At 42.7% G+C, this 71,465-nt stretch overlaps 3 protein-coding genes and 2 long non-coding RNA genes across 5 annotated transcripts; 3 read left to right on the top strand and 2 right to left on the bottom strand.

Annotated features, from left to right (window-relative positions):
- Window positions 1-14,306: 14,306 nt before the first annotated feature.
- mmp2 (matrix metallopeptidase 2) lies at window positions 14,307-25,934 on the top strand. Its single transcript, XM_062470963.1, has 13 exons — window positions 14,307-14,594; window positions 14,924-15,150; window positions 15,848-15,996; window positions 16,695-16,823; window positions 17,027-17,200; window positions 17,704-17,877; window positions 19,617-19,790; window positions 19,926-20,081; window positions 20,186-20,312; window positions 22,827-22,963; window positions 23,567-23,726; window positions 23,994-24,103; window positions 24,837-25,934. Exons 1-13 carry the CDS (start codon window positions 14,439-14,441, stop codon window positions 24,938-24,940), a joined length of 1,977 nt encoding a protein of 658 aa, XP_062326947.1. The 5' UTR covers window positions 14,307-14,438; the 3' UTR covers window positions 24,941-25,934.
- Window positions 25,935-26,435: 501 nt separating this feature from the next.
- On the top strand, window positions 26,436-32,950 carry lpcat2 (lysophosphatidylcholine acyltransferase 2). The gene is made up of 14 exons (XM_062471328.1): window positions 26,436-26,720; window positions 27,089-27,231; window positions 27,820-28,037; window positions 28,118-28,230; window positions 28,347-28,407; window positions 29,066-29,124; window positions 29,257-29,291; window positions 29,591-29,645; window positions 29,826-29,908; window positions 29,994-30,119; window positions 30,430-30,583; window positions 30,833-30,931; window positions 31,532-31,673; window positions 31,817-32,950. Exons 1-14 carry the CDS (start codon window positions 26,610-26,612, stop codon window positions 31,999-32,001), a joined length of 1,584 nt encoding a protein of 527 aa, XP_062327312.1. The 5' UTR covers window positions 26,436-26,609; the 3' UTR covers window positions 32,002-32,950.
- Window positions 32,951-37,774: 4,824 nt separating this feature from the next.
- Window positions 37,775-56,841, top strand: slc6a2 (solute carrier family 6 member 2). The gene is made up of 15 exons (XM_062471100.1): window positions 37,775-38,051; window positions 38,467-38,930; window positions 39,810-39,941; window positions 40,611-40,848; window positions 46,944-47,082; window positions 47,235-47,369; window positions 47,559-47,662; window positions 49,580-49,704; window positions 50,201-50,313; window positions 51,522-51,650; window positions 51,968-52,067; window positions 52,570-52,670; window positions 53,701-53,868; window positions 54,548-54,619; window positions 54,775-56,841. The coding sequence occupies exons 2-15, from the start codon at window positions 38,648-38,650 to the stop codon at window positions 54,796-54,798; spliced, it is 1,863 nt and encodes a 620-aa protein (XP_062327084.1). The 5' UTR covers window positions 37,775-38,051; window positions 38,467-38,647; the 3' UTR covers window positions 54,799-56,841.
- On the bottom strand, window positions 46,722-65,563 carry LOC134027874 (uncharacterized). The gene is made up of 3 exons (XR_009931479.1): window positions 65,274-65,563; window positions 46,997-47,052; window positions 46,722-46,840 (listed from the first exon to the last, which is right to left on the bottom strand). It is a non-coding gene; the product is annotated as an uncharacterized LOC134027874 (long non-coding RNA).
- A 2,016-nt stretch (window positions 65,564-67,579) lies between these two features.
- On the bottom strand, window positions 67,580-69,743 carry LOC134028138 (uncharacterized). The gene is made up of 3 exons (XR_009931501.1): window positions 68,681-69,743; window positions 68,319-68,406; window positions 67,580-68,140 (listed from the first exon to the last, which is right to left on the bottom strand). It is a non-coding gene; the product is annotated as an uncharacterized LOC134028138 (long non-coding RNA).
- Window positions 69,744-71,465: the final 1,722 nt, after the last annotated feature.

Below are 71,465 nucleotides of genomic sequence, written 5' to 3'. Positions count from 1 at the left end.
CAAAGGCATGCAAATGACATTGCCATGTGCCGGTTTACAAGCGGGTTGTGTTCATTTTGGATCTGCTTAATTGCTTTATTTCGAAAATAACTTCTCTGTTGTTTACCAGCACAATGCACATAAAAGCTGTGTGCTGAAGAGCTGTAGAGCATTCACTGCCTTCGTTTGTGTACTGTGTGTGTGTGTGTGTGTGTGTGTGTGTGTGTGTGTCTGTGTGTGTGTGTGTGTGTGTGTGTGTGTGTGTGTGTGTGTGTGTGTGTGTGCGAATTATTTCATTGGCAAGTTAGCATTGTGTAGAACAGAATTTCATGGAATCCTGAGAAACGAGGGAAAAATAGATAAGCCATTCCAGATGAAGGCCACCCATTGTCCTCTTAAATGAACAAATTATTCTATATTAAATATGTATTATTTTCTGAAAAGTTAAATCTTTAAATAACCTGCCAATAATTTAAAAGGTACTAAAGTCAGTGATGAACAAGAAACAGTGACATTCATGTTATCCCCTTCTACTGTGCATTTAACAGAGGCACAATTCATATACAAATCAGGAACCTGGCAATAATGGCAATAAGTTGTTATGGCATCAGGAGTCAAGTATGGGGGTGGGTTTCTGTATAATGTATATGTGAGAAAGTGCTTCTGTGAGTGTGCATTAGTGTGTTTTGTATGACAGGATTAAAGGGAGATCGGGAGACGAGAGAGATGGGGGGGAGGTGTTTGTGGGTTCTAAACCCATGGGGGCTATACCATAGGCCAGCGTCTATGTCCAGGCCAGTTAATCACCTCGGTTAGGTGTGAAAAGGCCATATTGAATTACAGGGCGGCGCCGTATCTGTTGGAGGAAGTGATGCATGACGTTCCTGCGCTCCTTTTAAACATGCAAGAGAGAGGCAGCTCCGGAGGGAGTCTGGGCTCTGAAAATCATTGAAAAGAATCAATTACTGTAAATGCATCAGGGGCAGCCACGCATGTAACACATGACATATCTTAACACTTCAGCCTGCGCTTGCTATACCATCATTTGAGTTATCTATTGTGTGACTGCGGAGGGTTTTGATATTATAAACTAATATATATCCCAAATACATAGCCGCATACACAGCATCTCTTAAATGGCACTTTTAAAATGAATTGTGGCTTTTACCTTTTGTCAAACAACTAATATCAGTTGACAAAGACTGTCGAATGTCTTCTATTGGACAGAAAATAACACTTCTGTGCAAGGTGAGAATTTTCAAGCCTTTTTCAATCATGAGAGTAAAATTACCTCCATTCAACACAAAATCTATCTTTTTTTGAAAAAAGCATGCAAACTGACAGAAACCCTCTCATTGCCATCTATTTGAACACAACTTACTAAAAGTCCTTCTGTTCTAGTACTTAGTATAAGCTTCCATTGCAATGTTTGCCTTATTACATATTGCCAACTGACGTTATTTTGTCTATATCAGTATTTATATGGGGAAAATAAATTGCAATTTGCTGTCAACAAACAAAATAACACAGAATGTATTCAAAAAGAAGCACAACATACAAATGTGAAAGCAACTCCAGATGGATGTGATGGTAAGGCACTGTTTCAGTATCTCAAAATAACAAATATATTCTGACAATATTGGAGTTATGTACATCACATAACCTGCTCTGACCTCAATCAGCCCCAACAGCCTTTCTTTAGCTTTATATCAAGACTAACATCCCTAATCCAATGTCCAGCAGAATAACATCATTTTGCGGCCAGTGCCTAAATCTTTTTTTCATGTCACTCCTGAGTGGACAAGCAATGTTTATTACTCTGAAACAAGTCGGGGACAAGGATCAGAATCCCTCTTTGGGCAACGTTAGTCTGCCAAACCACTGTTTTCACATCATTTGGCAGTGTATACAAGTTGTAAACCCACATTGGGTATGGCCTGGGCCCTTTTGTTAACACTTGTATATTGGTCCTTCTCTTGGTCAGATAGCCCACAAATATTGATCGTAACACACTTCAGACATTGTCCACTTGCAGAGGACAGCTTCCTCGGAGAAAAGAGCGGTGAAATTAAGTGGATGATTTCCCATGTTGCATGAGGGAAGAAGCTGTTTCTTAAACAGTATGTGTCTTCAGCCTGGGTGAGCTCCCACACACAGCACTCCTCTTTTTGAGGGGCACTGGCCGATCGTTCATTATTAATGTCTGTCTGTCAACCCAAACAATGAATAGACTGTGGAGAATTGATGACTATATAGAAGTGCATATGAGCAAAAAGGCTTCTATTTAGTGCCCTACTCCCTGTGTAAGAAGTGACAGCCATGATGGATATGACACTATAGACCAGATTTATCTTGGAAATAGAATAATTATGCACTCAATGCATGGCTGGTGGTCTGCATTCACACTGATAGCTAACAGGACATTGAACAGGATATGCAGAAGGGGAAGGATGACCAGATCCCAGAGGCCTTACAGCCCCCCTTTGGAAACCTTCACAAACTATCGGAGAATAGATTTTCACGGTCAAGGTTAAGATGCTAGTCTAATGTATGCAAAGTGTCCCTCTGACTATACCACCTCCACAGGGATGGGTAAGCTCATTGCAAGGTGACCTTAGAGCACCTAATGGTGACTAATACGCCTGGAGAGAAAAGCCAAGGGTCAAACCATGCCAGACCATTTACAGGCGACCGATACACAGTAACCGGTGCACGTAGATCAATAGAGAACATTTCAGATTCCTCCATCTTTCTTTGTTCTCTCTTCAAGATCTGGCAAGAAACACATAATGAAGTAATAATGTCCATTTTCAGGCATCTGCTGGATTTTACATGGCGAGGGCCATCCATAAATGTAGAGCATGTAAATACTGCCTGTTTCCAAAGAATGGGTTTCCATTACAGCATATCGCCTTTGTTGTTCCGCTCCGGGAACAGAGCAAACACTCGCTTCTGCCTTTATAATTGACTTCGCGTATCACAGACATCAAAACAATCTGTATGTGCTGGTGGTCCAGACCTTTCTCTTTCCATCATAGCTCAGTCTTACTTCAGATTGTTTTTGGGGGGGGGGGGTTTAACCAAGGAGAAGAGGCAATCCCTCGGTTGTGTCACTGAGAGTGTTTTGGGTAACACTGAGAGAATGATCCCCCTCCTGGATGGATGAATGTATTTTACAGGTATCCGTCATCCCCCTGTCAATCGCCGCCAGCAGATTTCACACGCCACTGGCACCTCAACGCCTTCGCCTGCTCGCTTCCTGATTGCATATATACCCACCGTGCCACAGTGGACTGCATCCAATTCCACAGCCTCTCAGACATTTCATGCAAGTACATGCACAAGCCATCAAAGGAGGGTGGGGAAACTATTAACTAATAAACAGTGTTGGGGCTGCTTGGGGAGGTTGATTGTGGAATGTTCGAGCTCACAAGTTGGTCATTCATACTTCAATGCTTAGAGCACTTAATAGACATTCACACTTATTAGACTGTTTCTTGTATCTATATATGTATGCTGTAATTTCAATCAGCATTATGGTGATACAAAAAGGAGTGAATCGTCTGTCAGTGGAAGGTTAAAAGACTCACTTAGTGGTTGGTTAGAGTAACCACACCTCAGTGAGAGCTATTTGGTTACTAAAACAAATTGCAGTCATTAGCTCTGCTAATTCTTCTGAAAATCCCCCTGCATTATGAGCCTGGTGGGCTGTCAGGGAGAGGGAGAAGAAAACACAAATCCCACCCTGCCTCCGAATCGTGTTCGCATGAATGTTCTAAAACCCCAGTTCTAGGTGAAAGACTGATGGAGCAGGGATTGCAGGCGACGCTGGAGGACATTCGGGTAACACCTATTCGTTTCTATTCTCCAGATTTTTGAAGGCTTGGTGCCTTTGATCACCTGACGCAGACAATGCAGCTGTCCTCAGTCGGTGGCACCGGGTTTACCTGCCGCTAAGCCAGGTATCACAGCCCGTGGGACGCAGAACGTTAAAGCGGCTTTAACTCTCCTCTGGATCCAGCTGACATGATCCAAGTGGGCTGGGAGCCGATCAGGGGGTCCCCGCTGCGGAGCGCCGACTTTCATGTCGCGTGAGTGTTTATGAGCATATGGAGATGGAGTGCGCGGCGTTCTCGCGTGTTCCTCAAGGCTCTGATACGACCTCTGTCTGGGCCTGATCCCTGACGAGTTGATATCTACCTCTCGATGAATCCCTTGTAGTACACTTAATTCCTATAAGAACATGGCGCTCGAGGACGCCTCATCTTGGTAACAGAAAAGAATTTGAGGGAAGATTAATATTATGAACAGTAATATTCCCCTGGCGGCATCTGCATGCGCCAGGGATTACAGGGCTCTGGGGTGATTACTGGCAGGGGAAGAGGGGGTTACCAGTCCAAAAACTTTTCATCTTTGCTCAGGGCAGGGGAGCACACCCATGCAGTGGCAGCACTGCACACACGCACACAGAAAAAGAGGAGGATATATCCACACACGAGAGGCTCAGAATAGCACAGACACGTGTATTTAGCTGCTGAGGACTATAGGTGGTGGAGTAACCACACAGTACTGGATCAGCTGTGTGTGGCAAATGGATCTCTTGCATAGTTATATGCCACGATGGACAAAGCAACTAGCAAACACTAAACACAAATTCTAAGCATATCACTAGGTCTTACACAGGCTACTCTATGAATTTTGTGTGGGTTTCCAAAATACACTGACCCATACTAAAGGCATTAAACAGATTTACATTTGCTGGATTAGGATTTCACATATAAGTGTGAGCACATACTGCATCCTTTATGGAAAGGGCTAGCACTGAAACTAGCAAAGGTGAAGGTTAGCAAAGCCATTCTCCCCTAGGACAGCATGCGGAGTCCCGCAGGGTGCTGTGTCCAGTCTTATGTTGATATCAGGTTTCAGCGTAGCCGGTCTGTCAGGGCTCACCACACTGAGGGCCGACTCTGTGAGCCTCATTATTCCCGCTGCCTGCCACCAGGCAGACGCCGGGCCACGCGTGCAAAGCAAGCCCAGGAAATCGACCCGCGGGAGTTGCCTTACGACAGAGGACTCAGCAATTTCCTCCACACCTTTCACATGAGGAATAACACACAGTCCACTCTGTGGCCATGTGCAACCAATAAGCAGGCCTAATGAAGGCCAGGCCAGGCGGGCCAAAGGGGGCTGATGCGGGGCTCAAACAGGCCTCTCATGTCTGAAATTATCCAGAGGAAACTGGCCCGACACGCTGTTCTGCTGCTCAGCGGCGGCGCAAAGGGAAAGAAACAACACTGTTTTCATTTAGACCTGAGCTAGAATCACATAGCGCCAGAGATTGCACACATTTGTGGGAGAAAAACAGCAAGACTTTACGTTTTCTTCAGACACAACTGTTGACTTTGTAGATGCCCGAGGGTGCTCAGGATCAGACTGGAGGAAGGAAGGAGAAGGAAGCAGCGGTGCTCCCCCATGTGGAGCCTCAGAGTGTCTCTATGGTCACTAATCCCCGAGTTCAAAAGTCTGATCTGATTGAAGGCATAGCCTACCGGCGGATCTCACCAGTGTGTCAGCCAGCGGATAACTTCTGATACACACCCGCTGGTGATCAATTAGAAAGCCGATGGGTGCCGTCCACACTCAAACACACCTGAACGTGGCTTGAGAAAAAAGACACCTTTACCGGATAGATCTTTATACGGATTTATACACTGTAGAGCAATAACATGCAATTTATGTTTTTTGTTCTTGAAATATAACAGGAGGAAAAGAAGGGAAAAAGTTGCCATAAATATGATTTCATAGGATTCACAAAATGGTTACAAAATATAGTACAAGTTGTACAAAAGTCTTTGAGACTCATATTTGCAAAAGGAAAAACATATGAGCAGGTATGAATATATCAGGCTATATGATTCTACAAAAGCAGCTGGAAATTAATCATTTTGCCACACACCAAAAGGTAGCAATGAGGTGTAGTAATGTTCCATAACAGGAGCTCACATTAATAAAAATCATTCTAATCTTTCATTTTTCTTTCCAATTCAAGCAAGTCTTAACACATGATACATTCAACTACAATGGCACGAAGCGCTCTGTTGAAGAATGTGATTGGAATGCAGGCCATTGGTGTAATGGTCGCCTTGGTGATTATACTGCACAAATTGCTCTTTGCGATTAGAATAAGATTTCATGCCGGAGGTGACGGCTACGTCTGTGAAATTAACGGGGCGAAAGTGATCTTAGACCCTTTCCTAAATATCATTTAAAGTCTTGTGCGAGGAAACATCCCAATTCATAATCCCTGAAATATATCATTATTGAGATAATGCCCAGGATGAATTACTTTGCATACACTAGCCCGCCTCAAGTCTGACCTGTGACAATTCCATTCGACACCTCTCCACAGTCTTAGAAATTCATTTTCATTTATGTATGGCTGCCCTAATCAGCAACCCTTATTGTGACAGAGAGTTCATTCTGCCTGAATAGCTACAGTAGGGAATCCTAGGAGGGCCTTGGCTATCAAACAGGGCTCTTTCGGTTGCAAAGACCAGGATTTGGTACAAGTACAAGCACTATTGATCATCTAACATCAATACGTCAACCATTCCTTTAAGTTGCCTTACATCAACGTCATAATCATCCTCGTAATCTTTGTAAAGGTCATGAGACCAATGTGCAGAGCGACTCCTTGTGGTGACAGTGAGGGAAAAATAATCTTAAAGCAGCTAAACAATGTTGACCCCGCAAATCATGGGTTGGAAAGTCGGTTGTGACATCTGTCTCGTAACAGGGTAGCAATGTAAACCTAGACTGTGTTACAGTTGAAAGGATTACCTTGAGGGAATTATGTCGTAAAACCAACCCATCTGCATGCTTATCCAAACATATTGTCCAATAATCTGGGTTATATATAAATTGTCCAGCCTCTAATTGCATGTTAAGGAGTGGAAGACAATTACTGCTTTAACAAAGCTTCCATGGACACCAGCCTCCCCCACAAAAAAAGAGAAAGGACAAATGCATAAACATGTCTGCTCTACAAATCAATACCGGCCAGAATTTGCATGCTTCTGATCGTCTCCAACCAAAGTAGGAGATGAAGTCAAATGAGCTCTGCCTGACAGGCCGATCATTAGCACTACTTTGCAAGCCGTCTGCCCATCCACACATCCCCTGTCTTACACAGGGGGGAAACAAGTGTTCTACATGAGCAGTTTGAGGAGTGAGCATGTAAGACTAAGGCCACAGCAGATGAACCAGAGGTAAGGTGAGGGTTGTCACGGTGACAGTAATATCAGCAGACCTCCAAGAGAGCTGACCTACTGTAGACCCACTTAACTGGAGGGAGAGGAATCAAATTTCAATTTCCTGGAAAAAATAATCACTGGGTTCTTGTAACCAGGATGGAATGGGGGTCAACAGTAACAATGTCGCAAGTGACCTCTGGTCCATCCTTCTCAACCTCTCAATAGACCTCAATACCCACCTGCCAAATCCCCAACACCTTCCCCCCCCTCATCACCACCACCACCAGCCCCCTCCTGACTTTCACCCTCCTCCCCCCTCCAATCTGGTAAAGGATCACTACGCTTAAATGATTTAGCCCTCTGATCCAAGGACACACAGTGCAATTTCATACGTCAGTGATATTCACAATGCTGTACATATGAAATCTCCAGCAGTCCACCCCCCTCTCCCCTTATCATCATTCAACACTCCTACACACTCACTGTACAGGACACACACACATACATACAAATATAAACACCCACCATAATCACCAAGCGAGTTTAACAATATTGTCCGGTGGGGGAAATCACCGTCTCCTATATATTACAGAGATGGGGAAAAAATAATGCGTTGGATTACGTCTTGATACCCGTTCTTATTTACTCATATCTGTATTATGGAAAACACCTGCCTCCTGCGCCAATAGGATCAACAGATTAATCTTGGTAAGACTTAATACATACAGATGGTCAGACAGGAGAAATTAGAAAAATATGCAGTATGAATACATTCGTCTTGCATAATATGAAATGTGATTCATCTCTTGCTGAGATTACGGCTTGATGTATTGATGTACTTAGCAAAGAGACAAAGTTAATTTCTTTATAGGCCAAATGTTCCTGGCAAGATCCTCAGAATAATAATAATTCTTCAGGGAATATCATATAAATTAAACTTAAGCCGTACGTATTAATGGGGCTGGGGCTAGCTTGAGCTTGATTCATACCCTGTCACTTCCCTATATGCCAGACACAATGCACTCAGTCCAATATGTCACTGCTTGTCCCAAGCTATTCATAATTCTTTCTAGAAATGCCCACCCCACAACAACCAGATATCCTTAGAATCAGGAGATCATTGTGCTTTTACAAGCTTATCTTTATAGTGTCGATGAGTCTTCACAACTCCCAATTGCAGTGCAAACCTGTCACCTATCACACAAACACGGTCTTGACTAGTAGGCCTCAACGTTACCTAGAAAGAGAAAGTTGATACAATCAAGTATCAGAGCTTCACCATCGCCCTTTCAAATTGGTCGTGGGCCTCCGCTTCCTGACAAAGGTCTTTTTCAATATCCTGCAGACATCCTTGGCTAGGATGGCTGGCGTGCTATCCGGTGCTCAGGAGACCAGGGGCCTGAGGGCCAGAGACAAGCCCCTACAACAGAGGCCCAGATCACAGGCAGCAGCAATAGGAGGAGGCATGGCTTCCAGGGGTCAGAACACTGGTTCATACATGGCACACCATGTTGTTTAGGCTGGTTAAGCTAGCCTCCTCTGTGGTAAATGTGAGCAAGCCAAAGGTGCGTGATAAGGCGGGTTGCCCAAACACTGGGAGGGACAATGGCGACTTCTTTGAGATTCCGTGACCAACTGGCACTCGGAAGCCACATCTTTAGCTGTGCGTGATTCTGAAATGTGCTTAAAACAGTTACACATTGACCGTGCTGTTTTGACAGTTGGTCATGCAGGAACTGAGATAGTCAGGCTGATGTGTCTGTGAAAAGGCAATAAGGTTACAGAGAGAGAGGGAAAACAACGGTAACTCAACGCTCTTGGACTGCCATGGTGACACGGGGTCAAACTGAAAAAAGAAACAGCTTTATTGAATTATGCTTCCACACTTTCAGAGTTAATGCTTAGGTTGTTATTGACAGGGTATAGGAAATTCACTTTCAAATGGAATTTGTGACAAAGATGCAGAACTGTAATCATGGCATATTTCGCTTTGAAGGTATTACTTTTTCCAGGAAGCAGGTTAAACAGGGTGAATTTGAGGATTTGTTTGAACCACTTCGGATGTGACGAGATTTCAGTTTGGGAAAAAAAAAACATGTCAAAACTCATATTGAGCACATCTGTTGAAATGTTGCTGTTTGATGTAAAGCGGCTGTGCCATAGATACACATCAAATCAAATCCAGCGTGTTAGTCTGCAATGTGCGTCCAAAGCAGATTAAGACTGCTTACCTTAGTGTATTACGCTTTCCAAATCAGTGCAGGCCTAGCTTGGAAACCCCACAAGTCACAACAGCCTTCACGATTAGGTAATCTCAGCCACTAAGCACACATACATGCACCCTCACACACACGCTATGACTTTAGGATGGCACGTGGCAGACTAGGGATTTAAAACATTTGTACAAACCAGGTGAAGGTGACCACATAGGGCACAAACCCCTTAGGTACAGAAAGAAAAGAGGGGAGACAAACAGAAAGAAATATTATAATGACAGCTGGTGTTAGAATTCTGTCTCTCTTCCCCAGAATGAAGATAGCTTCTGTCTTGGGAATATTTATGTTCAAGTATGATAATCCCTAGCGCTTCTCCATTAATGTCCGGCCAACATGCCTTCAACTCTACCACAATTCAGAGTCAGGAATCTTAAGCATGCTACATAACAAAAGCGTTTAAATGAAATATCCGAAACAGAAAGATATGAAACAAAAGTACTTCAATTGCTTGAGGTATGGGTTACATAAATATGACTAACATATCACTGGTGTTATTTCAATGGATTTGCATCTAATAATAATAATAACTATATTTTACTCACAATTTAAAGACAACTAATGCCAACTGTCAAATTCTGATCGTTGTACTCACATCCCTCCCTCAAAAGCAAACACTAGAAACACGTCACAAAGCTGACATGTACAAACAGTATAATAGCTCATCTGCAGCAACCCTCTCAGAGCTGTCAATGAAAGACCCACAGCTGTATTTCAACACTCCTTTCACTTTGTTACATCATGTCTCATTCGCATCATTCAGAGACCGCGCAGGTAAATCCAAGCTCATACATGACTTATCATGGGTATTCATTTACTGTTAGGAGGGGCCAAATCAGAACAACACTGAAAAATGTATTCTCGACTGTCAGCCTTGTGCATGGCAACCAGAGGAGCCATGGCAGTCTATAAATACGAGTTTGAATATTTAAAAATAACTAAAAGCAATTCAAGGTCTTCATTCATATTTCATATGCTTGTCCTGATATCTTTGAGAGTAATTTGTCTTAGGATGTGAAAATGCCATCAATATTTCAATTTCTAAAAACACTTACAAGAGGGCTAATGTCATTTCATCACCTCATGCACATTTTCACAGTCATTATTAGGAGTAAAACAACACGATTTGATGACAGTAAACCCAACAGTGTCAAATTTAAATCTGAGTGAGTGAGTGAGTGAGTGAGTGACAAATAAATAGAATATCAAACTTGTTGAAGTGAAAAACAGTGAGTCCAAGTGGAGCGATGTCCCATCCACATGCTATTGCCAGGCTCTGCCACTTGGTGGAGCACTCAGCAGTTTTAGAGTGAGGGCAAGGGCAGCCCAATGTCCTATAAACACACACAAATCATTTACATGCTGTACTCATCAAAGGCACCTCTTCCTCATCTCCTCAGAGATACGCGGCTGATCAGAGCCTCCAATTGCATCTCGGAGCGTGGAGGCTAACCTTTTCGACTGCCAAGAATGTGATTAATTTTTTAAATACAGCTGTTGACCTATTATTGCGATGGAGAGGAGCCACGAGAGAGACTCATCTCATCCTGGCATATAATAGAATGTGTTATTGCATCAGTGTTTACAAGGCCTGCTAAAAGAGAAACAGAAAGGAGGAGAAAGCATTAAATAAAAGAATTCACTGCCGATGTTGCTCTGGGCCCCGCACCCATACAAAACGTCAGTCAAAATGTGCAAATCTGTGTATTAGTCAGTTAGGCTTCTTGCATCTGAGAAAGGAGCCGTGACACAATATGGAACAGTCATTACCCTGTAGTCTCAAAGTCCTCCAGTGTCTTAGTGCACTTATGAATAAAATATGACAAAGATAATGGATTTATCGTCAATAATTCATCATCAAAATGTTTCTAACTAGTTGACATGTGTGTCAGACTATTCAGTGACACAGTGCTTTGCAAAATAAACTTATTTTAAACAGATTCATCATTGGGGTTGACAATGTTTTTTTTGTGTTTTTTTTTACTCGGCACCCGTTGCCTGGGCCTGATTGTATTTGCAAAGAAATGATAAACTCTCCATGTCAGTACTAAATACTCAGCACAACATTATGATACCAATCCAAAATAACAGTACGCAGTACTCTAAAGTATGGAGTAATGTCCGTGCTAAGCACAGCCTAGTCCCAGCGTTATTGCACTACGCAAGTTGCACTCAATCCCCCACAGTCCTGCAGGAACTTCTCTACACAGCTTGGATGGAGAGGAGAGAGAGGAGGAGGTGACGTTTGCCTTTCATGACCTTGAGAGAATCAGGAAGAGGGTTTGGTTTGATGATCCTTCAGAGGGTCTGGCTGGGGCCTAGGAGGGGGAGATGGTGACATCCCATTACCCAGCCTGGACCCAGGCCTCTGGACTTGGGTAAATCAGAACTGGGGGGTAGAGGAGAGCCAGCTGGACAGGCTTGACACGACTGGCCTGCATGACCAGACTGTCCCTTTCACAGCCACAGCAGGGAGACTGGCATACTTAGAAAGACACTAGTGCTAAATTAATTACATGGATGTGTGTCACGTGGAACCACACTAAGCATATTGCACATGAAATTGTAATGTAAAAGACTACAAAGCGAAAAAGATGTCTAAACTAATTACATTAAAAGATCTAGCTAACATGCTGTACGGTATATATTATTTGATGTCAAATACAGAAGAGCATATTAGCTTCAAAGTTTGACCAGGTTCATGTGTTCTATGTAAGCTGAGTATGTTGTTGAATTGATGAAGTGGCACTCTTGAGCTATTGAGCCTCATCTATAAAGGCTTAACTCTGGTGTCTGTGGTACACTTTCTGAAAATCAACTTCCTCGCTGGGCGCACAAATGAAAACAACACAGACATGCACGTCCAATCCGAGCTGCAATATGCACAGCCTCAAGAAAACACACGCAGCAAAGCGTCGTCATTTCAGTCTAAAGTAGGGCTGGCAGTCAACAAACAAAGAATAAAAGAAACAATTTACATGCAAATCAAAGTTTATCACACCAATCTCTTCATGCTTGTTTCCCCCTGCAAATTTGCATTCACACGCACAAAGGCATTCACTTAGATGTAACAAGTTATACACATTTCAGTGTTTCATTTTTCTTTCTATTTGGAGAGGCAGGCGCGTGTACATTTAATGGGCAGCCACTCTGTTCTGTGGCTTTGTGAGAGATCGCTCCGTGTCAGTCTGAGGAGATGGCAGCATGTATCAGTGCATGAAATAAAGCTCTGCTCCGAAGTGACAGGGCCAGGGGTATTGTAGGCAAATGGATGTTACATTCACTCTGGAACCACCAACAGCCCGGCTATGAAAAATTAACTGTACTCTGGCTAAAAGCTAGGGAAATTGGTTTGTGAGACATGTCACCAAAAAAAAACCTGTTTGGGAGCTATCCGTCTGTCAAGATCTCTAAGCAAAGTCTTTTGGGTTTCTCTATTAAAGAGTCCACATTCACACTCCGTCAAGACTAATCCACATTGAGAGGGGGAAACAAAGAGATGTCATGGGGAGTTAAGGTATATCTAGAGCTTGTGTGCAGCTGCTCATGAGAGACTACGAGACTGACATGCAATGCTTAATTCAGCCACTGGCGGGCAGTGATAGACCTTCACAGAATACCCTTTAAAGTGGTTCCAATTGTACTCTTATCAACAGTGCAACAGCTTTGGTATTTTCTGTAGGCCTAGACATAGTGTCTAGGCCTACAGAAAATACCAAGATCAAGTGACTGTAGCTATAGCTACAGTCACTTGATCTTAAGGTGCAAGTACCATGTTTGTTCAATACTGCAGAACTTCGATTATACACTGTCTCTAGTATCACACTCCTATACAATCACAATCAGAAAACATAATTAATCAAATTAATCAAATTAATAGGTGCCTGTAGTAGTATTAAGCCTTGTTACCCTTGTAGCCTTCCTGATCCACTAGATCGGTGTAATATTGTTACTGACGTTGTTCATTAGAAAGAAACAGCATGCAAATATGACCACCAGATGTCAACGTTTTACCATTCAACAGCCAGGCTTCAGCCATAGTTGCAGGATGTGGCCTCTCTATCTGCCAAAAGCCAACAAGCCTTCAAATAATGGGAATGTATGCTTTCTTACCGTAAAAAGAACATGTGCTAGGAAACGGGAATTGTAAGATATTCTACTATTGATTATTCAACGTGACAACTTGAGATATATTCTTTAAAAAACCTGGTTGTTTAGTCACACAGCAAGGTCAGCCTATGATGAGGCCTACGTCTGTATTATTTTCTGAGGTGAAAGGCACAGGCCATGTAGCTGTCCACTGACTTGCACCTGCATTGACATTCACTGTTTAACCCAGAACCCAAACAGTGACCCCAAAAGCTGCTTCACCCGAGCATGTAAGTGCATTACACGTTTTCAATGGTTGTCAATAATCAGAAATAGAATGGTGGGTTTATGAAACTAAATCCTGGTAAACTAAGCTTATAAAATGTATACAGCTAGATGTATGCTTGGGTGGTCATCGATCTCATTTAACTAACTATTGAGGTGGTGCTACATGGCTGCACCCCAACACGTGTTCAGTAACCTCCATGTTAAGCCTTTTGCAATTACGTTTTGTCCTTACCTTATTAAAGTCATTGAGAACATTTAAATATTGATGCATCGCTAAAACAGCATCGTAAAATGCACGCATGCTGCTGTAACGGTCAAAGGCAATAGTGTGTCTCCGGTTACATGTTCCTCAACATTGAGACTGCGCAGTCTACTGACTTCATGTTGGGAGAGCGAAATCAAAAAGTGCATGTGCAAGCAGAACTCCACCGAGCGGGGGTTCAGGATGTCCCGTTGAGGAAAAATAAAGCAGAAGAGGTTTGGGTTGAGACTGCAACCCAAAGCGCACGACATTTTCACTCCGACAATTTACCCAGCGGCTCCTATCCTGGAAAATATGGGGGGCCAAACGATGTTTAGTTCTCGACACATTGTACTTAAATTGTTTGTAATACAGTTTGTAGTTTTTCAGAAAACGTTTGCTGCCCCATCACCTATTATAAAGTTTCCTGGTGACGATACAACTCCTAAAACAGACAAAGAAGTTGCACTGGTAAGTTTTTTTTGTATATTTTCTGGTTTGTTTCAGTCTGGAACATATTGGAACTTTGTCTGCTGTTAGAACTGGATAAATATTCTTGTTAAGTTTTTAGCATGTTTCTTCGTTTGACTGTATATAAAAATATACAATGTAAAAATGGCATCCATTTAATATGGGATACCTTATTTTAATCAGGTGTGATTATCTTGACAAAATGGATTATAAAAATAATTCTCACGAACAATAGAGTTGGCATAGTTATTTGCACTGCACCCTATGATGTGTCTGATGTACCTCATATTAAAGCTGGCTTTTTTCTTCTTCTATCCCTACCCGTATAGCACTATCTGAACAAGTTCTATGGCTGCCCACAAGACAGATGTAACCTCATGGTGCTCAAGGACAGTTTGAAAAAAATGCAGAAGTTCTTTTCACTGCAAGAGACAGGCGAGATCGATCCCAAGACTGTGGAGATCATGAAGAAGCCCCGCTGTGGCGTTCCAGATGTAGCCAATTACAACTTCTTCCACAGGAAACCCATGTGGCAGAAAAACGCCATCACCTACAGGTCAGGGAACGTGACGTAATTCTGCTAGTCTTACAAATCACTTGGTTGTGCTGTATCAAGTGTTTTGAAAGAGTTCTAAGATTCATGATTGTATTTATACTACTGAGCATTTCCCAAGCTTCTCTTGGTCATACTGGGAGATAGTTCAACCTCAGCTATGCACAGACTCCCACGCAACCCCCATCCCCACCTACCCGGTCTGAGAAAGCGTCTAGCTTAGTGCCAACACCAACTTTCTAGGAGATCTCTTTGTTCACGTCAGCCCTCTTTGGGTCCTCAACAATCTGGCTGTCTGTGCCATGTTGTCTGTACCAAAAAAGACAGCAAGCTAATGAAAACAACACCAGCAAAAGGGGTCTTAGTGGCTGCGCTCAGGAATGCGCAGACAGACACATAATAGGGCTTCTTGGCTGGACTCTTCCAGAAAATCTTTTCACAAGATGACTCACCGGGGTGTTTGTGCCTGTAAGCAAGTCTAATGTGAAGGAGGAAGATGTTGTGGCCCATCTCAGCTGAATTGCTTTTATCCACTGCAGCAGCAGCTTTACTGGAGGCATAAAGTTCTGTAAGGACTTTGATTCACATGTTATGGCCACCCCCATCCATTCTCATGTTATTCCCAAACACACGCTGTCAGAAGCTTAATTCTCAATGTATTAACATTTGAAATCTGTCCATTTCCCCCCCCCCCCTTCAGGATTCTAGGACACACACCGGATCTGGATGAAGAGACTGTGGACGATGCTTTCTTCAGAGCCTTCAAAGTATGGAGTGATGTCACCCCACTCAAGTTCACCCGCATCATGGATGGAGAGGCTGACATCATGATCAATTTTGGCCGCAATGGTATTACATCCCTTTTTTTCCCCTTTACCTACTGTAAAATACATATTTTATATGTCTCAGTACCTAGTTCGTATTACTGTTTACATTAAATAGAGTGTTAGTTACAAGTTCTCTCTCTATGATTTCTGTCTGGCATATTGTGAGGCGGACCAGACCCAAATAAGAACCGTTTAAAGCAACATCTCTGCAGTAGAGGACACACCTAAATTTGTTCTTTTAGGGACTGTCCCATGAATTAAAACTGTACTTTAGTTACTATGGTTTCGTTTACTGATGTGGGTTGTGGTGTGGTTTTTTCAAGATGGTATCTGAACCACTTCAGCCAAGCATTCTTCCAGACAATCACTCACAATGTGACCCCCCCCCCCCCCCCCCCAGGCCTTTCTGGCCTAGTCTGACAGGATCTAAGTAATGACACACAAACACACTCTCATGACCACAGAGAGGAGTAAAGTTCCATGGGTGTCAATTATGGGAATAGGTATAGCTCAGTGGTAGAGTATTATTTGACTACAGTTTAAGAGGTTACAGGTTCAAATGCCCCCTATAGTCCCTGGATCAAATTGTCTGCTAATTAATGATGTTTCATTATTATAATAATGTAATCACGTACTTATATCCTTCTAGAATGCTGAGAGTCTTTGTTCATCTTATGCTTAGCCCACAGTTGTATAAATAGGGTGTTGTCATGTCTACAGAGCACGGTGATGGCTATCCCTTCGATGGTAAGGACGGCCTCCTGGCTCATGCCTTCGCACCAGGACCAGGCATCGGAGGAGACTCTCACTTTGATGACGATGAGCAATGGACCCTGGGAGATGGCCAAGGTATTTAAAACTCAGGAACTAAAGAAGTTAAACGTGCAGGAACTGAGTCGTAACTTTACATCAGACTAGTCTGAGTATATTTTAATTGTCTTCCTGTGTTTTTATAAAGTACACATTTTCGTATTTTTGTTACCATTCTACAGGAATGTACTGTACCAAGTAGTATAGGCCGCATAGTTGACCGAACTTTCTTTGTTCCAAAGTGGTGAAGGTGAAGTTTGGAAATGCGGACGGAGAGTTCTGTAAATTCCCCTTCCTCTTTATGGGGACGGAGTACAGCAGCTGTACCCCTCAAGGTCGTGATGACGGCTTCCTGTGGTGCTCCACCACATACAACTTTGACGACGATGGCAAATATGGTTTCTGCCCCCACGAGTGTGAGTTGTAGCCAACATGGCTGTCTTTTCTTACCCACAGATATGTCCTGTGAAGCGATTGCACAATGTTGTCCCAATGGAATGTAGGAGTTTTCTGGTATATGAAACACCTCTTCAAAAGTGGTTATGTATTTTTACAACGTTTAATTTGTGAGAGCCATTAAATGCTGCATATCTGAGGTTTAAGGTTTGTTTGTAGCTCTCTGTTGTGTCTCTGTAGTGTCTCTGTTGATCTTTGCAGAGAACAAATAGGTGGGAGAGCATGCTCGGAAACTGTTGTTATTTGGAATGAATTGTGAAATAAGCTTAACTCCCCTCTTTTTTCTGGCCAACTTCTTAATCGAGGGCCTCGTCAATACCTCTTGTTTGTGTGTATGTGTTGCTGTCCATGGTACTGACTGTCATCAAACACAAAGCACACTTACATACTACAGCGTGACATCACAACAACATAACTTAACCCTACGATGTCATTTCTTTCTTTCCGTGTGCTTGTGTGACAGTGCTGTTCACCCTGGGTGGAAATGCCGACGGAGCTCCTTGTAAGTTCCCCTTCACGTTCCAAGGGGAGAAGTATGAAGGCTGCACCACAGAGGGTCGTGACGACGGTTACCGTTGGTGTGCCACCACTGAGGACTATGACAGGGACACAACCTACGGTTTCTGCCCTGAAACTGGTGAGTCCACTGGTTAAAGTAGCCTAACGGACATCTGAGCATTGTTGGACAACGACAGTACCATTTTGTGTGTATTTGTCGTTTTTTGTGTGTCTGTTTGGTTATCTATCGAGATTAGGACAATGCGTCTGTGTAACTGTCCACAAAAATTCTCAAGACCTGTGATTTCTCTTCAGTGCAGCAGCGGTCTCCTAAATGACTGTAAAAGTATTTTACTGTGCACCGAGCTGGCGAGACTTATTTTCCATTGTGTCAGAAGGACTTGGCTCCTGTGGCTGGGAGGGTGGAGGCGGAGGCGGAGGAGTCGGTGTAGTCGGGGAGAGGGAGTTGCTGCCTCATGACTGCTTGGGTCTCCATCTGGTTCTAATTGGCTGGGAATGCAGCAGAGCAGCTTAGCCGAGTGCACTAGCTCTGAATAGGCAATGGGTTGACCGGAAAAAAACAACAGAGTCCCCGGCTCTTCAAAACCCAAATTGTGAGATTTAGTAGATTACTTATGTTGAGTGAACTGAAGCTGCTATTGGATTAGTGGTTTCTGGGTTTGGGTAAAAAGCTAATTAGATGTAGATGCATACTGGAATTAGGGCCACCGTTTCTACAGGGTCGTCAAGTTTTATCAAAAGCTTGGAGTGAGATTCCCCCCCCCCCCCCCGAGACGAGCTTTCACTTCCGCAAATTGCATAAGCCAGAGATGGCCAGGTCAGCAACTTCCAGTAGCGAGCAGTTACGTTAGTTCGCAAACACAAAATGCTGTTTAATATGAGTTCGGGTTGTCTTCCCAAAAATACAATCAACGATGTACATAGGAATCTATGTTGCTGCCCTTCAAGCAAGAGTGAAAAGGGGTTAAAATTGTAGTTTCGAGCTACATCGCCAATTACGAAGGTATAGAGCTATCTTAGCTGGAGTCAGGTGGCTGAGCGGTTAGAGAATTGGGCTAGTAATCAGAAGGTCGCTGGTTCCATTCCCAGCCTTGCCAAAAATGACATTGTGTCCTTGGGCAAGGCACTTCACCCTACTTGCCTCAGGGGAATGTCCCTGTACTTACTGTAAGTTGCTCTGGATAAGAGCGTCTGCTAAATGACTAAATGTAAATGTTAACTCACACAATAAAAGTAGCTAGCTATCTAGGATTTGAGCAGTAACGTTAGTTAGGCTAGCTAGCAAACAATATTTAGCTACATTATAATGCGCTCAATTATCTGTCAGCTTGCTTGTTGGTCGTTAATGTTAACTCACAAATAAATGGTCTATAATATTTGTTCCCTATGGATAATGTAATATAACATGTCTTTCTCAGTTTCTAACATAAATCTGGAAACGGGAGATATCTCCATGAGGGCAACCTGTTATCGTCAATGAAAAAAAGGGTTTCTAACTTCACCGGAAGTTCTAGGCCTGGCCGTGGTAGTTACAACGGTTACCTCTCTTTACAATGTGTGCTTACTGTGGCGCTGATGGACACTTTGTCTTCTTTGATTGCTGAGCGAACTGTTTGGACCCCATGGTGTTGTTAAACATGTGTGATTAGTGCAAATTAAGGGTAAGGATGTGTTGGGCCGCCGCTAAAATATTTGAGCTATGCAAGTGGGCCTCAAAGTGAAAAGGGTCAGGAATGGTTGCACTAAAACATGAGTGTCTGGTTGTTGGATTTATCCTGTGCAAAGCAGACAGATATAAACCCTGTTTATTCAGAATTTTGGGTGATCATTCTAACTCTGATGTCAACCCCCATACAGCCATGTCTACCGTGGGAGGGAACTCGGATGGTAGTCCTTGTGTCTTCCCCTTTACCTTCTTGGGAGACACGTATGAAGCTTGCACTGCCTCCGGCCGCAGTGACGGCAAGATGTGGTGCGCCTCCACCAAGAGCTACGACGATGACCGCAAGTGGGGCTTCTGTCCTGACCAAGGTGCCTTGTTGTATACACAACCTGCGATTCTAAATACTTTGACTGTATGCATGTCTGTGTGTAGCCTGACTTGTTTTTATCAGTTGTGAGGTTGGGATGTTTCTCTGATACCTTTGCTTGTATCGGACGGTTCAGGCTACAGTCTCTTCCTGGTTGCGGCCCATGAGTTTGGACATGCTCTGGGCTTGGAGCACTCCCAGGACACAGGGGCTCTGATGGCTCCCATCTACACCTACACCAAGGACTTCAGGCTGTCCGATGATGACGTCAAAGGCATCCAGGAGCTTTATGGTAGGGTCACAAGTGTTCAACCTATTGAACGAGGATCTTTATTTTTTATTTTTTGGAGGATGTTGACAGGTGACCAACCCTACCTCTGTTGTGTTTTCACTCAGGTGTTGATACAGACAAGCCCATACCCCCTACTAAGGGGCCGGTTACACCCATGGATATCTGTAAAGAGCCTAGAGTCTTTGATGCCGTAGCCCAGATCAGAGGAGAGACATTTTTCTTCAAGGACAGGTAAATTAATGGTTCTGTTTAGAAATGGGTCTGTACAGTCTATTGTTAGTTTTTTTTTTTTTTTTTTACCGGATCTGTTTTTAATGTAGTAGACTATGGTGTTTAAATGGACAGTTTTTACTTGAAAAAACAAGCCTATGTTCTCACTGAATGTTCTTATCTGTGGGGTTGTGGTGTGTGTCAGTGGAGCTAAGCTGTTAGATTTCACAATCCTAAACATAATCAGTTCACCACAGAAAATGGTTAGTTTTACATTGCGGTTACTTGTAGTGCAGTCTTGGCCCTCCATTCTTTTGATTAAAGAGGGTGTTTTTTATGTGTGTAAAAGATCGAATGCCTCTTCCTGCTGTGATAATTATACAGTTAGGCAGTAATTGGCATCAAATTTAAATAAATAACCATAAAAATGTACACCCTGGTTTGCAACCATGGCAAACCAAAATGGCTGCCAATCATTTGAGGTAAACCAGTCACTACTGACCTCAGTGTGCTGCTCTGTGAAGCTTATGTTTGGATTGTTGAGTTGAAAGGAGAGTTTCTATATCAATTCATTGTACTAGTTGTGAAATTGCAGTGGTTTAGGCTGCAGTCCATCTGACTCATTGTACGCCTCCAAAAGAGCATGACCATTGTTTACCACGACAGCTGAACTTTGTTCAGGACAAACCCTTTAAGGACAGTTATGATTTAAATTATAATCTGTTGTGGTCCAAAAATCGTCCCTTTTTGGGGTATTTCATGATAATTCCCAGACATTCACCTCCTGCAATGTGTGTGCCGTTGGTCTTTTTTGGAAGCACAGCCAAAGCAAACAGGGCAGTTTGGACTTCATGCTCGAATACTAGAGTCATTCAGTATTCTTAGTTTCCTCTTCTCTCTGCTCCTCAGCCCCTAACACACCACCTTGAGTTAGGAGGAACACACTCCCCACAAATCGTGTGTACAAATCCAGCTTTAATTCTGAATTATACCCTCTCTCAATGGGGCTCCTGATCAGCATTGGAACTCAGTCTGATCAGACTGAATGGGGCCCGTGGATTACCATGCTGTAGACCAGTGAAGTCTTTTGGGGTCCAGAGTGCTGGGAGAGATCCTGCTACAGTAGTACTGTAGACCCTATATCCAAACATCTGCCATGACTGACATCTTATCATAAATAATTGTAAAACATTTTCATGCAGTACCAAACTATTTATGTGTGGAATTGTCATTATGGAGTAGTTATGGAAAAGTTATGATAACATAACATAACTCCATGATATTTGAGCTCCGATGACCACTTAGGCTCTGTCTCTTGTTTCAGTGGTGAGATTACTCCAGCCCTCAGTTATGTGCAGCTGGGCCATCTAAGCAGATGTTATAGCTATCCAGACCATAAGACAGCTCCAATAGTGTGCAGAGGTTGAGACTCCATAGGGTGGTTATCTGTGAGTGGTGGCTAGTGAGGTAGGCAAAGGTCATAACTGGTGGTTTTGTTGCACTGCTATAGTAGGTGACAGTAGGTGAGTCAAACTGGGGCACAGCCCACAGAGGGGAGTCTAGTGACTGCAAGGGAGTCATAGTAGAGACGTAGAGAGATGTGTTGCTATAAAATGAGAACTGGGGCTTGAAATCATGTTTTTTCCTTTCTAAAGAGGGGCCTTACTGAAAATGTTTAGGAAGCACTGGATTAAAATGTACCTCATATTTTTAAGCTTGGACGTTTTTATTTTGTTTTGAAATAGTTAGTTACCTGGGGTTTCTCCTTTCACACTTGACACAGCCTGGCGTCAGCAGACTAGGACAGGACAGGACAGGACAGGATGAGTAATTGCTGTTAGCATTTAGGATTCTCTGTGCTCAGCAGAAGGTGTGGTGGCAAGTCCATGTCCTGCATACAGACAGTCTTGATGACAGTTAAGCTTTTCACCATATCTACATGTTAATGTAGAGTAGTTATATACTGTGTGCTGCATCCTCTCAAAACGTACAGGGGTGGTCTTCCTAAATAGAATGTTATCTGAGGTCATAGAGGTTTTACTGAAGGTGAGGGTACTTTAGAGAACACAATAGTTATTTTTCATTTATGAAATCAGTTCGTCTTTTTGTTCATCATTTTGCTATACCAATATTGCCATATCCGTTGGTCATCAGCATTTTATTTTTTCGATCATGAAATCTTGTGATCTTTGAAAAATAGGTCAATGGAAAAGCAAGTTGGGAAGCTGCTGTTGTTGAGCAGCTGCGTATTGGAAATCTGGGCAAGATGGTTCTTGTTCCGTTGGCGTCGGCAGCCCGGGCCATAACAAGAACCAGATGCTCATGAATCAGGTCATTGTAGCTGGCTGGCTCACTCAATCTCTCATTTTGCCTTCACTCTTTCTCCCTATATCTTTCTCTCACCAACTCCTCTGTTACCCCCTTCGGTTTCTCTTATTTTGCTCACTTTCCTCTCCTCTCTCTTTTCTGTTCCCTTTCTCCCTCTCATTCCTTCGTCCCAACTGTCCTCTCCCTTCTCTCTCTCCTGTCTGCCAGGTTCCTGTTCAGGTCAGTCAACTTCAGGGCCAAGCCCAGCGGCCCTATGTTGGTGGCTACCTACTGGCCTGATCTGCCTGGCAAGATTGATGCTGCTTATGAGAACCCACTGGAGGAGAAGACTGTGTTCTTCGCAGGTACCGTTTGACACAAAGTGCACAACGTTGTGTTAGCTGTTTTAGATCCTTGGAGCCTTCCTTTTTTAGCTCCACCATCATAAAACTGAAATGGAAGCGGATTTGTTTTCCATGAAAATACCAGCCAATGTATTGGTGTAATATTAGAATAAGCATTAATCATGTTAGCTGAATACACTTAATGGGGTTGAGGAAATTCCGACCATTTTAGACATGTAGTTATTAGTGGTTAAAAATGCATGTCTTGCATTGTAGTGTCATGACATGATATGGGTAGATTTATATACGACTCAGCTCAAATCAGAGCTACCCCTACACATTTCCTCTTTAAGGAGGTTTGATCTTGGCTATCTAAAAGTGACTTATTGTCAAAACGTTCTCACTGCCCCCAGAATACTAGATAAAGCTATGAGGTCATTTAGAATGTCTTTTGCAAGGCTCACAACCAGTCCCATATCCAACATGGTATTGATCAGGAGGACTAATGTATGGCAATGATGTAAATGTTTGTATCTGAATGTTCTGTAGAAAGTGCATTCTGTATTGTTTGTAGCTTGGCTGGTACTTGATTTTTGTCTGCCTCTCCTCTTGTATCTATACTAGGCAATGAGATGTGGATCTTCAAGGCTGACCAAGTGGAGAAAGGATATCCCCAGAGGATCTCCCACCTGGGCCTGCCAAGCGACCTGGAGCGTATAGACGCAGCATTGTCCTTCAGGAAGAACAAGAAAACCTACCTCTTCTCCGGGGACAAGTTCTGGAGGTGAGCCCCAAGCCTTACAACCTGTCTCTGATCCACGCCAGGCTTGTAATGATGACATCACAGCCTGTTACGGCTGTGCAGAGCTATGTCTGGTTGTAATTAGGGTGTTTGGCATGACTACATAAACACAAGTGTTATTGGCTGTTATTGACAATAGCTCCTTCGGTTCTAACTCAATAAATGCGGATGTTAAATACAGTAACGGGTTTATTTTTGTCATTTTTTACCACGTTTACAAAAATATTTGTATTTCGTGTTTTTCTTCAGGTACAATGAGGAGAAGAAGAAAATGGACCCTGGCTTCCCCAAGCTTATCGCTGACTCCTGGAATGGCATCCCAGACAACATAGACTCTGCCTTCAGTCTGAATGGGATAGGTAAGTAGAGCCAAGACAACCCACACAGAGAGGCAGTGAGGGCTCGGTGTTAGAAATGCTTCAACTGGATCCAGGCTGACATTCCTGTCAGTTGTAACCCAGACCCAACCAGAAAGCCAGAAACTCATATCTGGCACCTTTACCTCGAACAACAACAGTGCTGATGCATTGTGACCCACTCTCGACAGGTCATCTATCCAGAGTCAGATTTTTCAAAAAGATATCTCTGCGGGGGAAAAAGATATAGAGAACACCAAATGCATTTCAGGAGATACAATGGGGGCCTGAAGGTTTAGACCTATGGCAAGGAACCAGTTTTCGTTCACTACTGCCCACCCCTTTGGTTGAGACACACACACACATCACCAATGGTTCCCTACACTGAGAAAACAGTGTTTGATAGAGCCAGTCTGTGCTCCTTTACAGAGGTGTCTCTGTCTGCTTGCTAGTTAGCCTGCCTTGAGAGAGAGGTGGTGCCACTTCTGCTCTGCCAATGCTAGATTGGGTCTTGCTACTGAGGAGTGTGCTGACATCATCTTCTCAGTCCTGATGCTTTTCTGACAGTGTATTATTCTGATTTTAAAAGGCTATGATGGTTTGCATCGCCAAAAAGGATTAGTTAAAGGCAAAAACTCATGACCGAATCAGTTAATGAAAGTATTTCTAATAAGAGTCAGATTTTAAGGCAGGCTAGTTATGCCTTACTCTGACAATTCTTTTGTGGGTTCTACAGATTACAGCTATTTCTTCAAAGGCTCCCACTACTTTAAATTGGATGACAACAACCTGAAGATTGTCAAACTGGGTGAAATTACAAAGGATTGGCTGGGTTGTTAAGCAACAGTGAGACATCATCGTACTGTCGGCCATCCCTGTGATGACCCCTGACCTCAGGAGGAACCTGCCATGTCACAGCACACAGCCGAGGTCTCCACAGTACAAGTTGTAGTGGCATTCCAGCTCCGACAATCTCTCACTGGACTGATCTCCACCCAGCCAATATAACCATCCCCTAGTTTGGTAGAGGCACCGTGGTGACTTCTGCATAGGCCGAACATAGGCCACTGGATTGTGTATTATATTACTGTGTGATATTATCAGTTTATTTGTTATGCTGATGCAGATTTACTCAAATTTTGACCCCATTTTTTTTATTAGAACTTCAGACATCAGGTATGTCCACACTGCACAGACGTAGACAGTGTTGTACTGTAAGATATTTTCTTAAATACTAATTTGATTCAGAAGGGCTTTTATACAGAATTCATGGTGGCCTACATCTACTGTTATGTCGAAAATGTACAGAGTACATATCTTGGTGTGTATTAATACAACAGCCAACATTATTGTATTGCTGTGGAATGCATTTGAACAGAAAGATTTGCACAATATGTCTGGACAGATGATGGTGCTTATAGAAATTGCTTATTTGCATGATCCTATATGTTATACATTTATGTCTGTTCAGAAAACTTTGTTTTGGACATCAAAATTAAGGTTTTTATAGGCATACATAATTCTTCATAGGTTTAGCCATTTGTATAGTAATATACAGTGGAACTGCACAAAATTGCAAGGCACCTCCATTTTGTTTTTGTCTCTAGTTTTACTGATGGTACAGAAAGATGAAAGGCACAGGCTGCCTCAAGGCTGTATTTGGTTTGTTGCATGATGGAGTCATGACAAAAAAAGTACCACAACTGTTTGATAATCTTTTGTACTAAAGTTGCTCATTTTCTTCTGATTTAAGACTTTAAATCATTTTTAGATTTTTATGTTATCTTTTGTGCACTTTGTCATTTTCTGTAATAAAGATGGATACATCAATTACGAGGATGTCCCTAGCTGTTTGAAATGGAAAAGACAAGGCCACAAGTGTAGAACAGGTTACATGACTGAAGTTATCCTAGTGAAGTGAAGTATGATAGAACAGCGCCATCTTATGGGTTTGTAAATAATAGCCTTGCCTTTTTGCGGTGCATAAATTACATGCACACCGCATGCATTTGTAAAATACATAAATATCGATTATTTCGTTCAAGCATGTCCCCTTAACCATGCAGTAGTTTATGCGAACATGTGAATTAACACTGGCTAACTGCATGGATGCATAATGGTGTTTTATTTTAGGCAGGGGCTATTCTGCTACCGCCGCGTCTTTAAAATTACATCCATCGTCCTTAATATCGCGTTTCATTTTATCTTACGATCTCACCGTAAGCATATAGGCACAACAAAAACGACGACAAACTACAATTAATCTGAGCTAGCGGTTGCTTAGCTTGTGTTTTCATGAGGGTAATCGGGTGGGGATAGAGAAGGTTCAACCCGATTTAACCGGGTGGTAGGTGGGGCCTAGAATAGTTCCCTTACTGAACTTTGCGCCGTTTCTCAATCGGTGGAACGTCGATATCGACGTGGGACGGCTATGGGGGGAGAATATTCTCATCGAGGAAGTTGAGTGCTATAGTTGTTAGTGAAACGCGCAACGCCGCTTTAAGTTAGAATGCCGCCGCAGAGAGTGTGCGCTCTACCAAGGCAACAGTCATTATTCCTTCCGGCGGTCCTAAATCCGTTTGTTCAAGAGGTGAAATTGGCCAAAGCTGATGTAATAAAAGTGAGTATGACATTTATAGTTTTCGTTGAATATCTTATATGTGTTCAAATGTCAACTACAACCAAATGTCTATCTGCCACGCGCAAGTATGGGGTGTTACTCATACTTGTGATGTGATTAAACACTTGGTAAGCTACACAGCCAACCTAATCCGTTGAAACCTTGAAGTCTTCTGTAATGCCGTATTATTGTGCAACAGAAACAACGGAGCTCTTTGTGGCCTCCAGAAATTCCTTTAACATGGTGGATTTACCTATAGGCTACTAATGTGCTTATATCAGTGGTCGCATTACGGTTCTGTCAAATGCAGTGTGCGTTTGAAAATATGAATTGTGTTAAAATGATTGCCTGCGTGTATTTGGTTGCAGTGTGTACTCCTTGGAATTTTCCTGGTTCCTATCCGAGCCATTCTCATGTGTCTGGTTCTCATGGTAACATGGCCGGTAGCTGTCATAACAACATTCATGCACCCCCTGAAAGGTGCAGTGGAGCCCATGACGGGATGGAGAAGGTAAATCCACCTTCTCTTAACACACTACTATACTCTCTATTAACGGCTAGCCCATATAATTACTAACATGTATAAATCCAACATAGGTTATTCAGTGTTTGTTTTACAATCCTTCAAGCTGCCGGAGGAATGCACATCCATGTAGTTGCAGAGGCCTTCTTGTTTAAAACAGTAGCAGATACATCTATCTTCTTCATATCATCTGTTCTCAGAAGGGAAATGTTTATTCATGTTATAGATGGCCTGATATCACAGCAATAGGCTTAGTTCACAGAAAGTGGTTTGCTGTATGACTTATCGGCCCACTGTAGGTTTTGATACACAAACCACAACTACTGCAGGAGAATTTGTTCATAAAGTATCTAAGGTATAAGCAGCGCCCTGCTGTATGTATAGGCAAGGCAGAGTAGATTAAAGTAGGTTTACTTGTGAATTTAGCTTGGTGAATTATAAAAGTCCCAACAAGCAACTGCTTGCTAAGATGTAAGCCTAACCCCTTTTGGAAGGGGTGCTGATTAAGCTACAGAAATAATTTGCGTGAACATGAAGGCCCGTCCAGCTAATCGACTGTGTGGTTTCTCTGGGCAGGTTCATGTGTCGAAGGGTGATGGCAGCTCTGGGGAGGACTTACTACTTCTGCATGGGTTTTAGAGTGGTGGTGAAAGGGAAGCAGGTCAATAGTGCTGAAGCCCCCATCTTGGCTGTAGCACCCCACTCCACCTTTTTTGACGGCATCGTGTGCATTGTTGCAGGCTTGCCCTCCACTGTATCTCGAGCAGAGAACCTAGCAACTCCTATATTTGGCCGTGAGTCTCGTTTCCTTCCTCTGTGAGTGTGTCACATGTTGTGATGTGTATCTGATGTTTCTGTGCTCTCTCTTCCTCAGGGTTTGTGCGCTGTCTCCAGCCAGTGCTGGTGTCCAGACAGGACCCAGACTCTCGTAAGAACACCATTCTGGAGATCGAAAGCAGAGCCAAGTCTGGAGGCTGCTGGCCACAGGTCTGTCTCACACACACTCACACAGAAACAGGATGTGATTTAGGGGGTCATGCAAACATCTGCTTTCATAACTTTCTGTGTAGAGTTCGAACCCTTTACGTTAGTTTGTCTTTCAGGTTCTCATTTTTCCTGAGGGAACATGCACCAATCGCTCGTGTCTCATCACATTCAAGCAAGGTACTACGTTCTCTCCTCTGTGCTGTTTGTTGTAGCGGAAAACAAGCAATCTCTTGAATCACGTGGAAAACCACTGTGTAGCTCATTGGGTGCCATTGCATAGTCGTATCAACAGCGCTGTCATCTCGCGGAGACATCATTTGCGACTGTGGTCTTCTCCATGTTGGCGTGGTGTTTTGCATATGCACAAAAGAGAATGCTCATGGAGCTGGGAGAACCATGGATGTTTGTTGTTTTAGTCAACACACCTCCATTCACTCACTCAATGAGCAGGGGGGTCTTTGTGTGGTCACCCGATTGTAAACAATAAGGGTTTCTCCAGAGAGAATGGAAACCATCCAAATATCGATGACTTCCTGAAACATTCCCCCTATCCCCCACTAAAAAGATTGTCAGAGTGTGACCAGACTTTACTAGACGACTAGTAAAAATCCGATCCCAAAAAATTACAGCTATGAATATGTGTCTCTATAAGAGATGTTAACACTGTGTAACATTGGCATTACTAATAACAACTGTTTCTACTACTGCCTGGATGGACGTTCTAGAGTTTGCATAGACATTTGAATACGGTAACAGATTTCATGCAAATTTGCAATACTGTCTACACTGGGATAAAGAGCTTTTCATATCTACCCCCTTCCCTTCACACACACAGGTGCCTTCATCCCAGGGGTCCCTGTACAGCCTGTTGTCATGAGGTATCCCAACCTACTGGTAGGTTCTGACTCTCACCCTCACTGTATAGTAGAAGGATAACTGGCACATGATTGATGTTATCTGATCCGTTTTTACATGTGTGGTCATAGCTGAGTTTCCTGATCTTTTTCATCTGCTTTTGCCTTTTAGGACACTGTGACTTGGACTTGGCAAGGCTTTAGCTTGTGAGTTTTCAGCCAGATATTGCTGTTATTATTGTCGTTTATATGTCATATAGTTAATAGCTAATTAGCTGCAATCGGAATGCAAAAAGAACAGAATTTTCAATAGTGTGTGCAGCTGTCTATTGTCTCGCACAAGTTCCTAATTAACAACTTGAGAGGCATGTTTTTCGCTATTCCACTTTGAGAGAATAGCTATCCGTCCAGGCTATGATGCTTGTTGGTTCAAGGCAATGTGACGCCTTGATCACCGTGTAAACTGTGATCAAGCTGTAGCTGTGATGTGGGTGTGTTGTCCCCAGGAAAACCCTGTTGCTGCTCACGCTGTCCCAGCTCTACACCACTGTCGAGATTGAGGTCAGTACTCTGAAACGGCCCGTGACATACCCTTATAGACAGTATTGCATCACCGAAAACAAAAATAAAACATGTATCTCTGTCTTTCTAAGAAGCAAGCTGTATTCCAACTTCCCATTATAACAAAACATTATTCATCATTGTACTTTCTGGTAACCCTTGTTGACCTTTGCCCTCCAGTTCCTCCCCCCACACATTCCCACTGATGAGCAGAAGAAGAGCCCAGCTGAGTTCGCCAGCGCCGTGAGAGATCTTATGGCCAAGTAAGTGTTGGTGTAGTGTCATCAAATCATCCCATTGAAGGCGGCAGCGTGCCTTATCCAAACCTGTGTGTGCACCCACGCGCAGGGCCCTAGGAGTCCCCGTAACGGACCACACCTATGAGGACTGCAGACTGATGATCACAGCAGGGGAACTGACTCTGCCCATGGAGGCAGGCCTAGTGGAGTTTACCAAGATCAGCCGCAAACTCAAGTAAGGCTGCCAGCGTAGCTTGCTCAGCGCTGAGCTTTCAACACACTAACCAACTAAACCATATATCTTTTCACATAGCACAGAAAAGGTGTTTCAGAAGGCAGTCAAACTCTGCTTTTTTACAATTGGTGTCCTTGTGCAGTGACCCTATACTGTGAGTGATATACTGAAAATGTCAACAGTAATGCAGTATGTACCAACTGTGTCCTACCATTCTGTGAGTAAACCCAAACTGAAAATCTAACATTCCCCTAATCCAATCACTTCCTCACCACAAGTCCTTGTCTCCTGCTTCCCCGGTCTTCCCCAGCCTGAAGTGGGACAACGTGAAGAAGGAGCTGGAGGGCTTTGCCGCCATGGCCTGCTCCTGTCAGGGAGGCCGCATCAACATCCAGGAGTTTGCTACCTTCCTCAAGCTGCCCCTCAACCCTGCTCTGCAGGAGCTGTTTGCTCTCTTTGACAGGGTGAGCGATGCGAGCGATGCGGCGTAAGACGTACACACAGCTGAATCGAATGATTTGGAACCAAAGTCTATAAGAATGCTAACGTCGTGTTTATTTGATGGCATGTCGCGTCAGATATTTAGCATCATGTCTGTACTGAACTTTAACCAACCCTGTCTATTTCTCGATAAAGTCACACAATATGGTTGTGAAATTGTTGCTTGTGGAGTTTTTCCAGTGTGAAACTTCTCAGCATCTCTCACTTCTTAGGATGGAGATGGTACCATTGACTTCAGAGAATACGTCATAGGTGTGACGATCCTGTGTCGACCAGCAAACACAGGAGAGGTCCTTCAGATGGCTTTCAAGGTACTGTTAGCAACATGATTGTTCCAAAACATGCTTGTTCAGCATGAGTCTGAATTGAAAGGCATTGTAATGAGACAGGCTAAGACTTGGGTATACTCACAGAGGCTGGGCAGAAAACAGAGCAAGCGTTCACTAGTTGGGACATGGAGAGTATGGCAACACTGGGTGTGTTGTTGTTTGCAGAAGTAGGACATTGGGGGAATAAGATTACCTCACTTCCATGTGTCAGGGAGAACACAGAGGCTGTTGCACATACATCAGATAAAGGCAAGAAACTTAGAAATAAGTTTGCCCAGTTGGCCTGGCAGCAGCTTTCGTGACCTCACGGGAACAAAATTGGTCAGGTGTTTGGGTTATGGGTTCGGACATGGCTGCTGGTAGGTGGAGAGAGCACGTTTTAGCTTCCTACTCCTCGGCTTCCCTCTCCCCTGGTAGTATTTCCGACCTCTCTTATCATGGTCCTGGTCAAGTGGCCACACCTGGGGAGCTTGTTGGCAGCTAACAGGGGAACGAGGCAGCAGACTGGGTGCTGAGACCCTGGCCGGCCACATCCCCTACGGTACCTTTCGAGAGGTAACGTTTCAATCTATGTATTCACAGTTGTTTGACACAGACGAGGATCATCGAATCACAAGAGAGGAGTTCTCCTCTCTGCTGCGCTCAGCTTTGGGTGTCTGTGACCTCAACGTCTCCAAGCTCTTTAAGGAGATCGACGCAGACTGCTCTGGCTACATCACCTATGGTTAGTATGGGCAGGGTTCACTGCTTTTTGGAATGCAATGAGTTACTGGATCATTTGAGGAACAAAAATAAATTGTCAGTGTTTTTGGTGTGTTTTTGTTACTGTGGTTCTCTTGCCACCGAACTCTCTTTCTGCTGTTCCAGCTGAGTTCCAGACCTTTGCCCTAAACCATCCAGAGTACGCCAAACTTTTCACCAACTACCTGGAGCTCCAGCGGCACCAGGCATTCCAGGCGGTAGACACTGACAATCTAGACCAGCCATCAGCCAATCATTTAATCCCGGGAGACATCCAGGAAGACAGCACGTCTGACAAGAAGGACGATTGACATTGAGACTTGAATGCATCTTGCTGCAATGATGCAATGCACTGGACATGGAAGCACAACAGGATAGGTTGCACAAACTCATAACTTAGAGAAGTGAAACCTGTATCAACACCTCATAGCCATAGGAAATACCTCTTATGAAATAGAATGTAGTTGGCTTGCCTTCTGAAATTCAGTAAAAAAAACTTTGGGATGTACTATTATCATCTTTTAGTGCCTTATAGAGATTCATACCAGCCATTGGCCACATTACTGCACTGAAAGTGTTAAATCATCGACATAAACTGCACTTTTTTATGTTAGACATTATTTTTTAAGAAAAGAGAGATTTGCAAGCACTGGCTTCTGTGGAATGATTTTAGGAAGTGTGGTAAACTGAGCAAAAAAATGTTTCGTCACCCCCTGCATGTTGCGTTAAGGTATCCAATCATTGTACCTATTGTGTTTTTTTGTTTTTTTGCAAAACCTTGTGAGGTCTTCATAACTGTTCGGCAGTCTGCGTAATCAAATACTTAACAGAGATCATCCTTCTTGGCAACTGTAAAAGAAACAGCACTAAATCTACAGTAGGTACCGTACATCTGAAAAAGAGCATGCATGCTGCGTTTTACACTTTTTCCCGCTCAGAGACCAACATTGTACATCTGCTGTATAATTATCTAAAGGTTTTGCTTTGCATCTGTTTCTATTTGCATTTCGATTGAAGAGAGTTGTTGCTGAGACAGCAGTGTGGGCTACCGACACAGTTTTAGACTAAAGCCCAGCAACGACTGAAAATAGGGCAATTTGTGAGCAAAAAGGCAACAGTGTTTATTCTTCAGGGTATGGTTTCAAATTAACTAAAGGCATTGTTATTTATTTAGCAGAGCTCGCAGCAATTATGTGAATTTTTGTTAACACAGCAATGTTTGCTTTTGTGAAATAAAAAATAAGTACGATCTTAACTCTCTCATGACTTGTGTTGTTGTATTTCACAGCATGGAAACTTGTAATTAGTTGTTCCTACTTTCAACATTGATTCTAATTATGCATATTTTCAATGTTCATGGAGGGAACATAAACTTAGAATGTTGCCGATTTTCTTCCGTTCTTCAAATGGCCACCAGATGACACCATTCATCCACCATCTTCCTGTGAGCTGTGTGTGGTGCAGAGAGAGAGGGGGAGAGTTGGGCTATATGGTTTGTGCAACCGTTGAGTCAGGATTTCTTTTACGAAGTGCATGACTTCTGATTTCTTTCACAGAAAGAATATATGAGGTATTCATGTATCAACATCACCTTTTGGGAAAATTGCAAAAACAAATGTGCAATGTTTTTAATTTTCAATGTTAAGATGTCTTTACTTTCCACAAGGCAATAGCCAGAAATGCAATTTTGCCTTTATGCTTCATATTGAGACACGTTTATGTACTTCACAAGCGACTTAACATATTCTAACTTTTAGTTTATAGTCCGTTTGCCAAGATGGATATTTGCATGCCAAGATTACATTGTGAACGTTGTTAAATATGCTGGCTTGTGTCTGCCAAAGAGCAAACGGGGGGAAACACCACTGTCGGCCAATGTTAATATTTTCATGACATGAAGTCAGATCACCATAACTAACCCTGGAGCATTTTTGAATGATTTATTATTTAAATGTTCTTTCTTGCTATTTAGCTAAACATTCGTATTGAGTTAAACCCTCAATCTTCCTGTTATCTAATGGAGAAATGGAGAATCTGATCAATTTGTAAACAATCAAAAATAACAAATAGAATGCTCAAATCATGTTATCTTATTTACATTTTAAATATACTGCAGTGCTGTTTACTGGATAATAGATCATTTACGTTGGAAAATATAATCACAAAAGTAGCATGTCTGCCATATGAATTTACAGCATCTGTGATTTATCAGTTCTTCATATCCACATGATCAGTTGTCCTAGATCAATAATCCTGCATGAGTGTGTACAACAGACACACACCACACAGGCAGACACACACGTTCAAAAGGGCCCCGGATGAATGATGGAGACTGGGGAGCTTCATTAAAAGCTTGTTGTTAGACAGACTGTGATTACCAGCTGTGATTTCGACCCTAAATTTGTTTTAACCTTTTCAAACGTACAGGTCCCATTTCATTTTAATCACAACTGATGAGGTGGCACGGAATCAATTAAGTCACGTCAGTGTCAGACTCGTTTTTCTCCTGGTCACTCCATTCTTTTTGTCTCTCTTTCGCTCGCTGTGCCTTCCTCTGATCATCTTTTCCACTCTCTTCTGCATGCTCTCTATATTGCTGTATCCATTTCAGCCTTGCCCGGGGTAAACCTGTCTTGTTCGATTGCAGACGATGCGTGTTCGTAATTAGGTTTGGGTTTGGAGCGTGTGGCCATTCCAGTCCTGGCTGGGACCAGGCTTCAGATGAATGAGAGGCCTCAACACCAACCCATGAGGAAAGGTCAGAGCTGAAAGGCTGAGACGCTAATTGACACAGCACTATTGAAAGCTTTGATTTAAGCAGGTAAGTCAGATGAGATGGTTTTCTCATTTTCTCATTTCCCAATAATCTCTTGAATACAGCAACGGATTCAGAAAAGGGGAAAAGGCAAAAGGTTTGGGCCTCCTCTGGCTGTCCTTGGGGGGCCCATGCGACAGTGAATGTATGAGGGAATTCTCATGGACTATACAGCCAGACTCGTAAAATGACAGGACCCTATTTTAACTCCCAACAAACTTTAGTCATAATATCTATAGACAGACACATGTTTACAGTACTCGAAAGGCTTCCCACAGCAACCTCCACGAAGACGTGTTACCCCGCTTGCTTCATAGCATAGCTGCCACCCATACTCACGCAGGGAAATGATTGCCATTCCACAGCTAGTGTCACAACCACGTGGCTGACCCCCAGCATCCCCACCCAGGCCCCCTTGGCCCCCACAGAGCTGCGCCTAGCACTGTTCCCTTCCAGTTCTCTGGAAGTGTCTCCACACCTCATTGTTAACACTTCCTCCAACCCACAGACACACCTTGTTGACTCACTTCATTCTATCACTCTAGGACAGATATTGAGAAAGATTTTTTCCTTTTGCCATTTGGAGAATGATGAAAATCTAAATACAGGATAAGCATTTGCAAGAGGTTGTGACATCAATGGCAGACCAGCTGGTCCCTCAGGTTTTTTTCTCATGAATTCTTCTGGGTGCTTCAGATTTCAGAGAGTGTCTGATGCCCTTCCAGACATCTGTTCCAGGAGGGACATGGACTTTCCTTTCCGGCAGTGCAAGTGTGGGTCAGCTTGAGCTGCATAGTTCAGTGGAGCAGTGGTCAGTCATCTCATTACCAGTTTACCGTCAGTCAAATGAACTTGTCTCTCATCCAAAGCTACAGTACTTATGCGTTTGGAACGCCTACTCATATTTAGATAACCAGGGATCAAGCCAGCAAATGTGGTTTTGCCAGTCTTTGAAATGTTAAACATCGTTGGTGCCTTTCTGCTTGGCACACATCTATGCCCTAGAAGCCGGCCTAGCCATATGTTTCCTCTGGCCTCATTCAATGTGCCTCTCATTCAATGTGCCTTTCAGGCAGACCATGACGCACAAGTCAATTAATAGTGGCATTTGACTTAATTGCGCAGTTGCTGCCAGACATAGCATTGGAAATGAACAGATTGTGACACTCTGACCTACATCTTCCCTCCAGACCATTAGTAAGACAAACATAGTATTATCATTGACTGCAGAGAAAAGTTTGTCAAAAGTTAACCAATGCTGACTGATAAGTGGGTTGGTTGGTGGGTTCCAAGTAGACCCAGTTTCAAATTTCCTACCAGCTTTCATTGTTTTCAATGTTGAAAAGAATTATGACACGGAAAGCTCTTGATCGTGTACTACTGTAACTGTAGAGCTACAGTGTTAGTCCTCGTAAACATGTTGTTTGACTTTTGTGCTCTGCCCTTGGCACAGTGGTCTGTGTGTTACAATCTAGGGGAGGAACTAACCTATAAGAATGTTTCACACCAGGCAAACATAGAAAACTCCAAACAGAAGTAAGTCTCACATAGTTTTGTTGTGTTCAAATTCAGAGAGCGTACAGTGCACAGCTCATCATAATCTCCTCATACCAGGCATGTCTAATTAATAAAACATGAGGTGATTGTGACAATTCAATAATGGATTGGGCTCAGGCCAATTTCATAAAAGAGCCTTACTCAGTCTGGCTTGCTAACTTTTTGCATTCCCACGCTCAGAGGTAATAGGCTTTCCTTGACTGAAGCAGCAAAATTCGGCTGGTTTGTACTTTACTGGGGGTTAACCTGTGAGGTTATCCACTGATGATAAGGCACGGAGGGAAGACAGAGCTGTGGGGACAGAGTCCTGCTGCAGGGGATAGATCCTGTAGTCCTTTGACGGGGCCTGCAGAGAATCTGTTGTGTGAGAACTTTCATGTCTCATTAGGCTCATTGTTCTGGGATCAGAACCTGGCCCGTGGAAGGAGTTGATGCTCTGGGGCTAAGAGGGAAGATAGGAAGGTCTGCAGATATGAGGGAAGGGGGATCAGGGGGGTGGGCCAGGAAGAAGGACCCCAGGGACCAGAGAGAAAGGATGACATTGCTCTGTTTTCTATGACAATGTATAATGGGTTCATCATGTGGGGCTGTGGATAGTAAAAGCCTGGGGTAACTTCTTTTCTCTCTTAAATGCAAACAGTGCAGCAGTAAGAGCATCTGGATCCTACAGGATGTACATTGTAGCGTGTGTTGTTGGGCTGTACAGACAGTCATGTGGAAAGTGTACTGAGGATTGTGCTTGTCTGGTGACAAACCTGCAGGGTCAAGGGTGATCCAGGGTCATCCATATTGCTCTGACAGGTGGATCCTACTTGAAAAAAGTTTTTTGTTTCATTATTTAAACCTAGTTTAAATCCCCTGAAATTCTTGAATATGGATAGGCTGAAAAGGACAACATACATTGTGTCCATGCTTTGCTGAAATAAACACTATTTTAGTGCAGCAAATCTATGCATGGCTCAACCATAAAAACAACCTTCACAAGTCAAAAAAATCTAAGATGCCAAAGAGAAAGCAACTCAAATAGCACATAATCCTCCTATACAACCTTAGTCCTAGCTTTACCATCACTGCAATTATTCAATCTTCACAAACAAAACACCCCAGAACAGCCCTTTTAAGGTTCTATAAAAGAAGCACTGTGGAGCTTTAACAGGACATTCATTGACTTTAATGGGATGAACAGATCTACCATATCTAATAGAAATCGTTGCCTATGGCAAAAGCTGGTTTGGAATTGGATTACACATGGCACACAATGCTTTTACCGCTTCTTAGAAAACTGTAATTCAATATATTTAGTACAGAGAAGAAACAGATAAATAAAGTCCAAATTAAAACATTTTCAGAGAGTTTTCTTTCAATAAAATGTATACTTATTTGAAAGTATAACATCTTTCAAAGAAATTCTTATAAAACTTACTTTCCTATGTAGTTTAAGCAGTAGGCCTAGAGTAAGGCTAGAAATACATGTGATAAAATAAAGAAATTACTATTAAATAAAGGTAGCAAATAAAGAAATACAAGTTGGCCTATCCTGTCGTAGATGGGGCTTCTGTTTGTTGGTTCATTTTTTATGGATTAACTTTTCCATGTTCCTTGCGGTTTTTCTTTTTTTCTTTTCTTTTCTTTTCTTTACTTTTTTTTTTTTTTTTAAGGTACAGAAGCCCAACACCCTGAGCGCATGTCTGTGCGCACTTCAGACCAGCGGCGGCGGACTGCCAAACTCAAACATGGAGTAAAATGGGAGGGAAAAATCCTCAATTATAATATATCACGTGGACAGAGAGGAGCCTGATTTAAAAGCTCACAACTTATATCGTCTTTCGCTCCTGAGAAGGCGAGTCTTGAAGTTCCATCAGTATGGGCAGTCTTTTCTCAGACGCATCTGGACGACTGCAGCAACGGGTCATGGAGAGGTGCCCATAGATGTGCCATTCAAGTACGGACCATGCTCATCTTGGACTTCTCGTTTTCTAAACTGCTCAAGTAATAATAGACCACACTCTTGAAGTTTTTTACAAACTGTAAGGATGTAGTGAGCTGCAGATCGACTAAGACCTAGTTTAAATTTGATCGAGTAGACTAAATTGTTTACCATAGTGCGTTCAGCAATTAGCGCGCAGTCATGGTGAGAAATGTGAACGCTATGGAGTAACTTGCCACCTGCAGAGATTACACTGTAGTCTATCAGTTGTCACAGTTTATAGTGTGTAGCTTTTAGAATATTTAAATAACAAATTAAGTGCAGCTATTTGACTATAGGAACTATGAATCAGCAACTACTTTCTCACCAACATCTTGCATTACTGTTTCTATAGACTAAAACGTAAATCTGTTTGCGTAAATTTGAACGCAAAACTATTCCTCCTCTCCAAACTTTATACTTTGTTTCCTTCTGTAGTCGAGGAATGCGGAGCCAATCATAGATCCAGGAGAGACAAGTTGCTCATGCGGAGTTTGCCCTTCTTCATTAACGGGATTCCCTTCGTCATCACGATCAAACGCAGCGCCCAAATCACCTCCGCCACTATATTGGGGACGTGAGAGCACGAGGCTGGCGTAAGCTTCGCACTACCGTGAAGATGAACATCCAAGTGCTGCCAGAACATAAGCTCTCATCAGTCGCCCCGCTTAAACAGTGCAATGTGGAAAAAAAGGAAGTTGAGCTGATACTGGTGAAGGACCAGAATGGGGTCCAGTACACTAGCTCGTCTGTCATCCCCAACTGCAGTGGCGGCCCCCCTGAAGATGATGAAAGGGAAACTTGGGGAAAGAAAATTGACTTTCTACTGTCTGTTATAGGCTTTGCAGTGGACTTGGCCAATGTGTGGAGATTCCCTTACTTGTGTTACAAGAATGGAGGAGGTAAGTAGACTACAGTGAAGTTGACCTCAGGTCGTTTTGTAATACATATCCATGAAGGACCTATTTCTGTTATGTTGCGAAACAAACGTTTTTAGTTTGCAATGCCTTCCAAAAATTGCCCCTGTATTTATGCAGTTAAGAGGGTGAAACTCTTCCGATCTCAACAATAAAAATCCCAGGTCGTGAGAAATGGTTACTTAATTACATGAATGTATGTGCCATTTAAATAGATTCCCATATTAGTTACTTAGAAATCTAACATTTTTAAATGCACTCAAGTCTAGCTTCTCCAGGAACATGAATGGAAAATGGTATCCATGAATTGCATGTTTATATGAATATAGTATTATCAAGCATGGCCCCAAATCAATATTTCAATAAGATAAACTATTGAAATTATGGGGCGAATAAATGTAAATTAATGTAATATGTATAATTGAAATATTGAGCTAGAAAATGACTTTTTGCATGCATGCCTACAACAGACGGCCATCCACTTGTTATGAAAACTGAATGTTTACTAGAAAGAGGCGTGTCCCCCTTTGGCCGCATTTCCATTCACGTGGGGGGGAAACAGACATGTTTATTGTTTTGTGCAGTGAACTCTCCTGCCAACTCTTCAACAGAGAAAATAACATTAATGCGTCATGCAACCTTCATAATCATCCCTACTCAATTCTAAGGCCATTGTTATTGTTTTTTTTTTAATAATGTGTAGCCAATTATAACAGAATGGTGGCAAATGTTATTGCTGGAATACACTACAAAAAAACTAAGCGTGGAAAGTGAAATACTTTCTTTGAAGCTCTGTTGAATTGAGTGTTTACATGGATTCCAGGACGAAACACGTTTCTAAGTGTGTTTTTTACACTATCTTAGGTGCCTTTTTGATCCCTTACATTCTGTTCCTGGTCATTGCTGGGATGCCCTTATTCTACATGGAGTTAGCCTTGGGCCAGTACAACAGAGAAGGGGCCGCCACAGTCTGGAAGATATGCCCTGTGTTTAAAGGTGAGCCATCCTTTTCCTCAAACCCAGCTTCTCTCTCACCTCTCAACTATGCCTGTCTCACCTCTCCAACCTGTGCTGCATTCCTTCCCTGCTCCTTTCTCTGCCTCTCAGCATGTTTTTCTCATTTCACCTTTCCTTTTTCCTTTGCCACGCTGCCGGCAGCCTCCTCAGCTCTCCTCGACCCTTAGTGTGGTGTTCTCTCTTTTCTTGCTTCTGTTTGTGAATCAACCTGCTGCAGCACTTTTGAAGTGTGGGTCAAAAGGAATATTTTGTGCAAAGCTCTAAAATAATGTCTAAATAATTGTAAAGCGCTATCATGATTCCCCTGACTGTGAAGATTGTAAACCCATTGAACCTTATAACACCTTACCAGAGCTGACTGACATGCAGAGTGTACGTGTGAAACACTGGGAACATAATTGTATATTAAAACCAGGCCCATCTGTTGTCTTTTGAGATGCTATAGCACATTGGCTTTCAGTGATACAGTCAAACAAAATATGGAATTGAATCCTAATTCTAGCCAGCAGGGTAACATACAGACCTGTTGTCTTGGATCCCAGGTTCCAGTTTACACCTCGTATGTGGACACATTGTACAGTGGGTGGAATGCTTGCCCACATGTACAATACTACACACATAATAATGCAATCCAACCATTCTCCTCAGGTGTGGGCTATACTGTCATCATCATCGCCCTGTACGTTGGCTTCTACTACAACGTCATCATAGCTTGGTCTCTCTACTACCTGTTCTCGTCCATGACCAGCGAGCTGCCATGGCTTCACTGTAACAACAGCTGGAACAGCGAGAACTGTACTCTCCCCAAGCACTTCAACGGCTCGTTCTTGGCCAATGGGACATCCTACGCCAAGTTTAAGATCACGCCGGCGGCGGAGTACTATGAGTGAGTACCTCGGGCCTGTCTCTGACTTGTATCTCCATCTGGGCCTCTCAGGAAAGGGCTTATATAGGGTGTCAGTTTTGAACTGTGCTAAATTGAGAATAAGAAGCAATTACTTATAGAATCTTATTGTTTTTTTTCGGTCATTTCAGTCATTTAATTTGACAATTTCAGGACTATATCATATCCTATATCATTAGGATTGAGAGAATAAATGTACAACATAATTTTTTCTGAAATAAAGCGCCAGATAATTGTTAAATAAATATATTATATAAAAATGTATTATTGTATAAAAAAATAAGATAAAATAAACAATGCAGTTTAGTTTCAGTTCAATGAAGTGACATCAAATGAGACGAACCAAAGTAAAGTCCTGAAGTAGCTGTACAAGCAGAAACGGTATGGCTCTCCTATAGCCGCAATCTTGTTGTGACATAATATTTTTGGACCTCTAAGGTTGTGATGGTCCATTCAATAAACACAGGTGATTTTTCTCCATCAGTCAGAATGTGTGTTCACCGTCAGCAGATTTAGCAAAAAAAATAATAATCTTATATTAGGACAAGCATCTTAATGTGTGACGGGTATGTATGACATCTATAAAATGCTTAGGCTGTTAAGTGGGTCACTATCAATAAAACATTTGTGCTGTACTCCCCAAATTCTTGAGTGAACCAGCCATCACCAATTGAGGCATAAAAAAAGCGTAGATTCTGCGTTTGAAGTTCACAGAAAAAAATCCCCATTCACTTGCACTTCAAAGAATTGCAATTCTTCCCCCTCGCTCCTGACTCTGCAGCCCAGAGGAAACCAGTAAACAATACAGTGGTCTTATCTCTCAGCTGATTTGCAGTGTCAGGCACAAACAAAACATGCCAGGAGTGCGTCATATGCAGCCTATGAACAGATCAAAGACTCTGTTTCCCATATTGCCTTGCTGCACTGATGTTTCTTGTGTCGAGTTAATGAACGCATCTGAAACTCCTGTGGCATTTCTCTGTCATCTGTCACCAAAGACGTGAAATGTGAAATGAATAAAGGTAATACCTTTAGATGACCCTCTAGATGGCTCTCTTTAAATCATCATTGGTGTTTGTGCGGTTGTTATCAACCCCTCTCAAAGGTCTTTGGTACATAGACAGCACAACGGCCATTATGTGCCCTTATAACCGTAGTTAATTGTAGACAGGCTGCACTTGTCTTGTCAATGAGAACTCTGCAGCAGACACTCTAGGACAGATACACTACTGCTCCTGCTAGAATATCAAAATTCTGGTAATCTCGTTCTGAGCTGTAAGTTGGCCCTGGACAGGGTCTGGAGACATAAATCAGCCTGCTCGCGTATGGTTGGCAGAATCCGTAGATAACACACTCCATGAGAGAATTGTCTTCCTCTCTCCCAGTTTTTCCAACACTACATTCTTTTCAGTTTTTCTGTGAGTAGAATATCTGAGCTATTCAAATTGATAGCACAGGTAATCGTATCGAAGAAGAGTCTTTAGGACATTGCAACTGGAGACTTTTCCAATGGGATATGCCTCAGGTCTCTTGTGATGTTCAACTCTGTCAACAAAAATTACATAGTGAGTCGTTCTAATTTCTAATACGCATTTTCCCTCTAGATCAAGACCACACAGTCTCTTAAAAACGAATCAGAATGTTGGCCTTAGGATCAGGGTGTAGCGTACCGAGGTACGCACACACCCGTAATGCAATGTCCTACCATCACTATGGTTCACACACCACGTACTTTGATCTGTGCTGACTTATCCTCAGCTGTCCAAGGATGTGCAAAGCCCTCATTTCCTCCCCTATTTGGCCTTTATTATTGTGCTCATTGATCATCACTGCCCTGCAATCTGCCAAGTGGCTGTGAGTACTGTCATTAGAGCTTCTGGGCGGACACAGAGCAGGTGTCATTTACAATGCCATCACAGGGGCTCTGCACTGCTACACACACACACTAATGACAGACCAGGGCTCCCAAAAGGCAAACTGCTGAAAAGATTATGTTGAGGTCAGTGCTCAAAATGCTTTACAAAGTCAGTATGATTAAGACTAAAGACTCAGTGGTAGGAAATAATATAATCATCAATATAAGTCCTTGGAGTTGAATTGTTATTATGTGAATGGAACTCTTTTTTTGTTTGCAGTTGTAACAGCTGCAAATCTAATTGAGGTTAAATTAGCACAGTGTGATGGTCCTTATATTACTGTCTGAGGTTATTACATTAAATGCCTATTAAATTATCAAAAGGTTGTAACTAAGTCCTTGACAATCTTTGTCATTCTTACTTAAACAAGACTATCAATACAACAATCAATGTGGCAATGGTAGCCCTGCGATCGAAGAAGAGAAAGCCAAAAGGTAACTAATTCTGACTCTTTGTCCCTCTAGGACAATGGTTTATTTTGAACGAGCTATTACACAGTTGCTAGGTTTAAGACCCCATTCAAGCATTATGGTGCTTGTGCTCGCAAGGCATTTAACTGTTCGACTACTCCAGCTTGGCGACACTGACAGAGTGTGCCGTGCCCAGTTGTGTATGTGTGAATCTGTGCCACTGCAAGCCCCTCTCTAAAAATTCAGTTGCTCCTCACATCCCACTTCCGCACAGGGCTTTCAAAAGGCCTGGCAATTGCAAAGGTAACATTTGAAAGAATTGTCAAAAGTCGTCAAAAGGCTATCCTAATTTCTGAGTAATAAAAATGTGTGCCAATGAATGTACCATGATGTTGAGCTTTGCCGTGAGTCCTTCAAAGATATTAGGCCATCTTCTCAGTGTTGTACCAGTTTAGTTTTCAAGTACTTCCCTTTGTGTAGGACACTGTGACTTCAATTATAGAGGGCAGGCGTTCTGTGAGCCATTTTGAAATGAGTTGGAGATTCATACCTCTCTCCAACTGACTCAATCATGAAATCCTCTGTCTGAGTATGATCCAGCTCCAGAGTGTGAAGATCTATCACTAGGACATGCAACCATAAATCCACGATAACATGAACACAAGGGCCTCCTTGTTTCTTGCATATGTGGATGTTGAGCAAGTTCTTAACGGTGCTTCTCATATAACCTGGACTTGGAGGCCCTTTGGGTGCTCTGGATGAAAATGAGAATGATTGTGTAAGCAGAAACTGTTGGATCAACTGTCAGCCGACATGGGGAGTGATATTTTGGACTGCCAAAAGTACTTCTACCTTAGGGAATCGCTGTTTGAGGTGTTTCTCCACAACATCAGTTTGATCTCAGGTCCACCCTCGGATAAAGAGGTCCAAGAGTTGTCATTACTCAAGAGATGAACAAAGCCTGTGCTCAAGATGCACTGTGGTTCTTTGAATGGGTGAAAGGTGAAATTTTATATGAACTATTTTATAAATTTTTAATTCCATCTGACACAGTAGACTTATGAATAAGCAGTATCATCGGTATTGTATTCTACTCTTGATAGCCTGGCCATTGTAGTTGTAAACTAGCTGTTTCAACATGAAAGTTGGATTGGACCTAAAGTATGTGAGCCGTCAGAGAACATCCACATGGCTCACTAGCTGTCTGTCTAGCAGGGCAGATGGTCAGGTCTCACAGGGTCAGACCACAGCTCAACACTCATGACCACTCTGCTCAACAATAATACCTAGAAAATTATCCCATTGTGTGCGTTGCTACCATAAAATTAACTGATTATTTCAGTAATCAAACAGACTGTATAACATGATTTTTGACATTTGATAAAGGTTGGCAAACTTCAGGAAAACATCCTAAGGCTGGACTTTGGTCTGTGCCTTGCCTACTGTATGTTGTTTTTGCATGTCCATGGTAATCTATGTTGCCTTCCCTTGAACCAGCACAAGCCATGCACTACATGGTACACTGTACAGTATCAAACCATTCAATCAACTCACATACTGTCGATTTTATAGATCCCCTACATGCTTAAGCAGTTGCATTTGATTTTATGTCAAGGACAACTTGATGGATCTGCCTCATTAGGGAGGGCCATTTGCGTAGAATCTAACAAGATTGCTTCGATTATACTCCAATTTCCCTGCAAGTGATGCAGAGCACACTTGAAAATAATATACTTTGCTGATAAAGTAACGGTTTGCATTCTAAGTATAGTTTTTTATAAAAATACACATCATCAATCTAACTTTTATGCCTTCATGAGGTATTTGTGATGTTTCCGCATTCCATTGAGTTCCCGTTCTCGTTTTGTGTGTGGAGCAGAGATGACTTTTGCATATGCGTTGCCACTGCAATGCTTCAACAGGCTGTATCCTTCATGCATGGTGTACAGAGATGCAAACAATGTGGTGGATGGGTACTGTACATAACAGTTGACTTGGGGCCAAAAAACCTTCAGGTCGCTGATCAGGTCAGAGAGAGACAAGATAAGAGGGATTGTGTTTAGAACACCAGGGCCACAGGGACATGGATTGATGTCATGGGTAGCTTTCACAATGTGCATATCAGATATCAGATGAACCATTAGTCTTAGAGGCTCAACCCAAACAACACTTGACCTTGGCCGGTCAGAACCACAGGACTGAGTCCATCCTTTTTTGGTCTCTCTATCTCCCTCTCCCTGAAGGCCTCACAACTTTGAATTTATTATCATGAGGAGATAAAAGGGTCTGTTGGATGTATTTATGAGCAGGCCGTGGTCCTTTGGGGTTTTATGTCTGGACACCGAATTCTTTTCCCCGTTTCTGTGTTATTGAGTTCATGTGTCTTTAGGCAGAGATATGGTTGTTTAGCCAGTTGTTTATATCATATTCTGATGCAAAGCCGTCCTGTAATCCCGATCGTCATCAAGGCTAGTTGGATTCCCGGCCATCACAAAGGCCCAAGAATCTCGTGCAACCCTGAAATCAGCTGTGCCTTGATGAAGATGATCGTGACGATGGGTTTATGTGGGGTTTTGTCATTTAATTTATCTAATTTAGACAGCTAAACTGTCTGTGTCAGTGGGAATAACCCACCCACCCGCTCCCCCTTGAGATGAGCCCTCCTTGGCTTGGAACTGCCAAACTCTGGCCTGATTACATATGGATGGTCAAACAAGTATGTCAGGAACTACCCTATAAGGGTGCAATGACTATTTCAAGTAGCAATCTTTCAAAGCAGAAGCATATTCCTTGTCAACGCAGTGTATAACTGTCGTCTTCACCTTTGAACAGATCAACTGAGCAGTGGCAGCTTCTGTGTAGCCTCAACTATTCAGCAACATGTTGACCTTTGAACCGCATTCTCCCTTTGAAGTGAGGTGCTTCCTACTCAGAGCCTATGCATGTGCTGAACCTTCCTCCAATGGCCACTGGAGCTGGTGTGCCTTCGTTTTCATCTCCAGAGGCTTGGGGGAACAGTGCCCAGCAGGAAATATTTATCTATGGACGGTGGACACCCTATTTGTCTGGCCTCTGTAATTTATGTGACGGTGAAACACTTGAACCTTTGAACATCTCTTTAACTTACTCTAGTCAGAGCACTGGGGGGGAATGGCTCCCAAGAGATTGTCATCATTGTTTTTATCAAAACACACGACCTGTCAAATGGTTAGAGACAGATTTACATGTGTGTGAGGAGAGAACAAACCCTTCCTGCACTGTACAGTACCAAGGCCCTGAATTAATCCCCTGTTCTGTCTATTTGCATAATGTAACCTTGTATTGAAATTGTATTCAGAAGTTTGATGAAATATCCTTTTTCAAGTTATTAGATATTGTTAAGAAAAAAAACATGTAGGTTGTTCAAATCACCCCAGAGTTTTTGAAGCGTGCGCAAAGAGTTTGGGATAGTGATGAGAGTGAGTTCTATCCTGAGAACACCCAGGCTCTCTCCCTGGAGCAGGTGACTGATTGTCACTGATTGTCACCGAAAACACCCCTCGCTCCGGACCCCCCGGCCAGGGAAAACAATTTAGCTTGAGATATATAGCCTTCCCGATGTCATCATGAGCTTTTACATATATTGAATTTATCTTTTTTATGACAGCTCTGTAAGTGAAAGAAAGCATCTGTTAGAATGTGTGGGTGAAATTGGTGTGTAAGCTTTTTATGTCCTATAATGCACGTGTGTGTGCGTGTGTGTGTTCTTCAGGCGGGGTGTGTTGCATCTCCATGAGAGCAGGGGCATCCAGGACCTGGGCTTACCCCGCTGGGAGCTCACTCTATGTCTTGTGGTTGTGGTCTTCATCCTATACTTCAGCCTGTGGAAGGGCGTTAAGTCCTCAGGCAAGGTAATCGACAACTCTCACAAACTCACACATTTACAATACATGACCTCATTCAGTTATTGTGTTAATTGTATCCATTCAATTAGCCCTCCACTTCATGCATTCATTAATTCATTCATTTGTTTATGTATTGATCGTTCCTGTGTTGTTCTCAGGTGGTGTACATCACAGCCACTATGCCCTACGTGGTGCTGTTTGTGTTGTTGATCCGAGGCATCACTCTGCCAGGTGCCATGGACGGCATACGGGCCTACCTCCACATCGACTTCAACATGCTCAATAACCCCAAGGTCAAACACACACACACAGATACAACTCTCACACTACAGTACTGTATGTCACTGCCATGGCCATGTCTAGCCTATATTTGATTGATTTTGCTGTAAGCTGTGGTGTTGCTCTTCAAAAAGCAAAGCCAAAGGTTAAATGGGGATCTTGATTGGCCACCTGTATCATGTCATGTGGATCTGTGCTTCTAGGTGTGGATCGATGCTGCCACACAGATCTTCTACTCTCTAGGAGCAGGCTTCGGGGTGCTCATCGCCTTCGCCAGCTACAACAAATTCGACAACAACTGCTACAGGTAGTTTTCCTTGTGTCGTCCTTTGAGCAGTGCCATGGCCTTCGCTAGCGTTCTGTCCCTTGTCCCCCCAGGTAAACAAACAAAGGGCCAGAGAGGGTGTGTTTGTCTGCTCTCCTAGCCAACACGAGAGCCCGCCTCAGACAGACACTAGAGCCTGAACTGACCCCAGATCCTGGGCTCTGCTGATGATTATCCTCTCTAATAGGTTACTGCAGATGAAATACAGGCTGCTGCAGTTGGCTCTGTTATTGCTTTGACTCGCAATCTGGCCCTAAACACACTCTACTTAATGGAGTAGGTACATCCTAATGGGTTTTTCAATGTGTGTGTGTTTGTTTGTTTGTTTGTGTGTGTGTGGTGCGTACATACATCCGAGCGTGCTTAGGTAAGTGTCGGTTCAATAGCTGGGTCTATTTTTAGTTTGATTCTTATCTCGCCCAGACTGTACCTGGCAGGTCTTAGGATCTGCTGGAGAGCTTCCAAGCCTACTGTGTGTGTGTGTCTGAAGCTACACTGTGTGTGTGTGTGTGGGTGTCTGAAGCTACTGTGTGTGGGTGTCTGAAGCTACTGTGTGTGTGTGTGTGCGTGTGTGTGTGTGTGTGTGTGTCTGAAGCTATTGTGTGTGTGTGTGTCTGAAGCTACTGTGTGTGTGTGTCTGAAGCTACTGTGTGTGGGTGTCTGAAGCAACTGTGTGTGTGTGTGTGTCTGAAGCTACTGTGTGTGTGTGTGTGTGTGTGTGTGTGTGTGTCTGAAGCTACTGTGTGTGTGTCTGCAACTACTGTGTGTGTGTGTGTCTAAAGGTACTGTGTGTGTGTGTGTGTGTGTCTGAAGCTACTGTGTGTGTGTGTCTGAAGCTTCTGTGCATCGGCCGAGCCCAGAGGACAACACATGCGAGTGTGACGCCCACCGGTACTGTTTGTTGGGCAACGTGCCAAACCCTCCTCCGCTTCCTCCCCCTGTACCTCCCTCCGCCGCCCGCTTTCCCTCACCACCCCTCTGACAGAGGGGACCTGTGGAGTGATGGCAGGTGGTATTTACATTAACGCTGTCCCCATGGGGGACCTCGACTAGGTGAAAGATCAACGGTTTCAGCAACATGCTCGCCTGGTAAACATTGCAGCAGTGCATGTACTTTACAGCACCATTTGGTCAGGCTCTGCCAGGGTTGTCTGACACACTACAATGCTTCTCTATTGACTTAATTGTTCCCACCGGCGTTATTACACACAGATGCTGGGAGTTAGCACCTAAGCAAGCGAAGCGACACTTGCATTGTGAGTCCAACTGCATTGTTGCAATGCTGCTGAAGGACTTGATGTGTTTGAGGGTGGTTACTTCTGGAGCCGGCGCTTGAATGAGGATTTTGTAAAAGTTGGCTGCTACACTACCTCACAAGGTCCAGAAATCTTGCAGACGAAGAATCTGGCAGACAGAGGGAAATGGAATGGGGGCGCGGAAGGGTCTTGGGTTGGTTCAGGTTATGCTATAAAACAGAGCTCCGTTGTCCTGTAACCACCAGTTAGACTGTTGTGTGTGTGTGTGGTAATTGAACACAAAAGCTCCACTGAGATTGGAGAGAACACTGCCTGGGTTCCCTATTACAGAGAGAGCAAGGGGTCGCCATTGTCTGTGAGACAAAACCTGAGGAAACTAACCAGAATGGGCTTCCAGTAAAAACGTCTGTGGATTTATTGTGGTTATAGGTAGAAGAATGTCTTTGAATTTCACCATGGGTAATAAAAGTCAAAAAGACAAACTGTTTAAGTGTTATGTTGTCATAAAGAAATGTCACTATCATGTTACGCGAAGGTTTATAGAACTTTTGTGTGTGTGTGGGTGGGGATGTGTGTGTGTGTGGGTGGGGATGTGTGTGTGTGTGTGGATGTGTGTGTGTGTGTGTGTGTTTCGTCCATACAGGGATGCTCTCCTGACCAGTACAGTGAACTGTGTCACCAGCTTCTTCTCAGGGTTTGCCATCTTTTCTGTGCTGGGTTACATGGCTGACAAACATGGCGTGAAAATAGAGGACGTAGCCACAGATGGTCAGTACACACACATACACACACATACGTACTTTAATGAACATCCGTTCAGTCAGCACAGAGTGAACAGAATGTCAGGTGGTTGCCACAGTTGCTTAAAGACTTTCAAATGGAAAATGACAGGTTTCCAACAACTGTTTTGAATGAAACCTTTTCAGCGATCCATGTAAATATTGACTGCAGAGAGCAGATTGGCAGCGATACAAAAACATTTGGATTTGGGGAAAATTGGAATAACTTCCTTTAGTATGGCTGCTCTCATTTTTTGTTGATCTCTCCTGCCACCTCAACTACAACTCAACAGCCTGGAGCTGATGAGAGAGGAGATAACGCTGTGTCTGTAACACCTCTCTTTTTAACCTGTTTCAACATTCCTCCACTACGCTCTTGTTTCTTAATGTTCACAACTTGCTCATTATGTCAAGTGCAGGACAAGCAGTCAGTTTTATTGTATCATGTTATACAACAATGTTGTTTTATGTGCATGTGAATCCAGGGGCAGGACTGGTGTTCATTATCTACCCAGAGGCCATCTCCACTTTGCCCGGTTCTACGTTTTGGGCCATCGTATTCTTCATCATGCTGCTGACGCTGGGTATCGACAGCTCTGTGAGTCACCCCTCCCCACCTCTCCTCCCACCAGACCTCACCCCTCCCCACCTCTCCTCCCACCAGACCTCACCCCTCCCCATCTCTCCTCCCACCAGACCTCACCCCTCCCCACCTCTCCTCCCACCAGACCTCACCCCTCCCCACCTCTCCTCCCACCAGACCTCACCCCTCCACACCTCTCCTCCCACCAGACCTCACCCCTCCCCACCTCTCCTCCCACCAGACCTCACCCCTCCCCACCTCTCCTCCCACCAGACCTCACCCCTCCCCACCTCTCCTCCCACCAGACCTCACCCCTCCCCATCTCTCCTCCCACCAGACCTCACCCTTCCCCACCTCTCCTCCCACCAGACCTCACCCTTCCCCACCTCTCCTCCCTCCAGACCTCACCCCTCCCCACCCTCTACTCCCTCCAGACCTCACCCCTCCACACCTCTCCTCCCACCAGACCTCACCCCTCCCCAAATCTCCTCCCTCCAGACCACACCCCTCCCCACCTCTCTTCCCACCAAGACTAGCTGCCATATTTGAATGTTCTTGCAATCGATTGCAAACTTTGAAGATACTATTCAAGAATTCACTTCAGTCATATCTTTCACCCTTCACTTTTTCACATAATATTACGAAATCACTTGACCAAAAAAAAAAACACCAATCTGACGTGTGCAGTCACACACGCTTCATGTTTTCCTATTGTGGGTTCCTGCCTTTAGTGTTGGAAATGGAGGTTCTCTGAGTAGGCTAGCATCCAGAGCTACGGGTGTTTTGCTGCTCCAGTGTTGCCTAATAACCCCAGTGTTTCCCCTACCATTATATTAGGGGGGCGCCCGCCGCCGCCCCCCGCCCCCCCTCCCCAAAGCTGTAAACCTAGGGGGAACACTGAACCCCATAGCGTGAGGTGGAAAATTGTATTCACCACGGTTAGAATGTGTGAACTCAGGAAAACGTCTCAGAGAATGAAAATGTTCCTTATTAAATATTTGTTTGACACAAAGTGGCCCTTTTACTTTAAATCAAAGTGAGATGTCAAAGGCACACACAATGTTGCAAAATGTTGAGGTTTGGAGCAAGCGACTCTTGCAGGAGAGTTTAAACAGCAGGGAACAGACTTGATGTTGTTTTAGGGTTCTGTGTAAAAAATCCAACTTATCATAATGTGTGTGTGTGTGTATGTGTATGTGGTTATGTGTGTGTGTGCATTCCAGATGGGCGGTATGGAGGCAGTAATTACAGGCCTCACTGACGACTTCAAAATCCTCAAGAGGAACAGGAAACTGTTCACCTTCGCCACTGCATTCGGCACTTTCCTGGTCGCCTTGTTCTGCATCACTAACGTCAGTCACTTCTTCTGAGTTTCTTCTTCCATGGTTTCTCTGAGAGAGCATAGATAAATAATATTAGCTACTAGCCCGAATCATTCACATGGCTTTGCTTGCTCGCATGATCAGATTAGTGAAGCCGTTGAGAACCTTATAATATATACCAGATTTTTGTTGTTTTTTGTTGAGGAGCATGACGACAAAACGAGACAGGGAGTCTGTTTCTAAGAATCCGGTTTATACACTTTCCTTCTGTATTTCATTCTTTCTTTTTCTCTCTCTTTCTCTCTCTCTCTGGCTCTCTCTCTCTCTCTCTTGCCTTTTTTCTACAGGGAGGCATCTATGTCCTTACTCTACTAGATAACTACGCAGCAGGAACCTCTATACTGTTTGCGGTGCTGATCGAAGCTATAGGGGTGTCCTGGTTTTACGGTAAGACGCCAAGTTGTCTCAGCACGTCGCTCAAACGCCATGTTGAACTGTATGGTCACTGGATGGCATGGTGTGTCGTAAAACAAACCTCTGGTCTGCTTTAAACATTTAAGACGGGTAACTTTACCTGTGCTCTGTTATAGCAGGCCCTTCCTCCCTTCCTCTCTCCCTCCACCTCGCCACCCTGACCTCCTCGTCTCCAGCTACCCCACCCTGACCTCCTCGTCTCCAGCTACCCCACCCTGACCTTCCCCAACCGCCTGGTCACTGGAATCCTCTCTGTCCCTGAGCCCTGCAGCTATTGATGACATTAGAATGTGGTCACACAAAGCCCCCCACCCACTGTGAGACAAACTGGCTTCGCCACTACACAGGCCAAGCACATTACCGAGAGAGGGAGAGGAGTGGATGTCACACACAAGGCCTGAATGTGTATACAAGGCCTGCATGTGATATAGAAGACCTACTGTACATGTCTGCCTGTCTCTGTGTTCCTCTGCAGGAGTGGACCGTTTCAGTGAGGATATTGAGCGCATGATGGGCTTCAAGCCAGGTCTCTACTGGAGGCTGTGCTGGAAATTTGTCAGCCCAGCCTTCCTGCTGGTGAGGATGAGATTTGGGTTGGGAAAGAAGTATTAGACACCAAGAGGTGTTGGGGGTTGGGGATGGTTGGAGTTGCTGGAGAGCAAATGTGATATTGATGTTCTATATGCCCCTGCGTCGGTGCATGGCTTCTCTCTCTCTCTTGTCCCATGGTGTGTCTGAATGTATTATAATGAATTCATTTGACAAGCATTGCTGATTACTTGGGTATCAAATGAACAGAACAGCCCCTTTTGAACAGACTGATTCACCTAGTGAAGGGGAGGAATCCACACGTCTTTAATTGAGGTCAAATGTGTATTCTGTGAATGAAATCTAGATGTGAATTTGTAAGGGGCAGGCTTATTGAAAGCACATGAATCAGTTTAGTGTAAACATTCATATTCCCTGAATGGTCTTCATCAACTGTAATCTAGAGTAAGTATTCTTCCCCATGGAGAATGTATAAGGCAACAGGATATGTAGTTCTCTTGATAGAAAGCTAATGTATCCTGAATATCTTTAGATCTAACCTTATGTCCAGTGAGAAGTCACATTGTTTCATTTGATTCAATATGGTAGTTATGTTTCCCCAAGGTCTAAGCCAGATAAGAAAGCTCTCAGCTCAGCAGTGGAAGTCACGCTCAGGTTCAGCTTCAGTCTCTTCAGTGTGCTGACAGATTTCACTGCCACTGGCAAGTGGTAAAAACTGAATGTTTTTGGTATTAACCAGGGTCACTGACCTCCACGTGATGGCTAACTGCTAGTGATGTGTCCGGCTCTCTGGGGCCAGAGGTGGGGTTCCCTTGCCATCTAATCGGGTGCAGGTGGGCCAGACTTCTTCCCAGAACATCAGGTCAAACCCAGAGGGAAACTGAACCGCTTCACCTGCAGTCTGTTCAGCTCAACTCAATCCAATTTCACCTTTGTAATGCTGGGGGATAAACAATGGGGAATTGGTTCTGAGAGAAACAAAGGTTAGTCTGTGCCGAATTATCTCACTCTCTTTTTCCTTGTCTCTCGCCCTCTCTTTCTTTCTGTGTTTCCTCAGTTTGTGGTGGTTGCCAGCATCGTGACCTCAACTGGCCTGAATTACGATGACTATGTCTTCCCTCAGTGGTCCAACGTGGTTGGCTGGGGTGTGGCCATGTCCTCTATGCTCTTGGTCCCCATCTACGCCATCTACAAGTTTTGCAGCGTGTCAGGCACTTTCAAACAGGTCAGGCCTTAAAATAACAACCTCTTATCTGCATCAATGTATTTATTTAACGTAGAGACTAGTTCCCCTTCAGTGCCAGTTGTTGATGTAAATTTGAAGTGCAAAACCATAGCCTTGATGTTTTTGTATTTCCTGGTTGGTCCGTTCTTGAGGGACACTTCTATGTGATCTGGCTCCTTCAAAGCTCATAGAAAATCCATGATCCTAATCATCAAAGCTGAGGAATGTTTCCCTTCTTGCCCACCAGTAAACAGTGTTATGGCACAGTACCTTACCCCCTCCAACACACACACACACCCACACACACACACAGACACACAGACAGACACACTCTTTAGGAGTTTCCTTCTGATGGCAGCCTGTGGTAGATTCCTTCATGATCTCCATGACCGTTTTTCTTCAACTGTAATTTTTCTGGCTCAGACTGGACCCTATCCACAGTGGTTTACAGCATAATGAACCCAACTCCCCCAGCCATCAGAGTATATACAGCTAATACGATGCTGGAGGTCACAGCACATGCAGCCCAGCTCAGTCAGAATCAGTCTAAGGCTTGACCTCTCAGCGATCTAGATGTCCCTGCCTGGGCATTTCGTAAGATTTACAGATATGAGTGACAGATAAAGGAATGGGTATTGTTTATTCAAGTTTTGTGACGATGCAATCTGCTGTGTTTCAGAGGATAGCTTACTGCATCACACCTGAACATGAACATCACCTAGTGGCCGAGGGGAACATCAGGCAGTTCACGGTAATTAATCTATTTAGGGCTGAGAGCGAGTGGACTAGACATAACTACTGCTATTGTATTATTAAATCAATAAATGGCATTCATTGTGATTAGTTACGATAGTTTAAATGCTGCTCAAATTAACTGTACCCAATCGAATTATGTTATCTTTTCAGCTTAAGCACTGGTTGGCCATCTGACACCCAACAGGCTGCCCAACATTCCTCACTGTCCAAAATTCCAGCATGTTGGAGCCACGGCGTTCTGGCGGCAGACATGTCTACCCATGAGCCTCCGGTCGGAGGGCGAACAGGGAGAGCCAGGCTTGAACTTTTCTCACCTCTGACCTACACTGTCCCTCCCCTCCCTCACTCCCTGGCTGGCACACTGGCTTTACACATAGTCAATATCATCCATTTTTCCAACAAGCAACTTATTAGCCAAGACACACTCTGTTCAAAAGGTAACATTTTGAAGGGGTGGTTCATGGATACTTATTTTCCTTTCCATGTCAGTGTATATTTTTTATTTAAGCTGTGCTTGTTTCTGCAGAGTAAGACACTAAAGCCAAGAGAAAAAATATTGCTTGCAATGTATATTTTGACTATGATTTTTGTTTGCTCTGCTTTGTTTATACAGAGTGTGTAAGACACTGAAACCAAGAGAAAAAATAATCAATCAGAATCAGTCCACTAGGTAAGGTGTAGTACAGGATAGGGGTGGAAAATGTAATTAGCTTTTCTTTTTTTTAAGACCCTCAAGCCATAAGGATAGAAATTGAGTTTTTGTGCTGTCTTTGAGATGCCAAGTAGATACAGCAAGTAATTATTGGGAGGGAAAGTCTTCATTCTTTTGAAAGCAGCTTAACTGTGTCAGTGCCTTATCAAGGAAGACACATCAGAACCAGTTCAAGGTTACTCTTCACCACCCCTACTTAACATCTCTGCAGATCTCAACTGTGGCTTACATACGCTCCCGGTTACGACAACGGCTATTCATTCAGTTGAATGATTCCTTTTTGATCCTTGAAATCCAAGGTTATTCACCTGGGCTTGTGTTATGTGCATAGAGACATGCAGCTTTTGTCAACTGTTTTTTAAAAAGGGAACAATTTATATTTGAACTTCAATTTGTTTTGCAGTCAGGGTCATTCCAAAGCTCCATTGAAGGCTCAACAGATGGGCAGTTGTTTTTTGGTAGTATCTTATTACTCAACTATTCCATATTTCCTCTTCAAAGAAATGCGTAAAATGTTCTTCACCCTGCAAAAGCGTCTTACAGTGTGCTTTCAGGAAGAGATGCTTGGGGAAGGCCCTTTGGCAGGTTTTGTTTTCCAGAACTTCAAAAGCTTTGAGAGCAGTTCATATCTAAAATACAGTCCTATGTGTTTTACTTTCTAAGGAATGATGAAGTTACTGTTTTGATTGTTGGCCAAGGAAGAAATAGCTTGTTTATCAAAAAAAAGACTTGACTGCAGTTTTATAACAGAAAGGTTCAACTAAACAAATTACTTTTCATAACTTTTGGTTTAGTGTCGTTGCACCTTTCCAATGCTTTGTTACATGTCTATGAGGAAAATCAGTAGCTTATCCTTCAAAGAGTGTATGTGTGGTTTTGTACCGTATGCGTGTTTTTGTGTGCGTGGAGGGGTGACAAGTGATCTTATATTGCCTCAATTGTGCTATAAAAATGTTATGTTAAATGGACAATTACATTTGTTTAGTTTTTATCTTGATTTACAGAAGATTCACCACCATTGAAGTGCCAAATGTTTCCTTTTCAGTATTCCTATTTGTATCTATTTATTGCAATTGAGTTTCATTGGAATTTGAACCGTATATCGTAAAAAAAAACTATTGGCAGGATAAAAGCCACACATAAGAATTCAATAGTATATGGAAATATAAGATATGAAAAATATATAAATATATTCTTTTGTTATATATCCAATCTTGTATTTATCAAATTGTTTATAACAAAAACGTGAATGTAAAGTATTTTAAACGTAACTGTCTGCTGTTATATCACGGTGTTCGATGTAAGTAAGATGAACTATTTAGAGATGTAGTCTTCAGCGTAACCTGGGGAAATTTTGCCACGTGAATGTAGGCAAATAAGCCCTGGCTTTGCTGAACAATGTTTACAGAATACTGTGTACAATACAAACGTCCAGTTGAACGTGAGTGACAAATATCTATAAAGAAGTAAAAATATGCACACTATTATAATAAAAAGTTTCTTCTACACACACTCTCGGGGTGTATGAAGTGGTTATTGTTGGGGCCTTCAAGGGGCACACTGTCCGAGGACACCAGCAGGAGCCTGGTACAGCAGGGTGTGTTGAAGCCTGGGATCAGGGAACGGGCCTTCCCTTCCTGGGAGGGAACATCCCTTCTGCAGCCTTGCCCCTAGTCACCTTCACAGACCAGAATTCACCTCTCCTCTCTGTCAGGAAGCTCTGTATTATTATGGTTTGGTAGTGAAAGAGAAAACAAAGTTCGAACTCTTCTAGGAGCTACTTCCTCTGCCTTTTCATAGGGGTCTCCTCTGAACACTGGGAATTACACTGTTTGTGTTTGTTATATTGTTTGGTTTGGTATATTCTGCTTCAGGCGTAATGACAGACTGCATCAAAGCACCACCACCTGTGAGCAGCTATCAGCAGCACTGCAAACTTGCAGGAGAGAAAAAGGCCCTGGTGCCCTTTTGTTTTTTTCAGCAACAAGTAACAATGAAGGAAGAAGCTCAAAGCTCTTACAGTGTGGAGAGGGTAAATAATTTACAACAACACGGCGTAGCCCAGCTATGTCACATATTACAAAGAATTATCCAGCTAAGAAAATCTTTTATCCACAAACTAAATAGGGGGACATTATACAGAATTGTAAAAATGCATACTGTACCTTTTCTAGCACTTCCTAGAAATCTTGTACTGTAGCCGTGTACTACAGTATGTGCAATACTAATTTAATTAATTTAATTTTAGTCATTTAGCAGACGCTCTTATCCAGAGCGACTTACAGTACAGTAAGTACAGGGACATTCCCCCCGAAGCAAGTAGGGTGAAGTGCCTTGCCCAAGGACACAACGTCATTTGGTGGCACAGCCGGGAATCGAACCAGCAACCTTCTGATTACTAGCCCGATTCCCTAACCGCTCAGCCATCTGACTCCCTGACTCTCTGACTCCCAATACTACACTGTCCTGTGTGATGAATCAGTAACTTGGGAGCATAGGCTATTTAATCTCTCTCGTCTGTTTGCATTCTTCCTTTTCGTGCTGAGTGAGGGCTTCTGGCTACATAAGCTGACTGGGCCATTCTACTGTAGCCCACAGTACATCCCGCCGCTCTTTGTGCACACTATGCGGCCATGTCATGCAGTGGTGTGCCTAGCCCAGTCTTTGTGCACACAAACCCACACCACTGCTTATGTTTAAATGGTGCCTCGCCATGGCCCCTGCCACCCTAATTCATCCATTGTGTGTTATTTCAACAGGCAAGCAAAGCTTGAGATTCAAGGAATATATTTTTTTTTTCCAGTTCCAGCTTTGATAAGCAACCCTCACATTGTAAGATTGATCGTGTATCCCCACTGTATATCAGCGATCGAACATGTGAACTGAGGTGTGTGATGAGTAATTTGCACTCTGGAGGCAATCTGTCAGCTCAATATACTATGCTGACTTAGTCTGTCCAGCAATGCTAAAATAATTGCTTTTCTACTGACCATCATGTTGTTTAATAAACTGAATACACTGTTTCTGTAGTTCTTCCCTTTAAGCCACTGTGTGTAGCATTCTAGTAGGGCTTCATCATCCCTGTGAACAGCTAATTGTGCAACACACCCACAGAGAATTTAACCTGAAGGCGTTTTGGTCCTGTTGCTGTTGCTAATTCATTGACCTCAATAGGTCTTATTCGATTAACACCAGCCAGTGGTTTCTATTTGGTGTCTGCTGAGTAAAATAATGAGAGCATCTATTCATTATGTCTTTGACATTGAATCCTCATATGCAAGGTAAATTCTACTCTCACAGTAACAGTTTGTATATGAACCTGTGTTAAATCATCATGAGGTATTAAAGGTGTCCTTTGAGAGTTATGGCATGAAAAAGACATCTGCTTTTACGATATATAAAATTACAAACTTTATATAATGTCTCTGGACTTTATCACAGACACCTACTGCTGGATCACTTATGTGGGTGACTCACAGACAAGGTGTAAAGGTGTATAATAGTGGGCTGGTGAAGTGACACTCCAGAGTTCACTGATTTTAATTGAGTTAGCTTTGACTTTGAGAAATAGAGGGAAACGTAGAAATGACTAGAATCAAACAGAGACAAACCCTAACCCTAAACAAAGAGACAGACATTAACAGAGAAAGTAATTAAAAATTATTTGAGAGGGAGGGAGAAAGATAAAGAGAGAGAGTGCTCACAGTGTATGTCTAAGACTGTTTTAAATGACCCCCTAAAGTCTGGAAGTGGCTCTTGTTGTGACAGAAGCTATCAAAGTAGATAATCTGTTGGCTCTTGATTCCAAAAGCGGTCAGCCATAACATACAGGACACAGCAGTGTTCCATTTTTATTTTGTTCTGCCTGCAATTCAATCAGGAGAAATAATGACAGGGGGGGGTGACATCCGGTATTTCACCTGGAAACACCCAATAACATGCTGCTTTCAGACTTCTGATCTGCCAGCCAACATCTAGGATTGGCAAAGCTCATTCAAAATAATCACTTGTTTGATGTCAAGGGGGCAAGTTTGTCATTGTTGTCCATATGTGTCCCTCCCTACAATGAACCACAGATAGATAGGGGTCATCACCTTGGCATGTCAAGGTAAACATAATCAAACTCTAAAGTAAATGCCTTTGCAGCCAGCATTGTGTACTGTCACATCAAGTGTAGCTGACAGACACAACACGTGACACGTCAGGGCATGTGATATAATCAATGAAGAGTTGTACTGTTAGTGAGTGCTTTATGTCCCTATGTAACCCCAAACCATGTGTGCTTGTTTAGAATCTTGGGAGCTTTGGAAGGCTTTGGGGGATTCATAGCCACTCTCTCTCAAACCTAGTAAAACTTTTGACAGACCTCAGGTCTAGCACTCCAAAGGTCTCTTCTTCTTGGACCATGTGATGGCTTCCAAGTAATGAAGGATATCAATGTGCTTTACTGGTTATATTTCATCAGTTTTTCTCCATATAACTGTACTGTACATTGCAAGGCAATCTTCAATAATTGTTTAACAGCATATTTCTGACATGACACAGTGGCACCATAAGTGTGATATGACTATATCCCTGTGCTATAAACATTTTATGGTTTACAGGGCTGCTCAAGTACTATACTGTAAGGTAGAGAATCTCAACTCTGCATGTCCTAAAGCTTTACTGTGTGGGGTGTTCTTGAAGCCAGACAAAGACAGGGCCAGCTTGACTTATTGATAAGGATAGACTTCAGTTTAGGCTGTAATATCTAATCACACGGTATTAGAAAGACATCGGTTCTATCAACAACACAGCAGAAACTTCTGGGGATATGGTGCTTGTTGTTCCATAGGCTATGAATGATTTGGCCATGTTAGCCAGACGTGCTTCTAGAAGGACCTTTCAAGTCCTGAGGGTGGTGTTGTACCCATTATGGCAACGATAAAGTATGAAACAGAACACGTACTATCTGTATTAGCCTTCACAGAGAGGCCTATTCAGTACAGACTGTTCTTATCAGGCCAGGTATCATTGTTGTTACCGGGGAAAGACAGTCATAATGGGATGGGAACTCTGCAAATGGGAGATAACACAATGTCAAAAAGCAGGATGTCTTTCATTTCATATGGAACTCTCTAATTGGACACTTCCATTGATATTAACAGGAGATGAACTCTTTCTCGCTCTCTCTCTCTTTCTCTCTCTCTCTCTCTTTCTCTCTCTCTCTCTCTCTCTCTCTCTCTCTCTCTCTCTCTCTCTCTCTCTCTCTCTCTCTCTCTCTCTCTCTCTCTCTCTCTCTCTCTCTCTCTCTCTCTCTCTCTCTCTCTCTCTCTCTCTCTCTCTCTCTCTCTCTCTCTCTCTCTCTCTCTCTCTCTCTTTCTCTCTCTCTCTCTCTTTCTCTCTCTCTCTCTCTCTCTCTCTCTCTCTCTCTTTCTCTCTCTCTCTCTCTTTCTCTCTCTCTCTTTCTCTCTCTCTCTCTCTTTCTCTCTCTCTCTCTCTTTCTTTCCCCCTGATGATCTGTTCTGATAAAGGCCTGACTTGACTGTCATTTCGGTCAGTCTTATCTCTCCCTGCCTTACTGAGGCACCCGTTGGGGCTTATTGCGCCAAAAAGGTCAAAACCACAAACTTTCATCAAATTTGTTTAACCAATAAAAGTCAAACTGGCCCTCCGCAGACTGCCTCCTAATTGCGAGCTCTGTGCAGCACTAATGTGATTGGGGGGAAAGGAGGACTTTTTTTGGTTTGCCTCCTCATTCTGAGGTCTTATTTTCTATTTGTAATCCAATTGTCAGGGATTAATCCATGTGACCGAATTACAAAGTTTTGTTGATAGTAGGAACTCCTCTATGAAGCCTTTGCGAAAATTGATAAGGTGATGTTACGTGCTTAGTGGATGCTTTGTATACTCTATTTCAAAGCATGGTTGAGCAGGGAAGATTTGACATATTACAGAAGATTAGGCTTGAGAGCTTCACTGATATGAATAGGCTCTCTCAAAGACATTGGCAAAAGTCGGCTTCACATTAATGCCCTTCATTAAGGACTCTAAAGAAAGACTATAAACAACATGTTGAACGATGGGAAAAATCAGGGTCTCACTTTTCTTGGGTTCCCACAATAACAACTATAACTGTGGTTATGTAATAATTTTGTTGTTTTTCTCTATCTCCATAGTTAGGCAATATAATCTCCTAAAGTTCCGGGTGGTAACAGATATTAGGAAACCAAGGCATAACCTTCTTATTTGTAAAAAAATCCAATGAATGGCTTAATTTGAAAGGGACCTTACGTTGCTATCAGCTTGGCAAGTCTGATTAGTTGTCCTCACATGAAACATCAGACCATCCACAGATGTCCCATGAAAATCATTATGGTTGTAAAATCCACAAATCCCCCAAAGATCTGAACTCAGAGGGCAACCATTAACATTCTAGCCTAGCTGTAAAAGTAGGAGAGTGGTACTAATGGGCAACCTCTCATTGAACTCAAGACAAGTATCCAGTAGCTGGCAGTGAAGTGAGCTCAGGTTGTGACTGTACAATCGACTGCTTCCTGTACACATGGAAACCCCATATGGGATGTGCAGGTTCCATCGTGTTCACATAGCTGCAGTGTATAGGCCTGTGACTGGACCATAACAGATATTATTAGAGAGAAGGTCAGGCAAGAGTTCTTCCTCTGGCTGGGGAGTATTTGGGGTGTAACAGAGGAAGTCAAGCATCAAGGGTCTTTTTAAGTACAGTAAATATTCCCTGTGGTTGTTTTTCTTGGCTAGGCGATGGAAGCGTGGTGAGGGATGAGCTTTTTCCACTCTGTATCTACCCTGTATCAGTTACCGATTTAAAGCATTGGACCCAAATATGTGTTGTTCCTCTTAGATCTGTGGCATTGTTTTTATTTTCGAATACATGTCATCATGTCCCATTAACATTTTCCATTACTGCTTGCCAAACATGTGTTAAGATATCACAACTGGGATGGAAAACGTTAGTATTTTTACATGATTACATGGGTGAGTAGATATTGTAAAACTTTGTTAAACTTGGATGAAGTTAGTTTAAAATAATTCTACAAATGAACCATATCAATCAGAATGGAGAAACAAAGTGAAGCCCCCTCAGTTCTCAGTCTATGGGCTAATGGTGGCTCTATAACCTTTTGGTGCTGCTGGCTGTACAGAACAATAGTGTCTGTCCATGCTGTACGTACATCCAATGTTTCTGGATTAGAGAGTCACTGAAGGATCACATTCCATAGACATACTATACATGAAGAGTCTCACGTGGCACTAGCAGTTGGAATCTCAGCCAAGGCAAGGTAAGATTTGAGTGACCACATGACTGTTAAAAAGAGCAAACCAGTGAATGCTTTGTGGGCACCGAAAGGACACTTAACTTGTTTCTCACTGGCAGTTGCCATTCAACTTCTTTCCATGGGGACTTTGGGAATCTAAGTCACCTTTGTCAGCTTTCTACACAGATGTCCATGTCCAGCCTCAGACTCAATCTCCCCAAGGTGATGTCCCAACAACATGGACCCAACATGGACCCAACCACTCAACCACTCAGCAACCATGGAGTTTTCATCTGGAGGGATTAAGTCATGGCTTTATCTGTACATGGTTAGATATTTATCTGTACATGGTTAGATATTTACATCTACATTTGCACTTTATTTATTTGCCAGGTGCTTTTATCCAAAGTGACATAATAGAGTGGAGAACACCTCTGAAAATCAAGTATCAGATTGGTATGTTGCACAAATACTAAAACAACTTTATCGGTATCAATTGCAGCTTTTTGAACTTTTGCACCTCAGCACCAGTTGAAAACATTCTATTCTGGGACTGTTGTAATCAGCTTCACTTTTGCACTCTCTGCCAACAGCCAGCAGCCACCATTGTACATATTTACACTTTACTGAGATAGACTTGCATAAAAAGCATTCTTCAAGCAATCGAGCTTGACCATGTTTGTTTTGGACAAAGTCCCCCCCCCTTCCCATCCTCTACAAACACATGTGAACACATACACACAGACAGCCCCACACAGTGTATATTTTAAGCACATGCCACAAACATCTGACATAATTTTCAATAATTTATTTGTGAGAGTGACAGGGTAACAGTTGAGTGGTAAAAATAGACAGGGCAGAGAACATTTCACAGTGGCAGCGCTCTGATGTTCTAGAAGCTGGCAAATTACTGAAGGAAATTACAAGGTAAGTCTTTCCATCTGAGCACTCATATGTCCCCACTTCATCAACACAACCATTTGCAGGGAAACACGCAGTATTGAGAAACATCATTGGAAATGTATCTGGATCAACATTTTAAGGCCATTTTAGAGACAATTCCATCTCATCATGTAACGGACACCAATCCTACACCAAAACTGTAGAACAGTTGAACATACCAACGGAGAACCTGAGCAATGAATATGCAGACTGTACTCTTTCCTGGCTTCTTCTTTGAACTTGCACGAACCTCACAGCCAGACATGTCCATCAACATCATAAAAGCAGAGGTTTTGGAACCGTAGGCTGCACCAGGGTATTGTCTAAATCTCTGAGGTACTAAGTAACACTGTAAGAGATAACGCTCCTAGAAAAATGGTACATCTCACTCATGCACTTGATTTGGAAGTCGGTGACACCAGCTCCACCATGTGGGTGGAATAATTGAATAATTAGTTACCTGGTTGGTCCCTATGATTAATCAGGTGTCCGACAGTACAACCAACGGTTCAAATCGTGGTTTTGGAAATAAACGACTTTGTGTCAGACATCACAGATGAAAAGATTGTTTGGCAGTCCATTTCCTCTCCCAAACCTCTTCGCAACACATCAGATAACTGCACCGTCGACTCTGTGGCAAACTTTGTGGAATCTCCGCAAACTGCACCTGAGCAGGCATAAAAAATATCCTATCAAATGCAAAGAGCTTTAGCAATTGGATGACGGCATGGAGCAGCAGGATAGCCACTCTGATGTCTGATAAGTCAGGATGTCCCCATGGAGAACATACGTAACTGCAAAATAATTAGTTAACTATCTACCATCTTCATGATATTGCCTGCATACCCTTTTAAATTGTTTGACTATGTAATTGTTTTCATTTATTGTAGACTGATTTTTTCACTGTAGGTTAACTATAAATCTTTTTTTGTTATGGTCTGTTTTCATGTAAAAATTAGCTGGTGTGATATTCATTTCAAGGACATGCAATGGCCTCTAAATCTTTTGGACCTACTGTTGAACTGGAAAGGTCTCATGGAAAAATACTCCAATTAAGGCCCGAGCCTTGTGTACTGATATAAACATTTCCTGTGAGTGGAGACCAAATTATTTGCCTCGTACTCACAAGAATCTTAGTATTTCATCAGTTTAATATAGATTATAGATATTCACTGGTATGGCAGAGAATACAGAACACTTGTTTTTAAATTACAGTCTGATAGGTCAAATGTCACTCAAATTCTGATGCAGACTAAAACAGGTGGCTTCCAGTTCAAATATTGGCTGAGAAAAAGCCACGTGGGCGATGAGGCAAAACACATGAACTGATGCATTTTACTGTACATACATATGACTGTGTACTCTCTGCCTAATGGGGCTCCAGTATCTTTATCTTCCAGTAGCGAACCGTGACTCTTAAACCTTGGCCCTCTGACCCCAATTACTCGTCAGAATAAAACACGATACAGCACGCACACAGCATTAGGCCTACATGACATTGTGTTGGTCATTACGCACTATTTGAGCCAGCCCTTGCGGCACTATTTACGGTAATTGTGCATAATGACGTTGTGTTGGTACATTTAGCCTACAGATTGACCGGTCATTCTGCACAAAACTATAACATAGGCTAGGCTAGGGCTACAAAACAGTGGCAGCGGCCGCCAGAATAAAATCAGTTGGCACGGCGGTCGAAAGTTTAAAATGACATAGCCTACCTTTGATGATCTTTACTTGAAATTGGATAAACTTCCTAAATCAGAAAATCCATCTTTGGCCCAGGTCCCACTCTCCGCGCCAAACAGCAAACAATCCCAATTCCCAACAGTAAAGCTTTTGCTCTTTGGTTGATCCTGTCATCCACCGGTACCGCATATAATTGCTGGAATTGAAATTCCTCTCAAAACCTTTGGTTTTCTGCACAAATTTAAGTTATTGTGTAGGTCTTCCTTTGCCGATTAACTCATTAAAAGTTAACCTTGAAAACGGCGCATATAACAAATGTGAAACAATGTCCTACTTACTAGCGGGGACGTTACTCGCTGCTTCGATTGTGAAGTGAACGAACAAGCTAAAGCTAGCTAGTAATTAGCTTGTGATCGCGTTTCCCACAGCGGGCGGAACTTGTCATAAAGTTAGCGATAACAAAGCCCAGCCATTGACATGGAAGATATGATTGGCCAATTTGACTGTCAATGGAAACTAGTCTTTAATTGAATTACTATTAATCGTCCCTCCGTAAATTCATAGCTGGACCACCAATCACAAAGCTGCATAGCATTTTCCTCCCAACAACGGAGGCAGCAAAATTCCGATGAGTGACAACGTGGGATTTTTAAATTTAACTCCTCACATTCCAACACAAACTTAAAGGCAGGATTTGAGGGTATATTTCAGAAACATTGTGTTTAGATTGTCAAGTTATGAATTGATGAAGATATTATCTTCATATACAAAAAAACTCAGTCAGGTCTTCATTCAAATGTTCTAATAATGTTGTGAGAATAGATACATCTATTTTACCAAACACAATATATTGTTACTTGCCAAGATTGAACATTTGGCAGTGAAGTGTACTGTAGTGTTTCAGTCACTTGAAGAATTTGTTTAAAAGCATGCATGAAACATATTTCCGTCGCAGCTGTTGTTTGTTCGCACTATGGCCACTTGTTTTGTCTGCTGATTAGCCTTGTTGACATCTTTCAGAGGTCAAGTGGTTGCCATTGCTTTGTGGCAACCTCACTTCTTGGAGAAGCGTCCTATAGACAGTGCACAACCCTTGGCTTAAGGGATTGAAGTGAAGAACTAGAATTCATTTGACGTACGTGTGAGTGAAGGTAGTGCTCCGTCTTCAAAGTCAGTGACAGTGCTAAACTTTCTACCATAGTGTCAACAGGAAATGTCTCAACATTCTCCCCTTATTTCTTACTGACGTACACAACATGTCATTGCACACAATTCCATGCTGTGAGTCAGATCTGGGATTTGGGATCTGGTCACACATTATCCTGTCAACAAACAAAACAGTAAATTATTAAAAGAAGGAAACCCACATGTATATTCTTGTTGCATTTTGTTTATGAAAGAACAAGATAATTTCAAGTTCTCAACAGTATTTTGAACTAATAAAGCCTTCTATTTATTGTGGGAATATGTCTTGCCCTAGATAACAGTATTATCAGTGTCATGGACTTGATATAAACAAAGGATGTTCCACACTACATCCAGTAATTAATAAGAACATTCAGAGCCCAAAAGAACAGGCTATCTATCGCTAAGGAAAACAATATAGATAATAAAGATAATATTTGAAGGAATGTTCAAATAGATAGGGAGTCAGTCACAATGTTCCATCTTATCACTCCTTGCAGATTTATAGGGGTGAAAAGATATTATGTAATACATGTTATAAATCTCTGTTATTTGTTTGCAACAGCATTGTACACTGTCAGTTTTTTTATGGGAATACACAAGTTCAAACACCACAACAACAACTGGGTGTTTTTTTGTTTTACTTGTAGGAAGAAGAAGCATGAATGAATGAATGAATGAATGAGGTGAGTCATTTGTAGAGTGATCCAGGCAGAAGGATGTAGTGGATGTCCTGGGGTCTTGATTGGGCAAAAGTAGGGATTTGGGAGTGACTGGTACAGCAACATTGTATTCCTAGTATGAGTTCTGCATTGGCTTGGCAGATGAGTATCAGGTGTGTTATTGAAAAGGCAGTCAGTCAGGTGCGTAAACGTGGTGGCAGGTGGGAGTTGTGGTGTGGTCTCTCACAAAAAAATTCATTACTAGATTTATACAGACATTATAGTATATTCCAAAGCAGAGTCAGTTGCTACATTTATTTGTTATTTGCTGCTACTGTGTATATCACATTTTGGGAGATGTTTTCTGTTTTTATTACTCAATATATTACTTACCTGAACACTTTTTCCATGTGATTTTCATGGATTAATAAAGTACATTGAATTGAATGTCATTGAATTATATTACATTGCATTTAATTGATTTTATTGAATTGCATTGAATTGGATTAAATGTTATTTAATAACAACTGGAACACTGTGAACCTAGAGCAGGAACAGGTCTCCAAGGTTTCCCACATGTAGCCATGTGACAACATCCGTGGGATTGTTGCCAACGTGCCACAAACAGGCGAGGCGACAGAGCCGGACATGGCTGTGCAGAGTGGTGCCGCTGCTGCGAGCAGCCCGACCCGCGGCCTGATGGCGATCTACAGGTCGCTCCTTGAGACAGAGCAGGACAGGACGAACACAAACAGCTCCCCTGGAGAGTGTTTGTGTCCCTGACTCAGGGCTAGATCTCCATCTCCTCGCTTCTAATCCTGTTTGGGTTGGTTCCTAGTCCTTCCACTCTCTGCTCTCTGTCACAGGGGGAAGTAGACTTGATGTTATCCTATCCATCTGCGGCGGATTTCCTGGGAGGCAGTTCTCTGTGCGTGTGTGTGTGTGTGCTAGGGTGTGTAAGTGTAGTGTTGTGTGAGTGTGTGCTTGTGTGTGGGTTTGTGGTTTTGGATCATGCAGCATTGTTAGGTTCGACTTGTCAATCACACATAGACCTACAGGAAAACCGTCAATACGGTAAGAGAAGGCTACATCATAAGGAAAGTACATACAATCATATGTAATCAACAAAACAAGCCATACACTGAACAAAAACAGGAGATGGTAAAGAATAACAAAGTACCCGGTGAGAGAAAAGATCTAACCCTTCGGTGGAAAATAAACTGTTCTCACCGCAGATGTGACCCTTCCTTTCCCGATAACCATGTTGTGGCAAAACCCGGTAACTCAGGCTCCAAACAAGTTTCATGGTGAAGTGTTACTGTGATGGGATGGAAATGGAACATTGGTTTTTTGAGTTGAAACAGGATGAAAAGCGGATGTGTAACTAAGATTAACTGTTGATTTCTGTGTGAATACATGAACCTACTGTAGTTGGTCTGTTTCGGGGGTTCAAGATCATTTTATCATATACTGAATTATAACTGACCTATAAATTGACCTTACGTTTTGTACAGAGCAACCTTAAATGGAAAATTATTTGATTATGTTCACCTGTCATGGTGTTTAAATTGTAGCTCCTTTTCAGGACTCACCCTCTTGTACCATGATCACTCCAACTTCGGTATGACGTCCAAATCCTTTTCATTACAACATCTTGGAGGAATATTTAGTGCTCTCATAAACATGGATATTCCAAGAAAGCACAGCTTATTGTTTTTCATCGACTTACAACTGTCACATTCAGCAGGTGGAACCCAGATCTCAAGGCTTGTTTTGGCTCCTCGACGGAGCAGATGACTCAACAGTGTTCATGTGGTACAACTGAAAAAAAATTGGCACTGGCTTTTTTCAGCCAATCCAGTCACACACTAAATGTCAAAATCTATTTTCTCAAAGGTCTAAAACAGACTTTACCGTAACTGACAGGTTTAAGGTTTTAAAACGTAGTCTTGCCTGGGATCGAGGCCCACTCACTCAGCCAGCAGCCATGACAAGCTGAGACTGTAGAGAAACACTCTGTCAACCACTGTGCATTGAGGTGGAGCAACTGTAGATGAGGGTTATTACCATACAGGCAGCATTCCCTCATTTGGATCGCCTAGCGATGGAGCGACCATTGTTTCTCATCCTGATCTTAATGCTGGAGACAATGGAGAAGGGCTGGAGGGTCCTTCAAGTTAATGACGGCAGCCAAAGGTAATTGGATCGACTTGAGCCTCCTCAGGCGCAGTATTAGAAAATCCTAATCAATGTATTTGGCAGACAGACAGGGGATGCTTGGCTTTCACAAACAATTTGAATTTCTGGTGCGTCTTAATCCCATTCATTCATAAATTCCCTCTTTAACATCTCTTACAACATCAAATGTGAAGAGCATAGACTGGCAAAGTAAAGCCCATTAGCAAATAACTGTGGGAACAAAATGATACCTTCTTTAAATTACTAAGTAGCTCACATTTTATCAATTTTAGAAGGCACATTTATACTATTGAGTCTAATACCTTCAGCAGATGGGTGATACAAATTAGGGCCATGTTTTCCACTGAAAAAAAGAACCATTCTTTCAAAATAAGATATTGCACTAACCAGGCTGCAAATGAGAGTTGGATGCATAGGCTCCATGTCTAACCTTTTAAGATCCTAAACCTAAATAGATCTTGAAAAGCACATTTGTCAGACATGTGGATGCTGCCATCTAGAGAACTTTCTGTGTACTTGGAAATGTAAAAAACATAAAAACGAAGGCTGAACCGTGCGCAATTTGCTCATGTTGTGTATACATAAAGAATAGGTCATTTCCCAGGAAAGGGGGTTTGAAACTCACTGATTGTGAGTCCAGTGTGTCAAAGATGTAGGGTAAAGTCATTGTTAAGGAACTTCTACTTCAATTTGTTTACTGAAACACTATTTTTTAAATAAAAGATATCCATAAAGCTTAGGGAATCATATGCCCTAGAATGTCAGGCAATTCACCTTAAGTACATTTGAACTCTGCACCATAATCACTTTTGTACACACACACTTTTGGCAGATTCTGTTTACTTAACATAAGCTATGGTAGCCTCTGACCTTAGTTGATCATGCTCTGGAGCACACCATACACAGTAGCCTTTCACTCTACCCATCCCAATGTAATCAACCATCCCAAAGAATTTCTTCACAAAAGGGATTGTGTGGAACACAAAAAGGTCTAACAGCTCAAAGTCTCTTACTGTAAATGTCTGCGTACAAGCTGGCCTAGCTGACCCAGCTGGCCTCCAGTTTCCAGGAAGCCATCGTTGCTCCCTGCCTGTCTTTCCCCCTGACTGAGTCACAGTGAGTGGGAGAGATGAGTGCGTCTAGGCCCCGTCTGAAACTCATTGACTCTTAGTTACGACACACAGCACTGGGCAGGGATGCCGGGAGTAGGCTTTATATGGCTACTGGCATCCCCATGACAAGTACACTAGCAATCTTGCCCAGTAAACGCAAGCCCGTCATGGAACAAAAGGACCTTAGTACACTGTCAAACTGTCAAACACTAGTTTGTGATGATGCTGTGGTTTTTTTTTTTTTTTACTAGAACTGTACACGAGTGTTATAAGTTATGGATGTATCATTAAAAGGATTATCTATGTAACTCTCTGAGAGTATAAGAGTTACTTAGCTAAATATATTTGGACCAAGCGAACACTGTTCTGCTGAGTTGTATATAGAGTGGTTAGATCGCTCATGTTTTCATCACCGTAACTAGGCAGGTCTGAGTGAAATATGTGCCAGTACTGTTTGAATTACTAAACCCTGAACCTGTTTCTACACAGTCAAAAAATAGTGTCAGAAAGGGCCCTAACTTTTCAGACCATACAGTGTTTGGTACACGTGAACATTTCATTGAAATTATATCGTTTTCTTTCCTCAAGTTCAAGGAGAGCAGCCAATGACCTTAAACCACTTTCGGTAGGACCTCACTAATTACAGGTCTGTCTTGGGTAAACTCTTTGATCCTTGGCTTTTCAGGACTTGGAGTTTCTGTTTCTGGAAAATGAGAAAGTAAGCTATGTAAAGTTTATCTCCCTGATTTCTTAAACAGCTGTTGTCCAACAAAACCCCAACTATTTAAGAGTCTTTTAAATCCAAATGCTCTCTTTGTTCATTTTCACAACATCGTGCTGTCAGTTTCATGTTATCATAGTGTCAGAGATAAGTTCAGAAGTAGAAATATGTTATGAAGTTCTGTCAAGATACTGGGGAGATGTCCCCAACATGAAAGAGCATGGTTTATGCATTCCTGCTGCAGTTAATAGTACTGATACTTTGACTTGGGTGCTTGTGGTGAATACAACATTAATATAAAAAACTAGAAACAATTGTTTAGTTCATCTCAGGTGGATTTGATAT

Source organism: Osmerus eperlanus, chromosome 10, assembly GCF_963692335.1.
Source record: "Osmerus eperlanus chromosome 10, fOsmEpe2.1, whole genome shotgun sequence".
Taxonomy (NCBI): domain Eukaryota; kingdom Metazoa; phylum Chordata; class Actinopteri; order Osmeriformes; family Osmeridae; genus Osmerus; species Osmerus eperlanus.
Note: the sequence above shows the minus strand (reverse complement) of the source record. Positions and strands in the feature narration are given on the sequence as shown.

Bases quoted from the DNA above. Each gene is read 5' to 3' on its own strand.
- slc6a2 (XM_062471100.1), top strand. From the start codon at position 38,648: ATGAACATCCAAGTGCTGCCAGAACATAAGCTCTCATCAGTCGCCCCG. The intron at 40,849-46,943 runs GTGAGTACCTCG...TGTGTTCTTCAG, and splicing joins CCGGCGGCGGAGTACTATGA to GCGGGGTGTGTTGCATCTCC. The intron at 52,068-52,569 runs GTAAGACGCCAA...GTTCCTCTGCAG, and splicing joins AGGGGTGTCCTGGTTTTACG to GAGTGGACCGTTTCAGTGAG.
- mmp2 (XM_062470963.1), top strand. From the start codon at position 14,439: ATGGGGGGCCAAACGATGTTTAGTTCTCGACACATTGTACTTAAATTG. The intron at 15,997-16,694 runs GTATTACATCCC...TCATGTCTACAG, and splicing joins GATCAATTTTGGCCGCAATG to AGCACGGTGATGGCTATCCC. The intron at 19,791-19,925 runs GTGCCTTGTTGT...CGGACGGTTCAG, and splicing joins GGGCTTCTGTCCTGACCAAG to GCTACAGTCTCTTCCTGGTT.
- lpcat2 (XM_062471328.1), top strand. From the start codon at position 26,610: ATGCCGCCGCAGAGAGTGTGCGCTCTACCAAGGCAACAGTCATTATTC. The intron at 29,292-29,590 runs GTGAGTTTTCAG...TGTTGTCCCCAG, and splicing joins ACTTGGCAAGGCTTTAGCTT to GAAAACCCTGTTGCTGCTCA. The intron at 29,909-29,993 runs GTAAGTGTTGGT...ACCCACGCGCAG, and splicing joins GTGAGAGATCTTATGGCCAA to GGCCCTAGGAGTCCCCGTAA.